Consider the following 69,465-nt stretch of genomic DNA (forward strand, 5'->3'; position numbering starts at 1 on the left):
CAAGAAAGCATCTGCATAATTTCCCGGCCTCTTTGACATCTGTGGGTCACAAAAATTCATTAAAATGACACAGTCTTAAGTAGAATTTGAAAAAAAAAAAAAAAAAAAAAAAAGCAAAAGCAAACCAAAACACAAAAAAACCCCACCTTTTTTTTTTCTTAAAATGCGAAAAGTAAGATGAAAAAAATCATATTGCAAATAAGAACTAACCTAAAGACCATTTGAATTGCTTTCAGAGGGTAAAAGAGAGGCAAAGCATGAGAAACAGAAGCAACAGCTTGGGATATTCTCCTTTATCCCAGAGGGGACACCTCGACCAACAAGCCTCTGCTTATACTGCACAGGGCACATTTTAGTCTTTCCAGGTTCAGCTTTCTGTTTTAGAATAGCTTTCAATAGAGCCAGGCTTAGTCTCTTTCTTCTTCCTGTATGACTTTGGTCAGAAATAAATCCAAGCTTTTTGTTCTAAAAATAAAACAATAAGTCCTCAGAAAATGTCTCACCACTCTAATTTTTAGTTAAGATGTGTACCAAAAAATTAAGAAAAATATTCTGAGCTGTTTTCCCCCCTTCAAATATTCTAGAAGTTTTATTGTTAATGTAATTCCTAAATCAACATTATACTCATTTTAAGCCCATGTTTTTCAAGCAATTATTTGCAGGTTACAAAATAATGAGAAAAATCTGCACATGATGTATCATGCTTGACATTCTTCTGTTCCATGTTTTCACAGTATCACAGTATGTTTGGGATTGGAAGGGACCTCAAAAGTTCATCCAGTCCAATCCCCCTGCTGGAGCAGGAACACCTGGGTGAGGTCGCACAGGAACATGTCCAGGCGGGTTTTGAATGTCTCCAGAGAAGGAGACTCCACAACCCCCCTGGGCAGCCTGTTCCAGGCTCTGCCACCCTTACTGAGAAGAAGTTTTTTCTCAAATTTAAGTGGAACCTCTTGTGTTCCAGCTTGATCCCATTACCCCTTGTCCTATCATTGTTTGCCAATGAGAAGAGCCTGGCTCCATCCTCATGGCACTCACCCTTTATATATTTATAAACATTAATAAGGTCACCTCTCAGGCTCTTCTTCTCCAAACTAAAGAGCCCCAGCTCCCTCAGCCTTTCCTCATAAGGAAGGTGCTCCACTCCCTTAATCATCTTTGTTGCCCTACACTGGACCCTCTCCAGCAGTTCTCTGTCCTTCTTGAACTGAGGGGCCCAGAATTGGACACAATATTCCAGATGTGGTCTCACCAGGGCAGAGTAGAGGGGATTGCTGGGCGCAGTGGTGTGCGCCTGTTGTCCCAGCTGTCCATGGGAGGCAGAGTCTGTTGGATCGCTTGGGCCCAGGGTTCGAGTCCCGCAGAGCGGCACTGAGGCTTCCGGAGCTGTGTTCGGTGTTGAAACCCCGGAGGGGTGGGGCCGGGGGCACCAGTGTAGTAATTGATTTTTGACTGATAAGTTTGCAAAACAGGATGCAGATTTATTTCTACCGTCTACTACTAAATAACCAAAGAATAAAAATATAATTTTGTGACCTTTACTATCCAATAACAATTGCCTGAAAAAACATGAGAAGGAAAAATATCACTGTAACATCCACCACAAAGAAACCCCTTCATTGCTGTTCCTCCTTAAAGCAGAGTCAAGTGGGACTCAGGGAAGAGATTTCACAATCTTTGGGCAAAGAAAGACTAAGGAAAATCAAGGCAATGGTGACAGGGCCAAACAAACTCCAGAAATATAAAGAGTAAAAGGAGTAGGTGGCCTTTACTGATATATTACAGAATTCTTTACTGAAGCAGAAATTATACTCCTGGATATTGCAATGTGCATGTCCAAAAGCGGGCAGCCAAAAATCTGCTAAGAAAATCCTGTTGAACTTATTTCAAGAAACTGGTATTCGAGTATTTTTTTTTTACTCTGACACATATGAAATTTAATAATACATATGGTATTAATAATGCATGATTTTTGGTCCTTTTTTCTAGGCATTTGAAACATTAGTCAGAATGTTTATCATATACATAAAACCCACAGTTTGAATTTTAATTTTACTGAGAAGACTGTTCATTTCTCCAAAAGAATTATAATATACTTGACACCAAGAAGATAATTCTTATTCTACCAGGAAAAGTTGCTCAGGACAGATGTTTGCTCCTGCAGCATTTCAGTGCTGTTGGAGTAGCATGGTTAGAAAGGAAACCTTACAATGATGCTTCTCTCCTTCATAAAACTAGTTTTTCTTCAAACAAAATATCAACTGCAAGATGGTTGAAACGAAAATTTAGAAAAATTATAAAAATTTTGAAAATACTTTTTTCCATAGCTTTCGCCTAGATCCTATGAAAATGGTGGGAAAATATTTATACAAATGAACAATCAGTTAAACTATATTGCTGCAGTTCATAAAATTTGTTAAGGTATTTGTTAAAGATAGCACAAAGTTATAATTTTATTTAAAAAAAAACCTGCTCAGCAACAGCCAAAACACCGGTCTATTATCAAGGCTGCACTACAAAGGCTGTTATCAAGAAAATTAACTTAATCTGGACCACACCTAGTACAGTACACTGAAAAGAAAGCCAATAGAAAGAAAAAAGCACATTGGAAGTTTGACTCTTATTTGAGCTATGCAAACAAACACACAAAAATACATAGTCTTTTATATGATCACACTCAAAAGGCTCTGCTTTGTAAAAACACCTTAAGAACATCAAATGCGCATCTAGACATACTTTTTCCTATCTCATTGCCTACTAAATTGAGAAGTAGCCCAATATGCCAGAAATCAGGCCCAACAGTTTAGAAATTATGAAGTCCTGACACGTGCACTTTCATAAGTTCTTTCCAAGCTGCCTATATTTGTTAATATTACCATATATCTTACAGAAAAACATCATTTACCTCCTGAAGTATTAAATTGTTCAATATGTTTTTTTTTAAATTAATAGTGTAACTTGATTCATCCTGTTTTTATTACTAATAGAAAGACAACTTGGGGTGCTTCTGTGGACAATAAGAATCAAAGGTGGAGGCTTTACCTGGTGTGGAACAGGTTAAAAATATAAGCAGGTGAGACTGAAGAGATATGTATGTACTCTACCACGCTGCTAATCCAAATGTTAAAAATTGATTAAAAATGTATTAATGTCACACGCACATTTGCAAAGGTGTCCAGGATGTGGGCCCTTGACAATATCAACATACGAAGCCTTTATGTCCCAGTAGTGCAGTACAAAATTGAGGGCAAATCCTGCCTGGTGTTTGGAAGACGAACGGTTACATCAGGTCTAGATGGAAGCAAATATGCCTTGCCTCAGGGTAGAGCTAATTGGCTTGAGTTGCATGCTAGACTAACACAGCTGTCCAGTCTGCAAGTCTCGACCAGGCTCAATTAGTGGTAACTTGGAGCTCTCTGCTTTATACTGTATTATAACACAGAGTGCAAAGGACGTACTGTGCAGATTTAGGAACACAGCTCATTAACCAGCCTTCCCCAGCATCCTGGGGTGGATTAGAAGGGGGATGATCAGTAGGTCAGAGAGGTTCTCCTGCCCCTCTGCTCTGCCCTGGGGAGACCACACCTGGAATCTTGTGTCCAGTTGTGGCCCCTCAGTTCCAGCAGGACAGGGAACTGCTGCAGAGAGTCCAGCGCAGCCACCAAGATGCTGCAGGGAGTGGAGCATCTCCCGTGTGAGGAAAGGCTGAGGGAGCTGGGGCTCTGGAGCTGGACAAGAGGAGACTGAGGGGTGACTCATTCATGGGGATCAATATGGAAAGGGTGAGTGTCAGGAGGATGAAGCCAGACTCTTCTCAGTGACAATCAGTGATAGGACAAGGGGTAATGGGTACAAACTGGAACACAAAAGGTTCCACTTAAATATGAGAAGAAACTTGTACCCTGTGAGGGTGGCAGAGCCTGGCCTAGGCTGCCCAGGGAGCTTGTGGAGTCTCCTTCTGTGCAGACATTCCAACCCGCCTGGACACCTTCCTGTGTAACCTCATCTGGTGTTCCTGCTCCATGGGGGGATTGCACTGGATGAGCTTTCCAGGTCCCTTCCAATCCCTCACATTCTGGGATTCTGTGATCCCAAAGGGGTGGCTAAAGTAAGATCTGCTTGTGTGCTGCAGATCTCTGCATGGAAAGAACACCTCTGTATAGCGACTGATCGATCAAATAAACCAAAAAAACTCCACTCTCTAAGACTTAAAAAAAGGACAAAAGCAAATACAGGTCAGAAATTAGGTGTGAGGACTTTACAGGGAGTATCTTGATAGGTTGGACATCAGGAAGAGGTTCTTCAAAGGTGGGTGGTGGACACGAGAACAGGCTCCCCAGGGAGGTGTCACGGCCCCAACCTGACAGTGTTCAAGAAGAGACTGGGCAACATCCTCAGACACATAGTGTGAACTGTGGGGTGTCCTGTGCAGGGACAGGAGTTGGACTCCATGACCCTTGTGGGTCCAACTCATAGATTCTATGAATCTATCATTCTATAATATACCTTAGACAGTGTTATAGGCTTAGATTACATATTCTATTTGTCCCTGTTTTGGAAGCAAGGCTTAAGTACCTCTACAGTTTCTAAAGATTCTCTTAAATCATAGTCATCTGGAACAAAATACAATGGTATTATTTAGGCAACCAACATGGTACCTGGTTAATCAAAGAACTAAACAAAATCAGCATGTTCACTTTTAAAAAAATTCTACATGGGTCATAATCAAAAGAAAGTAGATTAGTAAGAGAAAACACAATATTCTTTTGTGCTTAATTCTGATTATTAAGTATGAAACACCCTCGACATCACACAGTTCGTCTTGTGTTTAACTTTACGATTTCTGAAAGAGAACAGAAAGTCACTTTATTTCTGTTAAAAACTTTTTCATTCCTTCGTGGTTTCCCACCAACAAATGCAATAGTCAAGAGGGAAAATTTTCTGAAATCACTTAAATATAGACAATTTAGGGCAAGGATGACTGATCCTCTCTCTCCAACCTGATACTGCTTATTAATTTCAAATTTACGACTCTGGTCACTCTTCAGATGTTCTCAAAATACCAGTCCCCTACCCTACTGCTACTGGCTGCAGTATGTCAGTTTAAACTACATGTACTCCTAATGTTCTCTCATCAGAGCTTATTAGATATTCAAAACACAAATTGTGCATGCCACATTCATCTGCACAATTACCACAGATCAATGGGACAATTCAGAGGAGAAGGCTTGTTTACCATGAAACAAAGTTGTTTTGGACCTGAACGGCATCCTGCTGTGATGTTTCATGGGAAAGGAGAGGATGAGTTTCTCATGTTCACCACCACAGAGACGGCATTTGTAACTGAGCACATTAAGAGGAGTCCCACGGCATGAAAGAATAAGGAGAGTACAGTGCCCGATAACAACTGGTGACCATCATTTGGAGAGTTAACAAGGGCTACTGGTTAAATGAAAAGGAGATAACAGAGTTAATTAGCTTAGCTGAATGCAAGAAGTTTATGTTGTGATTAATTTGAGGAGTGACAGGAGTTGTGGAGAGCTATCAGAAGGAGAAAGGCTCTCATGAGAAAGCAGCAGAAAGTCGAATTACAGCATCCAGCATTCAGTCAGAGCCAAGGAGTAGATATGAAGAAGTCAGGGTTGGCAAAGATCAGTGAAAGAGTGAAGTGGGTTTAGGCAGAAACACTGCTGGAGAAAGAAGGAAGAAATAAAAATAAATGCAGAATTTTGGTGTAGCAAGGGTGGGATGTAGGAGAGGATGGAGAGATGGCTACAGTGAGCATGATATGAGCCATTGTTAAGCAGCAGCTGATCAAGATTTAAGGAAGAAAGTAAACAAAGGAAAATTCCAGTAACTACTGTAGGAAACAGACTGGTCTCTATGCTTATGAAACAAATTTTCATTACCCTGGCAAAGAGTAGCAATGAGAGTATTCTGGCCTCTGCACTTTGAATCACTGTGGGACAATTCAGAGGAAAATTACCTGTGCCTCATGAATCTGGAAAGCCTACAAGAGATGAAGTAACCAGATTAACTACAGCATATGCAACCAGAATATTAAGAGGAGTGGGAAATGACATTTCTTCAATATCATTCCATCATGGAACACACCTGAAATATTTTGAAAAGAGCTGGCATCACAAAAATAAGAAGCAGAGTCTCCTGGACAAGTGGGATTTCAGGAATAAATTGGAGAAAAAACAGAATGAAACTAGAAGAGCACAACGAGCCAGTTCCCACATTTACTAATAGCATTATTGAAAATATATAATTAAAAAAAAAAATTAAATAGGCACACATTCTCTAGTCTGTCATTTTCTGCAGCTTTTTTTTGGTTGCAAATTGCGTCAATGTTTAGGTTTTCAGCTTAGTCTTCTAGTCTGCCTCAGCTACTTTAGTCTAGCTTGTCTGGTCTGGCTAGTCTTTGCCTTTTGGTTTCTTTTTTCTCTATGACCCTATCTGTGTATATATATCCATCTCACATATATATCTCTATATATATCTCCCCATTTATTTTTATGTGTATATCTATGTGTGTATATAAAGCAAGGTCAGTTTTTAGTCTGGTAGAGCTTAGACATACTTTCAAAATACGAAAAGTTTTATACACTTCATATTTTTATACTTCATTTTTCACTGACACAGTGATCCCTGAGGAATGTTATTACTTCACTGAAGATCCTCAGAACATCCTTAATACAAGTTCCAGTGTCAGTGTAGTGAAATCAGATTTTTCCAGTTCTGAAACAGATTCCAGAATCCTCCCGTCTTGAGATACTTATTCCTAAGCAGCCTGAATTAAATAAATGAACCAACTCAAAGAATAACCTGCAGCAAGTGGAAGAGTGACAGAAGCTCATAATTGATTATTGACATAACCTCCATCTTTGGAAACATAAAACACTTCAGTCAGATTAAAACTACTTCTTAACGGTCATAATTCAAAATATTTATCAAAGTTTCGATAAAAATATTTCAGTAATACCATCCTTAGCAATCTAGTTCTAGGAACAATTAAGATGACTCCAACTACAAAAAGTTACAAGACGTAACAATGTTAGATATTAAAGACTTTTTGTTTGTTTGTTTTCAGTTCTATGATATTAACATACCACTTATCCAACGTTAGGGGGAAAAGAAATTATGCCAACTGTATGTTAATTCTTCCTTCTCTATTAACTACACAGTGTAGAAGAGGTACTCTCAATTAAATACAGAAGGACCTGGTTGCCCTGTTTCCCATATTGCGATTGTATCCACTTCTGCTGTTGGTCAATTGTGAAACACTTATCAAGACAGTAAATTGCCACCTGATATTAAGGCCCACAGAACAAACAAACATCACTGTAACCTCATACAATAATTTCACACAATAGAAGCTGATGAAGCTTAACTGTTTCCAGTTTCTTATATCACCTGAAAACTACAAATCTTCACCTTCATCAAGGGCCTGAGATCCCACATTCACTGTCCAAATAAAGAAGTTTCTGAATTCATAAGGACAGTAGAAAATATAGTACTGGATGGATGGAAAAATACCAGATTACAAACCCCCCCACAGTAATCCTTTAATGAAGGTTTTAAACTAACATGAACCCATTAAATAATGTCACATTTAATGAGTACTTAAATATTATCATTAATAATGATAATATAATAATGATAATTGATTATCATAATTATAATATATAATATATAATATAATAATATAATAATATAAAATATATATAATATAATATAATAATATATAATAATATAATATAATATAATATAATATAATATAATATAATATAATATAATATAATAATGATAATATGATAATGGACCTCTTTACAAAAAGAAAATCTATTTAACATTATCATCATTTCTGGCAATACAACTCACAGAATAGTGTCTTGTTCTTAGTCGTTATTATTTTTTAAACGTAAATAAGCCAGAAATAATAAGTGAGAGTAACTTTTCTGAGAACTGCAGCCCAACCATTTAATTTCTGTTCTGTAAAAAAAAAAAACCAAGACACTGTCCATCTGCTGTTATATCAGGTGGGAATATAAAATTACTATTGTGCTTGTGTTGTCTTGGAAATGCCTGCATCTTGGCCAACTGACTGGCAAGATGACATTGTATCATCCAAAGACAAAATCGACAATAACTTTTTACTATGTATGTATTCACATTCACATATGACTTTAAAGGTTTATCATATTAAGTTTTATATATGGCCATCAATTAAGAAAATTAATTTAGCATTCATCATGTCAGTCTTTAAACAAAGTCATAGTTTAGACACTATAATGCCATTTAGATAAATAGACCAATGTCAGACCAGTCAAAATTAATTTTTCTTTCATTTTGTTCAATCAAGGGAAAGGAATTACTTTTATAAATATATATAGATGCTTTTTAGAGCAATGAGTTTGAATAAATTCTCAATTTGAAGTATTTCTATATTGACACTTCTCAGATTTAAAGATGAAAAACTGTACAGCTAAGAGAAAGAAATGTGTCAAGTCCAGTACTCACAGTCAAAATTTTCAGTTAGTCTAGTAACTAATCTTTATACTAAAGAAGTTTCTTAGCATATGCAATTGTCAGTTTTTATATTCTACTCCATTATTTGTTATATAAAATTTAAATTCTTCATCATAGATAGCTAGACCATCCTTAGATGTCTGATTAAAACTATATAGTCAGACTACTCATGTAACTACCTAAACTTCTGTGACGCTCACACAGGTCCAGCTCTAACAAAAACACCTAGAAAACACAGGGCTGAAAATCTATGCTAATATAAGTCACTAGTACAAATTTTTCAGTCTAGTACTTCAGCAACATAGATTTTTTTTCAGTGATTAAATTTGTGTTTAATTATGAGAAAGTGAATTTTGTTCTCAACTCAGATTTTATTAATTTCTAATCACACTAATAACTTTTTTTTTTGTTGTTTATAACAAAGACTTGCAAGAGAAAATGTTAGTTTTGGTCCCTGTGAGCAATTGTTAAGAATCTGAAGAGAAAGGTGGGGCCTACAGAGCTCAGCAGCACATGGCAGGTATAACGTGGCAGCCACCTGTAAACTGAAGTCAGGTGCAAATCAAACAGGACTGAGTGACGCAGGGCTGGATTGCTTCCTTTTTGTCGAGTTTCTCGCAAAACCGCAGTCTGATATTTCCCGTTCAGCTCAGGATTGGCCAATTCTAACTGAATCTGGAGTGCTCCCATACACACCTGTTGTTATTCTTGATCCTATCCATAACTTCAAAATGTATAACACACCTGATAATTTATTTTCACTTGTTTGCTTTTAAAAATTCTGTTTTGTTTTAGCAAAAGAAATATTTTTCCTTTACCATGTTGTGCTGCTTTTCTTCACTTTTTTATGTTAAAAATATACATATATATATATAATAATAATAATAATAGGCTTTAAAAAATGATACAGATGAGTTACCTGTCAAATTTATCTTCATTTCACATGAAGCAGGACACCATTGACAGCAATTAAACTTACACTACACTGCTTGATCTTGATCCATATTCTAAACCAAAGATTAGAAAATGAAACCAAGGTGGAGATTACTCTGTGAGAGGTACGTAGTAGTCTTGCTTTTGCTGAAGCCTACCCTGCAAGAAGAACCTCCAAGCACACCAGTCTGCAGTGTCCATCTCAGATACATCTACACAGTTATTCCAGATATCTTTTTAGAGTGTGAAAGAAAGCCTAGTTTGGGTGTTTTGCTTGAATTGCTTAGAAACAGCTCAGAAAACTATATTAAAAAAAACATACCTTTGAAACCACAGTGATGAAGACTGAATCTTTTCTCCACATCACCCAGAATTACATATCGTACAATAAAATACCTGCATTGGAACAACTGAAATTAAGCAAACGAATGTGTTTTCTGAAATTCAGCAGGCAACAATATGATCTGCAGAGTTAAACCATCAGAAGTACCTTAATTCACGCATCTCAGTGTAATCACTAAATGTAACTTTTTGAAAAACAAATGTCATTGGAATTATTTGGCCTATTTAGAGCATTTTAGGCTATTGATGAATTATGATCGATTCCAATGAGAAGCATTGGATTTACAATTTGGGACAACCTGAGTTACATCAAGAAAAAAATCTCCAAATCCCATTTTGAATTTCAAGTCCACCTATAAATACTAGAATTGCAAGAAAAAAGCCACTTTTAAGTATAGATTTGTTTGATCAGTTTGATCAGTTCTCTGTATATTCTCTCACTTGCACAGGGAGCTTTTAACAAAGAGTGGGACTACATGATCTCTAGAGCTTCTCCAATCGTAATTATTCTGTGATTCTGTTCTACGATTTGTCTGTTAATGACCGGTTAATTTCTACCATGATACACACCCTCCAAACAGGTGTATCTGGGTCAAACTCGCTCTCCATTCATAGCTCTGCTTGAGGCACCTCAAATGCTACCAAGCACTGGGGCAAGGAAATACATGATAGAAGGAACTTTCATGGACACCTTTGTTGTTGGAACAAAAACCAGTAAAACCACAGAAACAGAAGTGGCACACTGACAAGGACCATAGGGAGTCATAACTTTCATCACCTTTACAGAATTGCGAAAACAAGAATAAGAAAATAAGACAAGGCCAAAATTGGTGCAACTCTTACAGCACAGGGGAAAAAACCTCATTCTCAAAATGGCTTGGGAATCCCTAAGTGCTACCTTGACGACCTATACCAACACAAGAAAGTCTGCCAAAGCAAAACAAAACCCACCTCCAAACCCCTAAAATTTAATAAATAAATAGCAGGATCTTTCCTTGTACTTAGAAACTCAGTACTTTGAGGAGAGGGCAGTCAACCATGAACAGAAAGGAAATAATCTTTTTTTTTTTTTTCAAATTATAAAGTAGATCTATAGAACTTCTTATTTCTAATAGAATGCAGACTTGCTAAAACTCCAGTGGAAGCGGAAGGATATTTAAAAAGCACACCTACTTTTTCACCTGCTCCATACATTCAACACCACACCTATTAAATTAGGAGGGGTACTTTAGCAGCTAAAGTAAAAGTAAGGACAATTGCAAATAATATATTCTTCCTATTGAGTTTTCTCCTCTTAAGAAGACTCAAGAGTACATCAGTATTTAGAAGAGAGTCTGAGAGAGTCTGCTCTCTAATAGGTAATTCCCCAACTTATACTGGAGCCTGGGCTTGTTCCTGCCCAGACACAAGACTCTACACTTGTCCTTGTTCTATTTCATTAAATTTCTCCCTGCCCAACTCTCCAGCCTGTCCAGGTCTCTCAATGGCAGCACAGCTTCCAGTGTCAGCCACTCCTCCCAGCTTGGTGTCATCAGCAAACTTGCTGACAGTCACTCTGTTCCCTCATCCAAGTCATTGATGAATATATTGAATAATACAGGCCCCGGTACTGACCCTTGAGGGACTGCACTAGATACAGGCCCCAACTGGACTCTGCCCCATTGACCACGACCATCAAACCCATGTAGTAGGGGAGGCAAAAAAAAGACGCAAATGACAAGCTATTCAATCATTATGATTACCCTTTAAAGCTTTGCAGGATAAATACCAATAACAGAGATCTCAAGAGAAAAAAAAGCAATAATGACTTACTATTAGTGTAATGCTGTTTGCCTTAGGATCTAGTTCTGCTTCACCTTTCATAAGGCTCAGCCTAATAATGAAGATCTCCTGAACTTCAACTTCTTCATGAGGATGGATTTGTAGATTAAGAGATCTCAGCCCTCCTTCCCCTTCTCCAAAATAGAATGATCCGTTCACAGGGTCACCCATGTCACTATTCAGGGGAGATAAAACCTCTTCTGAATTGGGTCCCAAGATGTCCCAATTAATCTGTGGAAGATACCAGTTTCAGATTTACAGTAGTGACATATTATAACTGCCTCCCAGGTCGGGGGAAGTGACAGAGTAACACAAGCGACATAAAAATTCTTGCATCTGCTAACAAGCTACATTTAAATATGCGCTCTTTTTACAGAACACAACATATTAATAATTGATTATATGTGGGAAAATATAGAATCCTTTGGAGAAAAATAAACATTAAAAATAGAAATTCTGAAGTGCTAGTTAGCCACAATGCCATTTTATTAAATTCTAGATATTAGTTACAGAAAAGAAAATAAACTGAGGTTTCTGTAGCACGTAACAGGAAATGCACAGGCCAGTTTACTTTTCTCTTCCTTTCACAATTTGTTTTGAAAAGCTCACCAAATAAGTATCCTGACCAGAAACATTCCCTGGGAAGTGTGATACCAAGACTGAAAACGACAAATATTTTCTGCAATAGAAGTTTTTAATGCCTCAAATCACGATTCACACTTCCTCAGGCTGATTAAAAGCTAGAATATTTTCAAAATTTCCCACAAATTAGATTGTTTTTGAAGGGGTCCTATTCAGCATCTTAAAATTATTATTTTGACACTTAATTGTTTTTCAGTTTTCTTCAATGACTTCTAGGAAAAGTCAAAGAAGACCACGGCAATTTTCACATGAGGAGAGCAGTAGCTCATGGCCTTTAATGCCAATTTTCCAATCATTTGCCCAGACTGTGGAAGCCTTATCTTGGTTCATATTTATACTTTCACTTTGGCAGTGATACGTACAGACTAAAAATATAGAGGCCTCATAGTAAACAATTTACTGAAAATAAAAATAAATTGACCAGCTTCGGGAAGTAATTCAACTGAGTTCAATTAAATTAGCGGTGGTGCATGAAATTAACTATATTTTCAATGTGATTGGGAGATAGTTCAAAATAAAGTACACCAGACCGTAATAAAAGGAGAAAAGCAGGAGGACAAAGAGAAGATCAAAAAAGTAACAATATTTTCTGTTCTTCTGCAACTATACGGAATTCATGCTTAATGAAAAGCTGCAACTATCCCATTAGAAATCAGTCACGAGGAAGCCCCTGACGGCAAAAAAAGAAGATTTTTGGCCTTGTCACTGGAAAACATTCAGTTTTTGAGAACCAGGGCCCACCTGTGTCTCCCCAAACAATTTTCCTGTCCTTTCCAGCACCAGCGACACTGTTGTCGGTGTATCGGGGCTGGGAAGAGTAATTCGACTTTGGTTGAGAAATCGGATGATGCCCTGGGGGGAGTCGCTTTTGGCAATGGTGACCTGGCTCAGTAGATGGAGCCCAAGGGCTGCTCCACCAGTGGCTCCCGTCAGCTGGATTTCAAATTGCTCTGCAAATTCGCTGCATGGAAAAAAAACCAAACCAAAACAAAACAGAAAAAAAGACCTTCTGAGACACACAAGAACAAAAAATTAAAATTATGATTTGTCATTCAACCATGCGTCCAGCTGGATCTGTTTAAAGATATACAGAAGTCATCTCTGTAAGCATAGAGCAGAATATTCCCCCCCATTTACAGAGAATGGTGATATCTGAAATAAAAATATTGTTTTATTTTCCACATGTGCTAAATAAAAAAAAAAAAAGAAAAACCAGCAAAATATTTTATTATTCACAGCAGTACTATTATCACCCAAAATTTCTGATAATCTAGGTAAAAAGAATGTAGTTGTTTGCATAAAATTTAACAGGCACTATGAAACTCCAATCATAACTTCTTTTCCCTCCCTTTAAATATTTCAGGGCTGCAGAAATTTGCTTTTCAATTCAAACTCTGCTGACAGGCATACTGCACGTGCTAAAAAACAGTTTCTCAGAAGTAGATTAGTGAATAAATATCTGAAAAAAATAATTACCTTTCTTCATCCTCTATGATAGAGATATAGATAAAAGTCTGGTTCTGGCCATGATAAAAAATGACAGAATCATTATGGATGATGTAGTCAACGTTCGGAAGTGCAGAAATACTTCGAGAAAGGAAATCGGCTGTTACATCGTCATACGTTCCACGCTTTCTCACAACAGGAATGATGATTAATCCAGCATCCTCTTGCACTTCAAGAAAAATTGGGAAAAAAAGTTATTTTATTTCAAAATTTGTGAGAGAGCCACAAGCTTTTCCTCTAAACCATATTGAAAACTTCTGGTAAACTTATCCTGTAGAAGAATATACTGTGGATCAAATTCTATGATGCCTTCTGCATTATCACTTTTTGCTATAGTGACTCGTACTGTGGAGATATTTCCTATTACTGGGGGTTGATCTATCTGTAGATCATTTTCCTTTATGGTGAAATCAAATCCACTTGCAAAAACATAAAAAGGAATATTACATTAAAAAAAAATCTTGCAAAAGTATTGTAATGCAAGGACGACAATTTTCAATTACCACAAATACTATCTTCTGACAGTTACCACTGAAGATTTTTGGTCACACTTTTTCAAACTATATATGCAAAACTGGTAGTTTTTTCACAGAAATGTGGATCTTTTGCTTTTTCTTTCACATTTTATCTTCTTATTTGAGTTTCATGTGATTTGACAACTTCTATGTAATGGATGGACTTTCAGCTTTAACAAATCTTAATCAGCAAAATCTTAAAATTAATGTTGAAAGAATTTGGATTGCCATACATCCAATTTGTATTATTATTACTATTATAGCTGCCATATGAAATTTTACAGTAAAACACCTGAAATCCAGCGGTGCCTTTATGCAGGTAGATCAGATTCCAAATACAGTTTGATCTCCTGCTTTTAATTAATTTTATCTTATAATTAATTTTATCTTTACCTTCCTTGGAGTTCCACTTTGGTAATCATCACTGAAAAGTCTTCAGGACCTTCAGGAAAGTCGTCATCATGAATTTCAACCGAAATCATTCTACTCTCCTCATGTGGTTCAAATAACAGTTCCCTTACTGTGGGGGTGAAATCAACTCCCTCCTCTGCAGTCCCATTTATTCTCTGGAAGCAAAGACGCACTTTGCCATAGGATCCCCTTGAACGCAAAACAGTGATGTTAACCTGAGAGAGAGAGGACATTTGCTTTAAAAAATGGCTTTGCTTTTCTGTTACCATTCTGAGACTGTTCTATAGGCACCTAATAGCAGAGACAGAGTCGTACGGCTCTTTAATCTCTTCTGGAGGTTTTTCAAGGTAAAGCAGAAGCGAGTAGAAATTCATTAGCGGCTGCAATATAATTAGGTAAACCAGTGACAAACCACACAATATCATCATGATCATTGTCCAGTTTCTTGTTGTTATATAATGAATACTTCGATTCAAAAAGAAACCCCAACACAGATATGGAATCAGTGAGCACAATGTGGAAAATAACTGATACAACTTACGCCATAACATCTTTAAATCAATGTAATTCACTTTGCCTTAATACAACTAAATAATATCCAAAGCAAACAGACGCGCGAGTATCACAACTCTATGAGTTGGCACCGTGCCAAGAAAATTGAAAGGTACGTCAGAGCAGTAGAAAAGCCAAAAATCTTCAAATTTACCCCTTTCTCTTGCCCCACGTTGGGCGCCAGTTATCTGTCGAGGGTTTAGATTGTGGGGTGACAATAAAACCCTGGCAGATGTATTGTTAACCCCCTTTCCCCCACCCACTTCCCCCTTTTGCCCCTCCCTCTCCCCCCTTCCCACTCAGCACAGGCGATCGGGAGGGAAAGAAGGACAGAGAGAAGAGAGTTGGAAAAAATTAAAGATGTTTTACTAATGCTACTAATGAGAATAGAGAAAATAATACAAAATATACAAAACCAATCTTGAAAGCCTCAGCAACTGCAGAGCCGGCACCCGAAGTCCTGGACTGGACTGTGCAGCCAACCGGAGCTGGATTCAGTCTGTCACCGGCCTCAGTTTGCAGGGACGACTAGCAAGGTCCTCTCCTAATGTTGGCCATAAGCACAAGGGAAAAGGCAAAAAGGGAGGGAAAAAGGGGCGATATCCTCGTGATCTCCCACTTTTATATGAAGTATTCATGTGAATGGAATGTTATACACAGCTGGTCAGTTTCTTGGTCACTTGTTTCTCATCGCCCCTCTCGCAAAATCTCCATCCATGCTTATCAATAAGTTTGCATTCCATTGCTGTGTTTACCAAAACATGTGTCTGTTTCTCCAGGAAAACGCACTTAATATGAAAGCTTTAGCTCACAACCAAATTCACTAAAATAGAAACTTGTTTTTAACAAAACCAGGACAACAGTACAAAACAGTATAAAAACCATCCTTATCGAGAGATCTTTGTATTTTAGGCTTAGTCTAAGTGTCTCAAGTAGCTGGGGTTTTTGTTTCAGCCTAATCCATAAGGTCTTATGGCTTTCCTCCTCGTCTGAAGACGAATGTGCTAGAAACTTTAAAGGAAAAAAAAAGTCCTGCAGCCTAGCCTTGCCTTGCCTCTCCTTGCCTGTCCTTGCCTTGTCTTATTTCCTTCTCATCCTGTTCTCTGTCCCATCCTCTCTCACTAACCCCTCGTCTGGCTGCATGTCTCTTCTTCCCCCTCTTCTTTCCTTTTCTCTCATTCTCCTGCTTCCGTCCTCTTTCTTTCAAATCCTCCATTTCAGTCCTACATCCCAACACTACTTTTTATTCTTCCTTCCCTTTCTCCTGCTCCCTTCACTTTCTCCCTCGGTCCAACATCTTTCTTCCCGACTTGTCTGTTGGACGCTTTGGGCCACTTTGGCCCGAAGTCTCGGGATGGTTTGACCGGTGTTCAGAGGCCCAGCAGGTGACAGCAGGGACAGCAGGGAGTGACAGGCTCCCCCTCCCCTAGGGGGCTCGGCTGCCTCACCCAGCTGACATGACCCTTTGTCACAATGCCCGCTACCATGGCGAGGACGCGGTGACTCTGCAGGTGGCAGGCACGCTGCAGGACTTGGTGTCAGCTCAGCAATTTCTCAGTTCCCAAAGAAGCTGAATTCTGCCAATTGCTGCCTTTGCTGTTGAAATGATGTCATCAGGTGGGTGTTTTGGTGTAATACACTGAAAACCAGAGCAGAAATGTTGAAAAATGCCCCTGATATGCATGATCCCAGTACCAAACCACCATGACTCAGCCTAAGGAGATCTGCAGCTTATTTTTTTGTACTGCCAGCAGATTGTGGAAGTACAGTTGTCGAGGGTTTAGATTGTGGGGTGACAATAAAACCCTGGCAGATGTATTGTTAACCCCCTTTCCCCCACCCACTTCCTCTTTTTGCCCCTCCCTCTCCCCCTTCCCACTCAGCACAGGTGATCGAGAGGGAAAGAAGGACAGAGAGAAGAGAGTTGGAAAAAATTAAAGATGTTTACTAATGCTACTAATGAGAATAGAGAAAATAATACAAAATATACAAAACCAATCTTGAAAGTCTCAGCAACTGCAGAGCCGGCACCCGAAGTCCTGGACTGGACTCTGCAGCCACCTGGAGCTGGATTCAGTCTGTCACTGGCCTCAGTTCGCAGGGACGACTAGCAAGGTCCTCTCCTAATGTCGGCCATAAGCAGAAAGGAAAAGGCAAAAAGGGAGGGAAAAAGGGGCAATATCCTCGTGATCTCCCATTTTATATGAAGTATTCACGTGAATGGTATGTCATACATGGTTGGTCAGTTTCTTGGTCACTTGTTTCTCATCGCCTCTCTCACGAGATCTCCATCCATGCTTATCAATAAGTTTGCATTCCATTGCTGTGTTTACCAAAACATGTATCTGGTTCTCCAGGAAAATGCAGTTAATATGAAGGCTTTAGCTGACAGGCAAAATTCACTGAAAGAGAAACTTGTTTTTAACAAAACCAGGACATTCCACCCCTTATAATATGCCATTCACTGAATACTTAAACCTATCAATACAATCTATTAACACAATCTAATTAATCACTACTACTATATATATATATATATACATATGTACATATATACACAGGAGTAATTAATCTTAATCAGTGGACCATCCTTTGAAAAGTTCATTAAGTTCATTTTGTCACAACAGTCTCCCAGGGCAGGAAAAATGTACAAGTGCATCTCATGACCACTGTTTGTGGGTTAAAGACACCAACTTTGAAGAAGTTGTCAGGCGCCACTCAGAGAAGCTAGCTTTGGTTTCATCATCACTGTCTTGATCTGAAAGACACTTATTAAATACTGTTAGTATGGCACTTCACATCCTGCAGTTCACTATTCCATATTTTCACCTAAACTCAAATCCCTTTGAGGTACACACCGAACTTCTCCATCCTTAAGCATCACCCACCAGGTGCTGCCAGGTCCCTGGGCAAAAACAATCCCACGAATGGGCTTGCCTTTGCCTGAGGCAGGAGTAACCCAGACTGCCTTTCCTAACATGTTTTTCATGTGTACTGCAGGGACTTTATCTCCTTCTACAGTCCGTAGAATTTCTGACTGGGCAGGCCCGGCTCGATTGGTTGATCCCCTGGTGTTGACCAACCAAGTGGCTTTTGCTAAATGTGAATCTCAGTTTTTAAAGGTTCCACCACCAAGTGCCTCTAGTGTAGTTTTTAGCAAACCATTGTACCTTTCAGTTTTCCCAGAGGCTGGTGCATGATATGGAATATGATATACCCACTCAATACCATGTTCTTTGGCCCAATTGTTTTTGACATGAATACCGTTGTCTGATTCAAGTCTTTCTGGCGTACCGTGTCACCAAAGGACTTTCTTTTCAAGGCCCAAGATAGTATTCCGGGCTGCAGCATGAGGTATAGCATATGTTTCCAACCACCATTGTAAGTACATAACGCTTAGCTTGACATGTTTGTGGAAGTGTAATATAATCAATCTGCCAAGCTTCTCCATACTTTAACCGTCGCCTCCCATACCATACAGGCTTTAACCGTTTCGCTTGTTTGATTTCACCACAAGTTTCACATTCATGAATAACCTGTGAAATAGTGTCCATAGTTAAATCCACCCCTTGATCGTGGGCCCATTTATATGTTGCATCTCTACCTTGATGCCCTGAAGCATCATGGGCCCACCGAGCTAGGAAAAGTTCACCTTTATGTTGCCAGTCCAAGTCCACCTCAGCTACTTTAATCTTAGCAGCCTGATCCGCTTGTTGGTTGTTTAGATGTTCCTCGGTGGCTCGACTTTTAGGCACATGAGCATCTACATGACGAACTTTCACAGGCAGGCTCTCTAGCCAAGCAGCAATGTCTTGCCACAGTGTGGCAGCCCAAATGGGTTTACCTCTGCGCTGCCAGTTGCTTTTCTTCCATTGCTGTAGCCACCCCCACAAGGCATTTGCTACCATCCATGAGTCAGTATAAAGTATTGGCCACTTCTCTCGTTCAGCAATGTCCAAAGCCAGCTGGATGGCTTTCACTTCTGCAAATTGACTAGATTCACCTTGTCCTTCAGAGGCTTCTGTAACTTGTCGTGTGGGACTCCACACAGCAGCTTTCCACCTTCGATGTTTTCCTACAAGACGACAGGATCCATCTGTGAACAGTGCATAGTGCTTATCAGTCTCTGAAAGCGTATTATACGGTGGTGCTTCTTCAGCACGTTTTACTTCCTCCTCATCTGGAGACATCCCAAAGTCTTTACTTTCTGGCCAGTCTGTAATCACTTCTAAGATTCCTGGGTGATTGGGACTTCCAATTCGAGCTCGTTGCGTGATCAATGCAATCCATTTACTCCACATAACTTCGGTTGCATGATGTGGAGAGGGAACCGTCCCTTTGAACATCCAGCTCAGCACCGGCAGTCGAGGTGCCAGGAGGAGCTGTGCTTCAGTACCGATCACTTCTGAAGCAGCTCGAACTCCTTCATATGCTGCTAGTATCTCTTTTTCAGTTGGAGTCTAGTTGGCCTCAGATCCTTTGTATTCTTGACTCCAAAAACCTAAGGGTTGGCCTCAGGTTTCTCCTGGTGCTTTCTGCCAGAGGCTCCAGGTAAGTCCATTATCGCCAGCTGCAGTGTAGAGCACATTTTTAACATCTAGTGCAGTCCGAACTGGTCCAAGGGCCACCGCATGAGTTATCTCACGCTTAGTTTGTTCAAAGGCTTGTCGTTGTTCAGGGTCCCACTCAAATTGGTTCTTTTTATGAGTCACTCGATAGAGAGGGCTCACAATCTGGCTGTAGTCAGGAATATGCATTCTCCAAAAACCTACAATGCCCAAGAAAGTCTGTGTCTCCTTTTTATTAGTAGGTGGAGACATTGCTGCAATTTTGTTGATCACATCCATTGGGATCTGACGACGGCCATCTTGCCATTTTATTCCTAAAAACTGGATCTCTCGTGCAGGTCCCTTGACCTTGCTTCATTTTACGGCAAAACCAGCATCCAAAAGAATCTGAATTATTCTCTCACCTTTCTCGAAGACTTCTTTCGCTGTGTCGCCCCATACGATGATGTCATCAATATATTGCAAGTGTTCTGGAGCTTTACCTTGCTCCAGCGTGGTCTGGATCAGTCCATGGCAGGTGGTAGGACTGTGTTTCCACTCCTGGGGCAAGCGATTCCACATGTCCTGGATGCCTCTCCAGGTGAAAGCAAACTGCGGCCTGCACTCTGCTGCTACAGGAATAGAGAAAAATGCATTAGCAATGTCAATTGTAGCATACCACTTAGCTGCCTTTGACTCCAGTTCAAATTGCAGTTCTAGCATGTCAGGCACAGCAGCACTCAGTGGTGGTGTAACTTCATTCAGGCCACCATAGTCTACAGTTAGTCTCCATTCGTCACTAGACTTACGCACTGGCCAGATTGGGCTGTTAAAAGGTGAGCGGGTCTTACTGATCACACCCTGGCTTTCCAACTGAGGGATCAACTTCTGGATAGGAATCAAAGAGTCTCGATTGGTGCGATATTGCCGGCGATGCACTGTCGTGGTAGCAGTTGGCACCTGCTGATCGTCAACCACCAGCAGTCCTACAACAGAAGGGTCATCTGAAAGACCAGGCAAATCAGACAGCTGTTCAATTTTCTCAGTGTCCACAGCTGCTATACCAAATGCCCACCTATACCCTTTTGGGTCCTTAAAATACCCTCTCTTGAGGTAGTCTATGCCAAGGATGCACGGAGCATCTGGACCAGTCACAATGGGATGCTTTTGCCAGTTTTTTCCAGTTAGGCTCATTTCAGCCTCTACAACAGTCAGTTCCTGGGATCCCCCAGTCACTCCAACAATATTGATGGATTGCGTTCCTTTATAATTAGAAGGAATTATCGTGCACTGTGCACCAGTGTCCACTAAAGCTTTGTACTCCTGGGGGTGTGTTGTACCAGGCCATCGTATTTCTACAGTCCAATAAACTCTGTTATCCCTTTCCTCCACCTGGTTGGAGGCAGGGCACCTCTAATTTCTGTTTTGCACAGTCTCTGGGTGTGAATTAGAGGTTCCTTCAAGAGCATCAGAATCTCTTCTGCTCCTTTTGTAAAGTGGAGCAGCCACCTTCCTAGGAGTTTTTCCTTTGATCTCACGTACTTGTTCTTGAAGTTCTGAGGTAGGTCTTCCATGCCACTTATTCATGTTTTCTCCCTGCTCATGTAGGAAGAACCACAGTGAACCTCTTTCTGTGGGCTGCCTCTGTCCTCTCTCTCGAGATTGGAAACGCCTTTTCCTAACAGCTGAAACATAGGTTTGTGCAGGTCGTGAATGGTACGAGTCTTCTCTGAGTTCTTTGATTTCTTGCAATAGCTTTTCAAACCGGTCATCAGATTTTTCACACAGTTTCTCCACAGCAGAGACACAAGCCCGTAGAGAACCAGCAAGGCTGTCCTCAAAGTCACGGAGCTGCTCAATCACTTCAGTAATCTCTTGTACACCTCCAGATGACCAGACCATTCCTGCCAATGACTTAGCATATGCAGATGGTGCACTTCGTACAAATCTGCGCCACAGAGGTTGTGTACAATTGATTCTATCTGGGTCTGTCCCCTCTTGGCTGTTTGGTCCAAAATAGATGATCTCTCGCACAGCTAATTCTCTCAGGAACTGAATACCTCTCTCCATAGTATTCCATTTCCCTAACTTGGATTTCCCTAACTTGGATATACAGTCTTCCTTGTAGGGAAATCTTACTTTCATAGCTGCCAAGAGTCGGGTCCAGAGAGTAGTGGCGTTAGACTCTCTTGAAATTGCCCTATCAATGGTGGGATCTCTTGACAGAGATCCCAGCTGCCTGGCTTCACCACCTTCCAGTTCAATTGTATCTGCCCCATTGTCCCAGCATCGGAGCAGCCAGGTTAAAATATTCTCGCCTTCACGACGACTAAAGTCTTTTCGCAGATCTCTCAGCTCACCTGGAGAAAAGGACCGAGTGGTGGTCACTTCATCTCCTCCCTGTCCTGATGGTGCCCCTTGGGTTGATGTTGGCCCTGTGCCATCATCTGCTGCGCGGGTAGTCTTTCTAGTGACTTTCTTACAACCAGCAACTGATGCTGATATGGGTTTACCATCATTTGATTCATTTCCAGAGTCTGAATGACTGTCACAGTGATTACTGTGGTTACAGCAGCAACAGTGCCCAGTGTGTGAAGAAGGGGGGCTGCCTTTGAGGCTGGAGAAGTAATGTTATCAGCAGCGGCCTTGGCAGAGGAACTCTGCAGAGGAGCTGTAGCTTCAGCCTGCGAAGCCGCCGTTGGGGGGGCAGTGGCTGCAGCGGCAGCTTTCGCTGTTTTGCTCTTTCTCGAGCGGCCAGGAGTGCTTTTTGCTAAAGCTTCCGAAGATGCACCGCAAATCTCAGGACTAAAAAGAGACGCAAACCTCCTGTTGAACGCCATTTCTCTTAAGAGAAGCACGAACTGACACACATTCAGCAAAACAGATAACACCATCACTGTTCTATCAAAGCTCCAAGGATATTCAAAGCTCTCTAAAACATTTGCGAACTGTCCTAGCGAAAAAACGAAAGTATTGTTAGTCAGCCTTTCTAAAGATTCGCTTGACCAATTAGCAAAGACAGAGCCGTATGGCTTTTTAATCTCTTCTGGAGGTTTTTCAAGGTAAAGCAGAAGTGAGTAGAAATTCATTAGCAGCTGCAATATAATTAAGTAAACCAGTGACAAACCACACAATATCATCACGATCATTGTCCAGTTTCTTGTTGTTATATAATGAATACTTCGATTCAAAAAGAAACCCCAACACAGATATGGAATCAGTGAGCACAATGTAGAAAATAACTGATACAACTTACGCCATAACATCTTTAAACCAGTGTATTTCACTTTGCCTTAATACAACTAAATAATATCCAAAGCAAACAGATGTGCGAGTATCACAACTCTATGAGTTGGCACCGTGCCAAGAAAATTGAAAGGTACGTCAGAGCAGTAGAAAAGCCAAAAATCTCCAGATTTACCCCTTTCTCTCACCCCACGTTGGGCGCCAATTATCTGTCGAGGGTTTAGATTGTGGGGTGACAATAAAACCCTGGCAGATGTATTGTTAACCCCCTTTCCCCCACCCACTTCCCCCTTTTGCCCCTCCCTCTCCCCCCTTCCCACTCAGCACAGGCGATCGGGAGGGAAAGAAGGACAGAGAGAAGAGAGTTGGAAAAAATTAAAGATGTTTACTAATGCTACTAATGAGAATAGAGAAAATAATACAAAATATACAAAACCAATCTTGAAAGTCTCAGCAACTGCAGAGCCGGCACCCGAAGTCCTGGACTGGACTGTGCAGCCAACCGGAGCTGGATTCAGTCTGTCACTGGCCTCAGTTTGCAGGGACGACTAGCAAGGTGCTCTCCTAATGTTGGCCATAAGCAGAAGGGAAGAGGCAAAAAGGGAGGGAAAAAGGGGCGATATCCTCGTGATCTCCCACATTTACATGAAGTATTCACGTGAATGGAATGTTATACACGGTTGGTCAGTTTCTTGGTCACTTGTTTCTCGTCGCCCCTCTGGCAAGATGTCCATCCATGCTTATCAATAAGTTTGCATTCCATTGCTAGGTTTACCAAAACATGTGTCTGGTTCTCCAGGAAAATGCAGTTAATATGAAGGCTTTATCTGACAGGCAAAATTCACTGAAAGAGAAACTTGTTTTTAACAAAACCAGGACAAGAGTATAAAAACCATCCTTATCGAGAGATCTTTGTATTTTAGGCTTAGTCTAAGTGTCTCAAGTAGCTGGGGTTTTTGTTTCAGCCTAATCCATAAGGTCTTATGGCTTTCCTCCTCGTATAAAGATGAACGGGCTAGAAACTATAAAGAAAAAAAGTTCTGCAGCCTAGCCTTGCTTTGCCTGTCCTTGCCTGTCCTTGCCTTGTCTTATTTCCTTTGCATATTTTCTCTGTCTCATCCTCTCTCACTAACCCCTCGTCTGGCTGCATGTCTCTTCTTCCCCCTCTTCTTTCCTTTTCTCTCATTCTCCTGCTTCCTGCCTCTTTTCTTTCAAATCCTTCATTTCAGTCCTGCAGCCCAACACTACTTTTTATTCTTCCTTCCCTTTCTCCTGCTCCCTTCGCTTTCTACCTCTGTCCCGTATCTTTCTTCCCGACTTGTCTGTTGGAGACTTTGGGCCACTTTGGCCCCAAGTCTGGGCATGGTTTGGTAAGTTTTCATTGGCCTGGCTGGTGACAGCAGGGACAGCAGGCAGTGACAGGCCCGGGGCTGACAGGCTCCCCCTCCCCTAGGGGGGGCTCGGCTGCCTCACCCAGCTGACATGACCCTTTGTCACAATGCCCGCTACCATGGCGAGGATGCGGTGACTCTGCAGGTGACAGGGACACTGCAGGACTTGGTGTCAGCTCAGCAATTTCTCAGTTCCCCAAAGACATTGAATTCTGCCAATTGCTGCCTTTGCTGTTGAAATGATGTCATCAGGTGGGTGTTTTGGTGTAATACACTGAAAAACAGAGTAGAAATGGTGAAATATGCCCATGATATGTATGATCCCAGCACCAAACCACCATGACTCAGCCTAAGGAGATCTGCAGCTTATTTTTTTGTACTGCCAGCCCATTGTGGAAGTACAGTATAAAAACCATCCTTATGGAGAGAACTTTGTATTTTAGGCTTATTCTAAGTGTGTCAGCTAGCTGGGGTTTTTGTTTGGGCCTAATCCATAAGGTCTTATGGCTTTCCTCCTCGTCTGAAGACGAATGTGCTAGAAACTACAAAGCAAAAAAAAAGTCCTGCAGCCTAGCGTTGCCTTGCCTGAACTTGCCTCTTCTTGCCTTGTCTTATTTCCTTCTCATCCTGTTCCCTGTCCCATCCTCTCTCACTAACCCCTCGTCTGGCTGCATGTCTCTTCTTTCCTCTCTTTTTCCTTTTCTCTCACTCTCCTGATTCCTGCCTCTTTTCTTTTAATTCCTCCATTTCAGTCCTACATCCCAACACTGCTTTATATTCTTCCTTCCCTTTCTCCTCCTCCCTTCGTTTTCTCCCTCGGTTTTGGTGTCAGCTCACCATGACTCAGGGAAGGAAGCTTGAGGGGGATCCAGCCACACTGCTGACTTGGGACAGCACCAGCCCAGGGCTTCCCGCAACCAAGGTCGGGACACCTCGAGGACAGAGATTTTCTGCAGCCTTCTGGTTCCTGAGGTGGAGCAGAAACAGATGAGCACAGGGGGAAAACTGCCATTTTTTTAATTGGCTTTACTGATTTCAAAAAACGATCCAAGGCCAAGCAGAGGCTGGCAGCCTCAGGGCATCCTCAGGGCAGGTGAACGCCACGTTCACCGTCCATGCACCCACCCCTGGCGTGGCACCCTCAGACGCTCCCTCTGGACACTGCGCAGGCTCAGGACCAGCTGCACGTCCAGGCACCCGCGTGGCGCTGGCAGCCGGGCTCTACTCCTCTTGCTGTCCCGCGGTGCAGCTGCAGCGGAAAGCCCTGCGCAGAGCCCGGAGCACCCTCCTGAACTGAGAAGGCCGTTGCCATGTAGCTGGGCCATGCGCTGGGCAGGTGACGTCTGCGCTGGTCTCTCCTCCGTGCTCTCCGGACATTGGAGAAATCGTGTTTTCTTCATCATTTGCAGCTGGGACGAGAGGGGCTGTGCTGGCCTGTCCCTCATCCTCTCCTGCCAAATGAGCCTCAATGGCTTCAAGTCCTGCGGGTGCTGGTGCTGCCATTGGAACATCCGTGCATTGGGCTTGGTGCTGCTGTTCCACCGGTCGCTGGCCGGGTCCCTGGATCTCAGCCTCAGCCCTGCGCGCGGCCTCACTGACGATGTACTCCACAATGTCTGCCAGAGCCACATCGTCCTCTGTGGGGCTGTGCTGGGCAGGTGCCGGGCGCTCTGCCTCTGCTGCCACCTCTGTGTCTGTGCAGCTGGGCAAGCCAGACCTCCCCTGGGGACCTACAGGGGTGTCCTGGATGTGCTCCTGGACCAAGGGGTTGATCCAGATGCTGTGGATGGAGTTGTCGCTGCCTTGGCACCCCTCTTTGCTGTTCTCCTCCTCCACATCCATGCGCTGGGCCAGGTCCTGCTGTTCCCCTGGTTCCTGGCCAGCTCCCAGGATCTCAGCCACAGCCCTGCGCATGGCCTCACTGACGATGCGTTGGGCTGTGGCCCACAGGGCCGTGTCGTAGGCTGTGGGGCCCTGTGGGGCAGGTGCTGGGCACTCTGCCTCTGCTGCTGCCTTGGTGTTGGTGCTGCAGGGCCAGCCAGACCCCTCCTGGGGACCTTCATAGTGGTCCTGGAAGCGCTCCTGGACCGAGGGCGTGACCCAGGTGCTTTGGAGGGTGTGCTGGCCCAGGCTGTGGCTGACCTGCGGGCAGGAGCAGGAGCAGGACACATAGGATGGAGGCGGCAGTCCCGGCACCGCAGCAGCTGCTTGTGGCCCCATCCAACCACCGGCCTCTCCCTCCTGCCCTGTACCATCCCTCCCCTGTGGCCTGTGGAGCAAGGGGGGCAGCCTTAAGGGCTGGGAGTGGGCGTTCGCCTCCTTGTTGATGGGCATCTTAGGCCTCATCTACCACAGAGCTGCAATGGGCACCCAGGGGAGCTGCTGCCTCCTGAGAAGCTGCTGCTCCTGAGAAGCTGCTGCTCCTGAGAAGATGCTTTCCTGGGAGTGAGCACCCCAGGGCTCTCGCTCCTTAAATACCCCCACGGTCAGGGCGGGGACCCCCGTGTCACAATGGCCTCTGGCTATGACGACCCCATGTCACAATGGCCTCTGGGTATGACGAGGCATCCACATCACAGAGCCCGGGCGGTTGCCACGGAGACACCCACCTCCGGGCCCGGCTGGAACTGGCTGTACGCGGCGTGGGGCAGCCCCTGCTTGAAGGAGAAGGGAGCAGAGAATGGGGAGGGAAGCTGTGCCCAGCACACAGGACCCTGTCCCCCAGAGCTTTGCTCAGAGATGCTGCTGCCTGCTCCGCTACACCTGCGAGAATCTGCATTCAGAGATTGTTGGCAGGACAAACCAAGGGCCACTCTACAGCCTCACCACACTGATTCTTTGTTTGCAACATGATCGTCATGAGTTTTCTTAAGTAGGTATGAGCCTACTTCGAAGAAAAAAGGCTGAAGCCACGTTCACAAAACCACACAGTCCGTTTTCAGCAACAGAATCTACTGTTTTCCCCTTTTGTGACAACCAGGGTTCTCTCAAGGTGTGCTTTTACAGTACTTCTGAGCTGTTCAATGACTCACTTGCTAAAGGAGCTGGCCTCATCCAACTCCCAGTTTTAGCCTGCCAGCTCTCCAATGCATTGCCTCCTTCTACCTAGTCGCGCAAAGAAAGCCGATAAGCCAGCGATCGGCAAGAGACCTACAACGAAGCATGCCGAACAGAGAAAATACCAGTAGCTCATCTGTTCACACATTGTTTCTGATACATGCTTGAACGTAAATACGTTCATGCTTCTGTGAGATTAAAGACGTCCATCTGAATATGTGATTGCTCACACCAGTGCAACTGGTTGTTTCTACATTCAGTCCTGGGGTGCGGGGCTTTCAGAACTGGGTCTGTGGAGATGTCTGCATAAATGCCACTGTCTGAACACGCACACTCGATTGTTTACCAAAATATATGCAGACGCCTTTTACCACATAGTTTTGCATGCAGAGAGGTATGTCTGTTCGGAAGAGACAACGTAATCGCGTGTGCACACACAGAAGAAAAATCGGACCATGTGCCTTTGTTTGAACATAAAACAGCCGTCTATACACTCTTTGAACACAAGCTCTGCTGGTTTTGGCACTTTTCAGGCACACTTCTGAAAGCCGCGCACACTCCTGTTCATTCGTTAAATGCCGTCTTTGGAAACATTTCTCCGGTCAATCTACCGCTCAGCTTTCTTCTCATGTAACTGAGAAATGTCAGTGCAAGGAATCCGTCTCTGTCGAGCACAGGTCAATCCTGCCTCAGTTTTCCTTTGTTGCCTCTGCCTGCATGATTTCCCTTTTCTCTGTTCACTGAAGCAGTTGTGGCTGTGCTGTGCTACACACAGGCACAGCCAACGCACACCAAGTGTCAAGAGACACACTCCGCTGAGCTCATCACTAGCACAGATGCACATGTGCGACGAAATCAGCACACAAGCTTGTGGAGAGAAAGACATGGACTCACACGCGTGTGGAGCAACGGATAGATACAGCAGGCACTAAGAAACACAGACTTACTTACAGGCACACTGTCTCCACAACAACAGGGACCAGTCTGCAGGTATCCTAGACGTTGATTATCAAGCTTGAGCAAACATGGACCCGAGCAAAACTCCCAAACACTTCCAGGAAAGTCACATTCTCTCCCACAAGCACACAAGTGTTTGCTCTCAGCTATAGATCAGGGATAAGCTTGTCAGGAGATGCCCTGTTGCTCTTTTGTGTTATGGCATGATCTGTTTTGTTTCTTTTGTAGATCGATTGCTAATCATCTTTCCTCAGGTGACTCTGAAACATTTGCCATAGGAGAGAGGTACCACGGAGCAGCATTCAGTACTGCCTATGACTGTCTTTGCTCCTTTACTAACAGAGCTCCCTTGCATCTGTCCGCATGAGAAATGCAGGACTGGGCAACACGCGGAACGTTGCCAACAGTGCAGCTGTGCACTCACTATAGCTTATGCATGAATGGAGCCAGCCTCAGGGCACACACCTGTGGACAGACAATTGTTTGTAAACACAAATGCTTTCATGCACATGGCCGTCCAAGAACAGAGACATATGTGCAGGTACCCTCCAAAACAGTATTCTTGTGCAATCACATATGCGTGATGTAGTACGCCATCTATCAACGGACGTGTTCACTCTCAAGCATGTCAGCACGTTTCGCGTACGTCTTTCTGTCTATAGATGAGAGTGGGCGCGCATGTGTGCGGCCAGGCGTTTGCTTAAGCATCAGTGTGTGAAAAGGCAGGTGCTTTTCTCTAGCTGCGTTCGCACGCACGAGGTGGTGGGTGCACCTAGCTGGGAGCTTGTGGAAAGGTTTCTGCTTGGTTTTCAGTGAGGAATCGTGTGTGTTCATGTGGACAAACAGAAGGCGTAGCAACTAGGTTCCAGCGCTGAAAATGCAAGTTTTCCGATGTTATCTCTTTCTCTCCCTATACCTAGTAATGTATAGAAACCGCTAAGCCTGCGATTGGCAAGAGAGCTACCACGAAGCATGCCGTACGGAGAAAATACCAACAGATCCTCGGTTCACACATTGTTTCTGATATATGCTTGAACGTAAATACGTTCATGCTGCTGTGGCATTAAAGACGTCTGTCAGAATATGTGTTTGCGCACACTGGTGCAAATGGTGGTTTCTACATTCAGTCCTGGGGTGCGCGGCTTTCAGAACTGGGACTGTGGAGTTGTCTGCGGAAATGCCGCTGTCAGATCACGCACACTCAATTGTTTACGAAAACATAGGCAGACGCCTTTTACCACGTAGTTTTGCATGCAGAGAGGTACATCTGTTCGGAAGAGACAACGTAATCGCGTGTGCACAGACAGAAGAAAAACCGATCCCTCCTGCCCTTCACCAGCGGGTCGCACTGTCGACCCTGCAACCCCTGTTATCTGCCCTTTGAAACAAAGCTCATCGTTGCTCCTGCTGTATTTCCATGTAAGGATAGGGCAGGTTTGCAACAGAACAACCGGACCCAGCACCTGTACAGACCCAGCACCTGTACAGCATTTATGTAGCACAGGTGCTGCTTCTCCAGATTTTAAGGGAGAAACACAAATCTACCCCTGGAAACCTCTGCCTGCTGCCATATGGCTCAGGAACCTCTGAAACTCCACCAACAACTGAGCTGAGCAACACAGCTGCTCTGCAACAGCTCCAGTGTCACTCCAGCTGCCACCAGCAACTGAAAAAAAGTCAACAGCAGAGCAGCTCCGCTTGGCTTCAGCAGCATCACATCATGCAGCACCACGTCGCACATTCCCAGCCCCTCTGCACATTCCCCTTGCAGCAGCTCCCACTGCCCAGCGCCTTTTCCTGCCCTGGCTGAACAGCCTCTGGCCGCAGCTCAACCAGTCACCCCAAACACCACGGCCACCCCAAACAGCAGCCCCAGACAGGAGCAGCCAGCCCAGCCACGTTCTGCACCGCTCAGCCAGCCTGTGGTTACAAACAACAGGGCGGGGGGAAGGGGCAGTAAGAGGGCGATCGGGGGGCAGGATTCCCAGCAGAAACCAGACTAAAAGCCAACATCAATTCCTCCTCCATCCTCCCGCTTCACCGTGATCTCTGCGGGTTCAGAGCAGCAGGAACCAGCGGTGTCCCCAACACCCACCGCTGCAAAGCACCTGTCACCTCTGCACTGCGTAAGTCACGCCGGGAGAGCGGAGGAATAAAGCTTCAGGAAAGGCCTTTTTAAGAGAATTTTATTTTGAGTGGTTCTTACAAAGATTGTTGCAATATGAAAGTCTTTGATAGAAATATCAAGCTGTCTTGTCAAACACACTGAAGTAACCCAAAAATATATTTCAGAGCTCACAGAGCTTAAAAAGAGCAAAGATTATATGCAACCAGAACAAAACATGTTTCTGTATTTCCTACTGCTTCTCAGACTCGGCTGAAATCCTTCACCTGTGCCACGCTGCGGACATAGAACCTGTCTGGAAATGCAGAGATGGTTTTGTTTGGAAACTTAGACACACCTCACACAGTATTTACAAAGAAACTTTTACAGATACATTAATCAAAAGTTACCATCAAGAAATAAAACCCTTCAATCCTTCTATTCTTACCAAATATTCAGCACAACGCAAGCTGAGGGGCCGTCTGGTCAGCTTTCAGTAGCCTTTTGAAAGTTCCATTTATACAAAACACTAAATATGTCCCTTCATAAAGTCTATCTCCGATATCAACCTTTAGCAGATCGCCTACATTTAGTGAAATGTAAAATGTAATTGCTGCGTTAAAAGAAAGGCTTGTGAAACATTAAAAATGTCATTATGTCCCATCTGCCTTTTACAGAGAACTTGTTTTCTATGAGCTACTTCTCAGTTCCTACAGATCACCTTAGTAAATGTACAAGAATTACAAGGCAGAACAAGAAGTCAACAGCTTTGTATACAGTGGAAATGCTAGTTAGGGAGAATGAACACACTGCATTTCTGCTTACTTCATTTTATTTTAAACGTAGCAGGAAGTGTACACAAAATGACATTAAATCCTTTCCTTTAGTTTTATCTAAATAAAAGATAACTCAATCTTCCTCCAAAAAATAACTATGTACAAAACTGACTAAATCCATCTTCATCGTCGGACAGGAACCAATAGCTGGGTTGCAGTCATGGAGTCCGGGAAGAGGCTGTGGTACGTGGGAAGAGGTACATAGGCTGCCGTAATCATTTTACCTGAGCAGAACATTTAAAGGGGAAAGAATAATAATCATCAGTATTTGGTATTTCTGTAACTCACAAATAAATGTCAGTCTGTACAGGTCACCCACTCACCTGCAAACCACCTCCCATGCAACGCGTTCACAGCTGCGATGGCAGCGGCGATCGAAGGACATTTGACGTACACGTTGCCCTGGAACACAGAAGCGATACAGCCCATCAGACAACTGGGAAACCTGCCCGGCTCCGCGCTCAGGACACGTCCCTGGCTCAGCTGGGGTCCCTGGCTCAGCCAGGACGCGCAAACCTGCCCGTGATGCTCCTGCTGGTATCAGCTGATAATGCAGAAGGAGCACCAGAAACCGGAGCAGTGGGCAGCGTCTGACTGACACGCATCGCCACGCACAACCACAGTCACCTCAGCACAAAACTTCTCTAAATAGGATTCTGCAAAACAGCCCAAATGTGAGCCTGACCTGAAATGATCGCTCACAATAAGCCTTCAAAGAGAGTATCGAATGGTTGCTGACTACAAATCTCATGTGAAACAGAAAAGCAGGAGTTTGGCCGCCTCAGCTCCCAGCCGCCCATCGAGTTCTGCAAGTCATCAACTTCAACCACAAAAGCGTCACTAGATCCGCAGTCCAGGCTGGTTCATGAAAGGGTTAAGCCCTCCATTCCCCGGGGCAGGAAAGATGGCAAGCACCTCAGGGAGGCCTGAGACACTAAAAATCCTCATAAATGAACTTCAGCATCTGTCTGTAGCTCAACAGGGACTGAGACAAAGGGGAAAAGCCCGTCAGAGCAGGGCAGGAAGAGCCTCAGATGATTTCTAACATAAATGACAGACTGATCTTTTAACTCCCCCAGAGATACCTAAAGCTTCCCATCCACACATTAAGCACTACAGCAGTCTAATCCAGAGCACTGCAATGTTTACATTCATCAACTGCCAGACATACAAACGCCCACATTGCATTTTGCTGTCTTCTTACTTAAAAACAGAGCATTACTTGAACCAGATAGAGATCCTAGCTGAACCAGATGTTATAGGACAAGAGAAAGAGAGTCCAGCCTTCCCTTTAGCAGCCCTTGCCAGCCTGTACTGTTCCTACCGTGACCCAACTCACTCCTTTGGAGGGCGAACCTGAGATCAGGGGCTCCCAGCAACCCAGGCACGCAGCTCCGGCCTCAGCCTCCCCTGGCACAGGGATCCCGGCTGATGGAGCCTCCAAGCGAGATGCAGCAACACAAAGCTTTAGTCTTCCTGCACACACCGCGCTGTAGACTGGGGCGGTACTCAGGACCACACGTTCAGTGGGGGCTGCGATCCTCTCGCCCCCAAATCACGGCTTGGGGGCTGGTTACTGACAGCCCTCAGCCTGGAAAGAGCCCTAAACCCACCAAAGGAAAATCCTTAAAGGACAAGGTGACCAGAATCTAAGTCAGGAGAACAGAATAGCACTGTGGAAACTTCGGTTCAAACAAAGTATTTTACAATATCAGTGGTTATTTTGTATCAGGGTCGCTACTGTGACAAAATGGATTTCATATGACAAACTGCTAATTCATGATACAGTAGCTATAGGTTTTTTTATTTTAAATCCACTTGCTAATGTGAACCAGACCTGCAGTAATATGTGCTCAGACACTATGGGGGGTAAGTTGAGGGCTGTTGCTTTGGGGGGGGTTGTGTGTTGGTTTTTTGTTGCTCTCCCCATCTGCTGAAGGACACATTGTTTTCTTTGAGACTGTAACAGGATTTACTCTGGGAAAGGTTTCCACCTCCCATCAGCCCAGCAGTCCAGCATAGCAGTGATGTTGAGGGTTACCAAATGCCAGCAGAGACTGTCCGTTGTTTTGTGTGCCAGACTGCAGCCCAGCTCTAATCCAACATCTCAGTAACCCACGTGAAAGGGTTTCGGGTGACAAGTCTTGTGTAGAGGCAGCACAGGGACAACAAAGGTTTGCAAGCGCCAAGGGCAGGACAGTCTCAGCTCAGCAACACCGACCGGCAGGGACAGCACCGAGATGTCAGCCTCGAACACACCACCACGCTGCCTCCGGCGTCTGATGGTTAGAAATCAATCTGACTACAAGAGCGTTTGAATCAGAACTTCAGTTTGGGCTGACATTTCTACATAAAGGGAGTTCAAGAAGGCCAAACCTCTCTATAGACCTTCCAGAGTTGATGTTCTTAGAGCTGAAACACAGGGGAAGAGATAACCAGTCTGCGGAATGTATAAAAGTGAACACAGAGAAGAATGTGTTTGCCTTTTTACCCCGCAGGCTGAGCCCCTCAAACAGGCATTAATCTGCAGTTAATTCTGCACAGGAGCCCCTTTTCTCTTCCCCCCCAGTTACAACTCCGGGCGCTGCGGCTGCCAGCGGCACCATTGCAATGTCACAGTGAACACAAGCGTTTCCAGCAGGGACCACCCCCCCATCTCAAGCCCACTGCAGCAGGGTGTCCTTTGTGCACAAGCTTGTATTCTCTAGACACAGAGGAAACTGCAGTTTTTGGGCAATGTGCAGCTTAAGGGAAAAGCCCAATATCAGAAATCAAGAGGCCACTACTCTTCAGGTTGTATTTCCACAGCAACTTCTGCTGTGTAAATCCCTAAGAGCAGACCGCTCTCAAACCCCCACTGGATTTACACACAATGACTCAAAACAGGAGGGAACAACACCTACGTTCTGCAAAAACTGTAAAATAACTTCAAGAAATCTAGAGTCCGCTTAAGAAAATAAAATAATACTTGTAATGCTCCCTCTATACGCTACAAAGCAACAAAGCTCCTAACACCCGCTCACTCAGCGTGTCCCTGGGAACAGTCATACCTGAGCCGAGTTTTTGTCTACATAGATGTGGATAACTCCTCCGTGTTTGTTACATTCCTCAATCACATCATCTTTAATTTCTGTATCCCAGCCAGCTTCTTCTTCACTGTAGGGGGTGGAGGAAGAACAGGACAGAGATGGAATTGTTACCACTCAGACAAAATCTTTTCTCAGATGTTAAAGTCATCAACAAACGCCAAACAGAAACGAAGATAAATCACTTACGTTTGGGGATTGAACATGTTGGAAAGCTGGAAGCACTGTGTTGCAAGCGGTTGTACAGAAGCAGCTGCAGCCAGAACTGTTGCAATGGAAAAAAAACAGTAAACAAATCTAAGAACCCACTATGCATGGCTACAACTTCAATTAGGATCTTCTACATATTCTTTAACATCCCAACATTCAGCAATAATAGCAGCAGTTCTAACTAAACAGCAAATCAAGGGCAGGAAAGCACAACTTATAACTAGGCGCTGTCTATGATAGAGAAACTTTAAACGGATTAATCCACAAAACAGCAGAGATGAGCTACAGCTGGAGCTGAGAAGTGAAATGATAACCCTGCACATTGATTTTGGCAGATTTTCAATGTGAACACCTAAATGCAGACAGACATCTCCACAGGTATCTGCACATTCTGCCCAAGCTGTGTGTCAGCAGCAGTTTAGAATGGAACTTTGTCAGTAGCTATGGGATTATTACTTGTCATTTATTGCTTGCTCATCATCACAGCTCATCGTATGAAAGACAAGCACTGTCTGTCCTATAGGCTCAAACTTCTGTTCGTTAAGCTGAATTAATGGCCACCTTCTCTCTACATAAGATGACATTTGGGCTGTGTGGTCAGAGTGAGATGGTGACTAATCTGGGACAGTCATCCCCACCTCCTGATTCTCAAATGACCACTCTGGTCCCCACCTCCAAGGCAGGAAAAAACCCCACACGCAACCACACCAAAACCCACACATCTCCTAGACCATCACATGGCTGGGAAATACTACCAGCACTGGGGAAACGCTACAAAGAAAAGGCTGGGTGTTGAACACACATTGTTATTTTCAGTCCATAAGCAATACATAGTACAATTCCTACTGGCACCAATAAAATATATAATTTCTCAGGGTGCTGGCAAACTCTACAGCGGAATCATTTCCCTTATAGACATCTGTAACAAAACCTACTGGTGACAAGTCGTATTAAATGCTAGTTTACCTTCATTCTGCTGAGATAGTCTCGTTTGCAAATCTAAAGAAAAATATACAGAAGTTAATTAGTACACTTACGAGCATTATTGTATCGTTACCTGCCAGGTTGTTGACCTTGTATTTTTGTGAAGACCTCAACCCACTCTCACTGTTCCTCTCTAGTTGTGAGTAGTTTCACTAATTTCACCTTCTCAGCTTTAATATTTGGTACTTGACAGAGATTCCATGACCACAAAGGTATTTCAAAGAGAATCAATACCTTAAAAGCAAAGACACGGCCACGTCCTTTAATTCATAGTATTGTTTCCACCTTGCCTTTGATGTGCTTAAATTCTTTGTAAAATGTACTTTGTTCCATGAGAAAATAATCACAGGCATTAGAACTCTGGCATCTTTACTAACAGAAAGCATTTAAGCACACAGTTATCCAAATGTGACCTTCTGAAAGCAGTTATCAAATTTAATTTCAAGTAGAATAAGGTGAAATTTCACCTGTTATCTTTTCATAGATGTCATGACACAAGTTACTTTAGTATTTTTCAAATTCAAGCCATTTTCAAGTGTTCCGAGCATTTAATTTGCTAAGAAAACGCTAATTACACGTTTAATACCATGCAGCTGCCCCAATTTGAAATAATGGGGACAAATGCAAGCTTTCTAACCATTTCCAAGTATATGATTCCAGTACTCAACATCTTTAACACAACAGAAAACTTTAGAATGCAAGAAATGGAAGCATAAACCTCTTAATTTATGCTCTGATTTAATTCACACGAGCACAGGGAGCTGCAAGACCTTCACCTTCATTGACTTGTTCAGAGCAGTGAAGTGATGGACCCCACGGAAGCTCCCCAGCTCAGCCCTGAAGGGACCAGGTGTCAACACGCTTCTTCCCTTTCTAACAAACTGTCTTCCACAGCCCTGCGGCCAACAGGAGTGAATCCTCCTGCTCTAAGCACCAGACAGTCTTGCTCAGGTGCCCTCCCACGGGGAGCTGAATGCACACTGATAACCACACTGATAAATCGGAGCTGGAGGAGCAGGTCTGCAGGCTGAGCTACAAGAAGAACCGGCTGTGCTGAGTGTGTTTTCCATCCTCAGCTACACAGAGTGAGGAACACTATGTGAGCTCTACAGCCCCTGCACCAAACAGGGCAAATCACACACATCACCAGTTCCAATTCTGAGCAGGGCTGAGGGTCAAATCAGTTGACAATATTTTGCAGCAAGGAGTTTTGCAGGTTGATTATCTGCTTCTGAAACATAACCCCATCCAGCAAATCTTTCCTCAGCTAACTGAATCTTCTCATTGCTCGTGACTGCAGAATGGTTCTCGCCTCGCACTTCTAAATTCACTCAAAATTTAGAAATTCACTGGCGCTCTGCACTGTCAACTCATTCTTCCCTACGTGCAGTTTTGAACAGTATATGCAAACTAAAATTATTACAACTGTCAAGTTAAGATCAAAGTAACTTTTTTCAGTATGTTCTGTACATATAATCTGTACAAGTAGCAAGTTTAGCACAACTACATACATGCTTAGTACAGAGAAAGCAGAAATACAGAACTACCTGTCAAAGCATTTTGTGTCTTTAAACAAAATAAAGTTGTTTATTCTCAAACACAACCAGCTTTAAACAAACAAAAGCCTGAGAAGTGTTTCCCAGTTTTCTAAGTAGCTACTTACAACAGAACAGCAGCCTGAACAGCGGTCCTAGATATCACCTCTTTGTTCCTCTGTTGCAACACACTATCTCCATCTTTTTCATAAACAGATAGTTCCTTCCCAAAAGTAAGGAATATTCTGTCCCACAAGGCATTACAAGAATGTTCTATAGCTTCACAGTTATTTTAAGTTTCAGAATTTACTAGAGAACAGAAAGTATCCAGCTACAACTGTTCAGCTTAAATTCTTTCTCCTGCTGGAATTCTCTCCATGGGAATAATATCTAAGTTCTCAGGTCTCCCATAAAACTAATCATTTACTTTATTTTAGTTTGATTCAACCTATCTCGTGCATGGGTGACCAGAACCGTTCACACATGTGTAGGCAGCATCTCAGATGCTCACATACGGTACCTCTAGGAACACAGCTGCACCTTCAAAAATGCATCACGCTGACAGTTCACATTCACTCACTGGAGTATTTAGATACTTTCTTCCTCCTTGTCTCTCTTTCACTGCTAAGTGGAAGGCTATATAACTAGAATTTGTTTCAATCCTGAACAGGTGAACAGCGTACAACATCCCAAGAATCCCTTCCTGACAGCACCTCTGTATTTACTCATCTCACTCCTACTCTTGTTGACCATTGTTTTTCATGTAAACATCAAACAAGATCAGCCCAACACTGACCTTTGGCTTCAACAACAGCCTCCATCCTTCCCAGCTTTCCCCTGAAAACAATCCCTCTTTCTTTGAGCCTGTTTCTTCACACATCTTGTCCTCCCTGCACTACCCACTCCTCTGGTTCAGTAACTTCCAAATGACGCAAGTCGAAAGTTCAGAGCCTAGTTCTACTACTGCTCTTCTGACTGGGAAAAGCCAGTTTTATTGAAGATTGTTAGTCTTTAAATGTAGTTTCTCTGAAAAGTATGCTACACTTCAATAATATTCTCCAGTTTACCCATGTTCAGTATTGACTTTTGAAGGAGAGAAAAAAAATCAGAGTGAAAGGACTGGAAACTGGTCAGATCATGTTCTTCTTCTCCAAGTGTAGGTGATTTAGAGTTAGATGTTCCAGCTATATGTTGTGTCACAGATTTAAAGTATTTATCTACAATACCAGATACCAGCCAGCTGGAACTGCACATCTCATGCTTCATGTACCCATTCCCTCCCTAATTTGATGGGAGTTCTCTTTCTGCTCTGAACTGAGTACATTCAGCTCTTACTTTCTGACCAGTGTCCCCACTACAAAACTGAGGCAAGGGGATTCTTTCGAAACATTTCTAGAGTAGTTTTTCATCCGAACTCGGCCCTGCTTCCTTTTTGTTCTCTTTAAGAGCTGGTAGATCATCATCTATGCTTTCATGTCTTTTGCAAGGTCTAACTCAAACTGACTGTTGGCTGGTAATTCTCATTTTATCCATTTCCCAGACTAAAAGTATTGGTTTATCATCGGTCTTCTCTTCCCCCTGTTCTTCAGAGGCTCTGAGCTTATCCTTATTTCTTTTGAGGCAGTTAATGGCATGGAGCCCATTTCTAACAGGACGGTTTCTTCTGTGGAATACAGATGCAATATGGCATTAGCAATCTGGAACTGAAGAAACGTTTTACACCCTGCCTGTTCCAACACCCAACGTGCTCAGAGCAGATGACTTCATTGCCTTGATTCTTCAAGCACCGCTTTTGAAATCTGAAGCCTTAGTTACAGACCTGGTTTGTTTATCCTTCCATTTAAACTTGAGTAACTCACGAACCCTCAATGGTCATTTCTATTCTCATCCATAATATCTTCATTACTTACCAAATTGAGTTTAAAATAGCATCCCCTCTTCATGAGTCAGTGAGTGTTTGATGAAGAAATTTGTCGGATATCACATCCAGGAATATCTGGGCCCCACCATTATTACTAGCAATTCTTCTCCAATCTGTATCAGGGAAGTTAAAGTCTCCCATAATGACATAATTCCTGGTAGTAATTTTCTCTAACAAGAGTAAAGAGATCTTTAATCCATAACCAAATCTCACTTTGGGGATAGCTCATGACTCTACGGTAGTAAAAACTTTCATCTTTTTCCCAAATTTACTTAAGTTGCACATGCCTGCATTATTCCTTTTGCACAATACAAGTGGAATAAACAATGCTATTCCTACCATTTATCTCTACAGTTACTCAACATGCACATTCTTCAATACCCTGTATGCAGCCTTGTCATTTACTCCTCCACAGCCAGGCTGTCTCACACAGATTCTGTGCTATCCTAACAGGTCAGCTGCGTCAGACATTTCTGGCCATGTTCCTGATTTAGGGAGCTTGTTTTCTTTGGCTTGTTCATTTCAAATATGGGGGTGAAGAAAGGATTGGTGTTTATTACAAATATTTCTCTCATTTCTCATTGACTACAGCTGTTTCCAAGCAGACTGGCAGACCACTTCATCACCTACATTAATGGTGATCTAATTGCAGTGGTGTTTACCTTTCCTTCTCTTCCTGGACTAGATACGCTTTTTTCCTTGCCACTGTCTTTTTCATCTTTTTCTTCTCAGTTAGAAATAAAATCTCATTCCTCAACCCACAATTTTCTCTCACTAGCCAGCTCCTTTTCCTTCCAGGAGTGTATCTCTAGAAGGACCCTGTTATATTCTTTTGGCAACTATCTACAGTTTCACACGTGTGCTCTTCCCAAAACTGCAGCTGAACTTCAGCAGCGTGATTCAGGTGTATCGTAAGTCTGAATCACTTCTGTCACAAACTGCTGGAAGACAAAAACAATGCCACCTATTCTTTCTTGATTTCCTGACGCTTTTCACACATGGCAGCATCTAGTTATTTGTGACATTCAAGTCTTTTCTACTGCTAAGACAGTATTAATAAAAAATAACAGAAAGAAGAAATTCCACTCCATAAATTCCTCATTTCGTGCAGGAGGTTACTTGTTGCTCTTGTTCTGACACAGTTTGTTGCTTAGGCCAGCTACAAACTAGTGGCAGCATCAATATCCTCAGCCTCATTCCCGCTCACAACAAAATAAAGTCTCAGTAACTCTTGCAACACATCCACACGCAGAACACACAAACCACAGCCAATTTCCAGCAGCACACAAAGCCCCTGACGTACAGTGTCCTTCCTCACCAGGACACACACTGAATAAACCTAACGCTGCTGTAGTCTTAGTTGTGTCCCCCAGAAAGTCCTAATAACCTTCTTGTTCCTGGTACACCTCTGTTTTTCCAGAAGGGTCAATCCCCTTCCAATTATGAGCCTGCCATTTTTATCAGTGAACATTTACACCGCAGTACAACATAAAAGTCCCCATTAGTACAGGGAACAGTAAAGATAGAGTTGGAGGCTTGGGATGGATTAAGTGAACCACAACTTATTTGCCAAAAATAATGCAATGTGAATCATGGCCATCAAAGTGGTCATTTACTGTCACTGTGTATTTGCTCATGGATTCGCAAAGCTTTACAGTTTGTAAAACATGTCATAATACCTCTATTTTCACTTTAAAGGATCACAAAATGTAGTTAAGTATCTCTTGTCTCAAAAATCTAAAGCATGAGGTATTTTTGGAAAATAAATAGGTCATCACTTCTTACCTGCCACAGCTCCAAATGCCAAAGATCCGCTCATCTGCAGAGCCTGCTGTGCAGCCGGGGGAATCTGCAAACCAGTACCTAGAACGGAATATATACATAGTAGTAAGCACTTGTTCACTCAGGGATGCAGTAACAGAAGTATCAGAAATCTTACTCTCTTAAAAGCTTAAAAATACCATTCCATGAATTTTGCCTAATATTCAGTGGGGTGTTTTAATTCAAATTCTGGAACTTTTGTATTTTCGCATATTTCCTATTAATCATTGCACATACCTTCTGCAAGTCTTGCCATCAACTGAAGGCGACCAGTTGTTCCCAAGTCAATTCCAGTCCGTTCCAACTCATCACTGTCCAAAAAGGAACTAGCACTGGAAGCATCAGTGCGCTCAGTTACATGCCCAACTTTCATGGGCCTACCAGCCAGCTCAAATCCATTCAGTTGTTCCAAGGCCTTTTTGGCACACTCAGAGTCTGAGAACTGTAGATAGGAAAAAAGTTAATTCACTAACACTGCCTGCAGGATTCAGCAACACTTCTACCATACATAATAGCCCATACACACAAGTAATATGAAATTTAAGATAACAGTAGCTACAAGCTTTTAAACTGAACACACACAAAAGTTTAGAGATTTACCTTCTCATATTTAAATAAGAATATATTTAAATATATATTATTAAGCTAGAACATGTAGCTACTGCAATCAACAGAAGTCATAGCTACGGTTGTCTTTCAACACTTTCCAAGAACAACAGTCACTTCCCTTTGTAACTGCCATGTATGTACTGGCTACTCGTAACAGATGTTCCGCTTTATGTTGCCTAATGTCAAATTAAATATATATAAATAATTTTTCAGTGTTCACATCATCAAATATTAGCTATATAGTTAGTCCAGCCTCATTTGTCTCCAAGTGCCAGAGGTCCCAGCTAAGACCTTTTTTCTGTGACAAACTGGCCAGCCAGTCAAGAAACCCAAGTTCACAAAACTATGCATCTGAAGGTAAAGAGGAAAGATGTTTTAGCCTCTAAAACTGTATTTCCCCTAGCAATTCAACCATGTCCAGAGTACTGTGGCAATGCCAGTCCTCACCAGAATCTTTGCCTGCAGAACACAGCACAGCTTTCCCAGGTGCTGACCACCACGTACACTATTCCATTCTGAACATGAGCACTGTTCAACCACAGCACCCACAGCGAACTCAGACACAGTGAACAAGGCCATTGTTGCACATCCTGCAACATGACATTTCCGAGATGAGACTGAACAGAGAATGCTAAGTAAGCTATGCTACTATACAGGAAGGTTACACTCAGAAGCTAACAAGTCCGGCAATTCTAGCCATACCGTAATAAATCCGTATCCTTTGGAGCGTCCAGTTTCACTATCCATCATCAGCTGAATGCTTTCAATCTAAAAATAAGAATAAACCTATTTATTGTCTGTCATTTTAGAACAAAATATATATCAAAACAAAATCTGAATACAGCCCTGCCTAACATACATGTGAAACCTTTTTTTTTAAGCAGTTCTTTATTCCTTCCTCAAGTCAAGATTAGCGTACAGGTAGCAGGACAGGTACTTTGATATTAAAGCAGAAGCAGGTAAGCATAGAGGTGACGCACAATTTGAGTCCAGCTACAGACAGAGCCTTGGTCCTGATTCGACATTCCAGCAGACATTACCAAATTCTAACAAACATGAGTCATGGCATCTCGCACACTGAGAAACTCCATTTTACAAGATAAGACACACAGACTGCATGACTTTGACCACAGGCTGTAAGAAAAATGTGCATATTTTAAACTATTATTGGCATATGGGAAATCCTACAGGTTTACAGTTACTGAATTTAAAATCTATTAGTAAGTCATCCCTGAGCCATAAAATACTGTGGGGAAGAAACGGCAACACAGAAGAAGAAAAGCTGAGTTTAAGACTGAAGTATATGGGATCGGGAAAAACCTCTGCAGCCCTACATGTAAGCCTCCTAAACTATGCTAATCCTACTGCCAGACCTTGAGTGAAAACAGAACAACAGCAGCCAAGTGGATTAAAATGTAATAAATTGCTTTTGAGCAACAGAATTAAAGGAATACACATGCTGAATATGAATAAAGCATCCAAAAAGCACTGTTACAGTATGTATGAGGCAGGGTTGATATCCATGTATGAAAAAACAGCAATGAACTTTTGCAGATGGAGTGTATTACTTTTTCCCTACCCATTAATGATATACCCATGAGACCTCAGTTAGCACAGCAGGGCTAACACTGACTATGACTCCACTGGAAACTCCAGATATGATCTGCTTGTTTCCAGAATTCTCTACAAAACGCACAACCATGCTGCAAACTGGAGCCCAATGGTCAGGAGTGAAAAGGGGCCCGTGTGGGAGCTGAACGGGACACACCGCTGGTTCACAGTGGCAGCACGAGCTAATAAGCAAAAATCCCCAGAAACAGATGAAACTATTAAATTCACAGTGAGCAGAACCCAGACCTGATGCTGCGCTTTAACCGGTGAAATAGGGCCCCCAATCACTTGCTGGGGGGAAGATACTGACAAACTGCAGCAGGATATAAGGCAGGGAGTTTTTGCTGGGGTTTTGGTTTTGTTTTGTAATTTTAGGTATTCACTGAACTCTCAGCTTTCCTCCATAAGACCTGCCATTCAAAAATCACTGGATCACACCACAAATCAAGGTTATTTGTTCTCCAATACTAACTATGTATCTAAAGCCTTATGGATGTGCAGGCACAGAAGAGCGAGAAAAAACCCTAAATGTTTTGCAGGTATGCAGCTGAATTATTTCCAGAAGCTGTGAGTGCTCTACAACTAATCTATGTTTTTCAGATAAACTAGCATTACATAATATGCCAAATTAAAATTTACCCGGCCAAATGGCTCAAAAATTCCTCGAAGCATATCTTCAGTGATGTTGAAGTGTAATGATCCCACATAGAGCCTCATAGGGCCAGCACTGCCCTTCTGCAGGTTGTTTGCCATTGCTGCTGCTCTGTTTTTCTCTGCCTAAGAAAGGGAAAAAAGAAAAGCTTGCTTTTTGTAAGAATTTAATTAAAAAGCCTAACATAAGCAGAGTACATCTAGCAGATTAAAACTAGCACATCACCAAAAACCACAAGCTTGTTTATAACCTGCACATTATACATCAGACTGTAGATCTACAAAATCCAAGACAGTGGCAAAGTACAGACACAGCTTCCAAATGCCTTTCAGTTGAACAAGTGCATGCAGAATTCTGGCTTTTATCTAGTAAATTAACATTCTACCTTTCATATACACTGGAAAGCATACATAAGATATACTACTATTCTGTAACACTACTACAGTTCAATTATTACTATTTTCAAAATGTATTTATATCACCTCAAATTGCTTTGCCTGTCAACTATGAGAAACTAAAGGTCCACTTATAATTAGCTTAAATAACCATGCTTGTTAAGGTTTTCCAAATGTTCAACAGCCAGCAAACTTTCAAATCGTGAGTTTCCCAGCAAGAGAAAAGAGGCGCTGCTCAACCCGAATAAAAACGAGGTTTCCAGCTCCTCACCTGTGACGCTTGTACTATGATGGGTACACCCAGGACTCTCTGCCCCGTCAGTCCTATTGCCAGAGGCACCGAACTCACATCAACAAACTCTACATAAGCAATTCCCTTTGACCGCCTGGAATTCCTGTCCGAAATCATTCGCACATCACGAACCTGAAAGGCGAGTACAGAAATGTTAGAGAGAAAAGAAAAAACACTAATGCAGTCCATTTCTCAGACAAGTATTAATAAAGAGACAACATCTGCCATGCCAATGGCTTCCTAGTTGTGCTGCCAGTCTGTAGTAGCATAAAGCACATGCCCGAGGAGAGCGAGCACCAAAAGCTGCCATTCCAAGGCAAATGTCATGGCTACGGGAGCAGGGGCAATAGAATACTTGCATCAGCGTAATGCTTCATGGCAGAACCTTACAGCTGACAGAACAAATCAAGTTCTTCAAAATTAAAAGTTAAATTAGTTTTTAAATTACACTAAAACTGGTAGACCTATCTGCAAAAGACAAACTTCTGAAACATGACATTGTTTGAATCAGAACAGCATTGCCATGTTTTGTATCACGTCACATACTGAACAACAAACTCCTAATAAACTACATTTTCACACTCAAAGCCTTTAAGAATTAGTTGATCATTGTTCATCCCCTTTCACCTGTATAGGAAGCTCCAGAAAGCCATTTGCTTACAGTTCCACACAACATCAATCCTCAGCTTGAGGAAGTATTCAGAATTCTTTTAACCTCCCTATTAATTACCTTCCCTACTGTAGAGAAAAACTCTTCCAGGTCTCTTGGTCGAATTCTTGCAGCCAACTGCATGCAGAATACTGTGCGAGCATCCCTCTCTTCAGGGGTAAGATTATCAATAGGTTCTCTGGAAAGAGGAAAGGTCAGTTAAAAAATGATCTCATTTAAGATAACTCAGCTCTGGACTATGCATGAAACTTGAAATAATCTTAAAAGTCTGATGGGGAAAAGAACACCTGCCACATTAAAAAAGGCAAGGTCAAGAAATGAAGGGAATGCCTAATGTTATTATATTTACTCTTTGACATAACTGAACATCCTGTTTCAACTGTAAGCATTAAATATTACTGGAAAAATGAATTTTAAGTAAGGAAGTCTCAACTAAACAGAGGTGCCATTTTGCTACTACCCAGAACAGGCAGCAGTACCACAAAGGAGCTCGTAGTCAAGAGGATGAAATGAAATGACACGAAAACAATGAAAAATGGATTGGCTGAGCCTGGCTGGCTGAACTCTCAGACAAATGGTACAAACTCCATATTTCGTAAGATTTTTAGTTCGCAAAGCCACATCTACCCAGTCACTTCGTAATCACTACAGCCACTGCATAAACAAAACCGGCACCTACACAAACAGAATTCCCAGCCCTCATTTTATAGCTTCAGCTTGTTAACCCATACAAAAGTATGAGCAGTGAATAATTACTCTCATGCTTGACACCAGAAGCACTAGATTAATTTTATTTTGATACTAATCAGCAGCCGAAATTAGTTGCACTACTTTTTAAGCCTTCAAATCTAAAAAAACATCTGACTTGTACTTAAGTACAGGACAGAATTAGCATGCTGGATATTTGGTTGAGTTTCCAATCATGTTGTATGTATTTATATTTTTATAAATATTAAAAAAAAAAAAAAAATCACTGAGAATACACAAGAAAAATTTAAAGTAAATTGTCTCAGTGAAGTTTGCCAATAATAATTAAAAAAGGAAAGACTGGTTAAATTTAACTGCTTTCATTTAGAGAATAATCTCATTAGCAGCTATCTAAATCCAATTCCAATTCCAATGAGAAGCCTAAGAATGTGTAAGTACCTCCACGATTTCAAGAGTGTCTGGCTTCTCTACAAACAACTTCAATACACATCGAATCGGAAAAAGCAGTATTTGTACAGTACTTTTCCACTTCACATTTAAGATTATTAAGTAAGATTTAGCAGCAAAGGTAGCTAATTTAAATCACAATTAACAGGAAAAAGATTGAGAATGCAGAAACACAAAAATCAAAGCAAGACATGTTTTGCAAACTGATATTATTTACAACTATACACTGTTGTTGAGGAGGGAGATATAATTTACGACATAGGGATAAAACAACATACTTTCCATGCCCTCCTCTCTGGGCTTTCAGAATAAATTCCAGCTTCACTTGTGCACGTAAGCTGGAGCACGTGGCCATACATCATTTCACCATTACTTTCCAAACTTCAATTGAGAAAAAAAATAAGAGTGTAAAATTTCCTACCTAACAGGGCTCTTGTCTTTTCTGAAGGGACTTTTGCTTCTGGAGCGTCGTCTGCTGTAAAGAGAGATCAACAAGACACTAAGAAAACCTTCAAATATATCAGTCTGATTTGAAACAAAACGTATTAATGATGCAAGAAAAGGTAGAGAAAATGCAGAAACCTTAATTTGATGCTGTGGGGCAGACCAATCTTCCCTCTGATGGCACTGTTGAATTTTGGACCAGAACTACAACAAAAGCAAAGACAGACATTACTCACCGGAGTACCAGAATTCAAGTTTTCCTGCCTGTACTCACATTACATCGCAAGTGCTTCCCCACCCTTGCACCTCAACTTGTGAACGTTTTCCAGGAGCAGCACCCATAGCATGCAGGAGCCACGTGCAACACTGCGAACCGTAAGGCACAGAATATGCTCCCTGCACAGTTTCCGCATCACAAAACCCCAGAATTCACAGGACTCCAAGGAAGAACTGAATCAAGAGCCAGCCAGACATGGCACATTTGTATATGCAAAAAGATCCTGACCTACAGCTACAGCTATAATCTTCTTTACATGTTTTGTTCTCCATAGGCATGTTCTACCTACTGCTGACTGCAAAGCTGTACATTAACAGCTTGGAACTCAGCCTCAGCATTTCAAGCGAAGTGGTGCTGGCAGCACTATTTGATCAAGTGCAACATTTTAAAACTGAAAGTTTCATGAAATTTAAGGTGCAAGTGGAAATGAAAAGTAGCTCCCTGCAGACATCTGCAAGGGACACATTTACTAATGCTGTCTCAGCTCTAGACACTAAAGTGTAACATGTAAATGCAGCTTCAAGTAAAGTTCTTAACAGACATCAAAACAGAGTCATTTAAGCCAGCGGTTAACCTTACACAGACATGTCACCACAGAAGGAATCCAATCTCTTGGCTGAATCTAATTTTAGTTCTCTAGGCTTCACCGAGGCTGTAAGAACAACTGGCAATCTGCCATTTGCTTCCATGGCAGAGCCAGTTCTCTTGCTAGGGACTGGGGCACAGGGTAACAGCCCGTGATATGACCAGTAAGATCTATCCTATCATGTTCTCCCTGAACTTGAGCTCCTTGTAGATCCAAGGCAAAGAACACCACCTGTTCACGTTCTTCCTGAGGCACTGCTGCACACACTGAATGCTAGGGGATTGTCTTGCTGACTCTTTCTGCTGTGGCTATAAATTGATGTGAGAACACCCTGAAAGACGTGGCAGTCTGAAGACATTAAGTAAAGTTTCACTAAATCCATTTAGCCAATCAATTTGTCTGATAAATTCTTCTTGCTACTCAGTGGAGTAGTAATGCTTAGAGTTAAACTCAGCATCCACACCAAGGAGAAAGATGCCCATTTCTAACCATGTCATGACACAGGTAGAAGTAGTGGGGCCAAGATCCAAAACCGTGCTGGCCGGATTAAAGCAAGGGAAATATGGCCCTGTGTAACACTGGAAAAAAAAAATAAAGGAAAAAAGATCATTTAGAAACTACTTATTAAGAGAAAATAAGACATAAAAAACAGGCACACATTGATATGAGATCACTATTGATCAAAAACAGACCCTTTTTTTTGCCTAGGATAAATTACTCCCTTTCCTACTCAAGTCCAGACAAATGACTGCTGAGAGCACCCATCCGGGCTCTCCAGTGTCTGACACTGCCAAAAGCTGCATCGGGAAGTGTTGGTACTAATTCCAGAGGCTGGCTTCTTATCAGGGACAGGATTACCTTGCATCTTCATACCTGACGTAGAACATGGTGTTCTCTATTTCAATTCAAATGCAGCAAGACAAATCAATTACAGTGATTCCAGATTAACAACCAGACCAACTAAATGATGGTCAATAATCAAGACTAAGAGTTTTTGAGGAGACAGTAAAAGAAATTATTTAAGTGGTTGTCTAAACCTAATTAAAAAAAACTGAGAAGAAACACAATAACAGCTTTGAAGTACATGCACAACTTCCAAGGGGGAAAAGAAAAGAAAGAAAGAACCACAAAACCAAAAAACCCACCACTACATCAGCAACTCCAAAAATCTCTGTTCTATTTTCAATTTTGACTACACAGGAGCAATGTTAAAAAAGCCCATTAACAGACTGCTAGAACAGACTGAGCAGAAAGCTGCCTGGGGCAAGATGATGGCCCGAGTTACCTTGTAAAGACTTGTTCAACAGTATTGTGCAGGATGCATTTCTTTGGGTTTTTCTAAGGAGGAATTTTCTTCTTCCTTCTTACTACCCGAAAACTCTTTGCAAACATTGTCCAGCTCCAGGTATTACATATGGAAGCACTGAGTCACAAGCAATTTATGTCTAGGGGTTACCTCCTTCATAAGTGAAACACGCTAAATCCCACGTTCAGCCAAAGCACAACTCAGCACATGGTTTCCTAAACCTATGTGATGCTACACAGCTCCAGGACAATCATCAGGTCAGAAGACAGCCAGTAAAATATCAGCTTTCACCTGCTTGCTCATATCCAAGACTCCAACAAAAGTGTTTCAGACAAAGCAAGCTTTGGCTAACAAAGTCCAGGAGAATCACCAAGAACTTTCAGTCCATATTTGATAAGCTTGTTTTCCCAGCAGTTTTGCCCAAATTCTTGGTTCCAGAATAGCAACAGACAGCCCAAGTGAGTTCCGCTATATGTTAGCAGTAGCTGAGGTTTGTCAGATATATGTCTAAGCAGGAATACTTGGTCAAGTTCTTCCTCCTAAGAGATTTAATAATATAACTGTAAAACACTTAAGGTGCAAGATATGCAAAAATAACATTTAAAAATCCTGTGAACACTAAGCAATGCAAGCCAGTCACCTGATTTTCAAAAAATAAAACATTTAATCACCATCTCATGCTTGAAGATAACAAATTCAAAGTCCTCAAGTTCTCTGCGGCACACTCTTCTGCTCTTCCTTCACAAATACCTATAATGGCTTGTACCAGCACTGGTGTGGCCAGCAGGCCCAGGGCAGTGACCGTCCCCTGTGCCAGACACTGGGGAGGCCAAACCTCAAATCCTGGGGTCAGTTTTGGGCCCCTCAAGCCAATAAAGTCCTTAAGGTGCTGGAGTGAGTTGAGAGAAGGGAACAGAGCTGGTGAGGGGCTGGAGCACAAGTGTGATGGAGCGGCTGAGGGACCTGGGGGGTTCAGCTGGAGAACAGGAGCTGAGGGGAGACCTTCTGATCTCTGAACTGCCTGAAAGAAGCTTGGAGCCAGGGGGGTCGGGCTCTGCTCCCCAGGAACAAGCGCCAGGAGCAGAGGAAACGGCCTCAAGTTGCGCCAGGGGAGGTTGAGGTTGGATCTGGGGAACAATTTCTTCCCCAAAGGGCTGTGGGGCATTGGAACAGGCTGCCCAGGGCAGTGCTGGAGTCACCATCCCTGAAGGGGTTGAATAAACACAAAGATGAGGTTCTCAAGGACATGAGTTAATAGTGGACTCAGCAGTGTTGGGTTAACAGTTGGACTCAAACACCTTAAAGGTCTTTTCTAACCTAAACGATTCTATGACTCCATACTAGACTTTCTGTTCTTACTATTGCAGAGACAATTACTTATTACCCACAGCAGCAAATACATCTCAGTGTAGAGATAACAGCTTGAAAAGGGGCTTTTATAAAGCAAATGAAAAAGATCACAAGGAGGAAGAAAGGCAAGAAATAAAATTCTATAAGCATGTTGGACTAGTTGTTGCAGTCCCCTGCAACACTGCCTGCAGTAACACCAAACAACTATCTGAAGAGTCCCACAAGGTGAGACTCCAGATTCAAATCCTCCAGCCAGTGAGAGCATTCTGGTAGTTACTTCTGGAACACTGAACAGAGGGCACTGCTCCAGAGACCGCTTCTTCATATGGAAGCACCATTTTCGGTAGATCCAAACGTAGCTGACAAAAGGAGGTTGGTGATGCAGGAGGCTTCATCTCCAGAATTTATGATTCCCTGAAAGTTAGTGCCTGTTATATGGCTTTTAAAGGTGAGTCTCTGCACTGAAAAGTCCTGATCAGGAGATAATCCCTCATATTGTCTTTCTTTCTTTCTCTTTCACACCATCTGAGCCAAAACTTTAATTTTGGAATCATGTTAGCATGTGTATCACTTCAACAGCACCATCCATGACCTACAAGTGAACAGCTGCCAACCGCTGGCTACACAACAGCCAACCGCTGGCTACACAACAGCCAACCGCTGGCTACACAACAGCCAACCGCTGGCTACACAACAGCCAACCGCTGGCTACACAACAGCCAACCGCTGGCTACACAACAGCCAGTACTGATGCCTCTGGGATGCACACAGCTGCCATATGTCAGTCTTCAACTAAACTATTTTACATGCTGAAATTCTACTTAGTTAAGTGAAAGCAACAGTTCAGCAAATGAAGTAGAGAATACAACACTGCCTAATCACTAAGCACAACCTTCTTTGAAGGCAAAAAGAGGTGGTGGAGAGGAAAGGGGACAGCAGGAATACAAACCAGCAGAAACACAGAATACCAATGAAAAAATGGGGTTTTTTTGAGAAATTATTTACAACTGTCAGGAACTACCTACAGCAGAAGTTCTATCAAGCCAAAGATCTGACAGGAACTGAAGAATTCTTCCACAGCCTCTAAACAAGTTTGAGAAAACACAGGCCAAATACATAACACATGGGCATCACTAGACAAGATGCTCCAGTGTGAGTGCATTGACACAGGAAGTGTTTATGCAAGAAATGTTTCAGAGCAGTAACCCAATAAAAACCTTTCATAATACTAGCAAAAGGTTTTACCAGCCTGTAACCAAAGTCATAGACTACTACTCATTTTTTGACAGTTAAACCATCAGGTTCACATACTGAAGATAGTTAGGACATTCACAAAACTTGCTTGTTATTTTAATTTTGTGATAAAACTTTGTTCTCCAGTAAGGTGTTCACATCCTTTCACTTGCTTTTGCATCTTTCTGTGTTCAGGTAAGAATGAAAACTAGCAGGAGGAACTGGATACATTTACTGTCCTCCTTTTTCATTCCATATTTATTGACACTCTTCAACCTTAACCTCTCACCTTTCCTGAGATGATTAGTGACCAATTTAGAAAGCAAGAGAGTGAAACTTCAGGCTTCCACATCATACACGAAAGCAGCACACACACAACTCTACATGAATAACCTACTAGGGACTTCTATAGCGGCCTCTGAATCTGCGATCTCTACTTCTAGAGCGGCTGCGTCTGCGTTCTTTGCTTCTGCTCCGTTTCCTCTCCCGGCTTCTGCTCTTTTTCCTTTCCCGATCTCGGCTCCGTTTGCGCTCCTTACTTCTGCTCCTCTTCCTGTCATGGCTTCGACTTCGGCTCTTGCTCTTTTTTCTCCTGAGAAAGAAAATCACAACTTTGGTTACACATGTAGCTCAGTGTTTCACAGTTCTTCTAACCTGATGTCACAGATATTCACAGGAAAACATTTCTACCTCTTGGTATTTGTACAAGTTTCTTTTAAGCATGTCAGCATTCTTTTAATTTATCATGAGCAACATTAAGTGCTCAAAGCACTTTTTAAGCTTTTGTCATCACTGAAGAGTTTTCAGGAAGAGTGAAAGGACTGAAAAAAAAATCTCTTGCATTAGATCTAGGACATATTAAATGCAGTACTTCACATGTCTTTCAAACATAGTTTAAACGCACCATCAAGATGCTAAGAATAAATTATTCTTTTACAGCAAAGCAAAACACAACAAAAACAGAAAGGAAGAGGAAAACCTTAGGGAAACAAACATTTTCTCTCAATACTCCCTGCCATCAGTCAACACACTGCCTATGAGTTTTACTTCCTACTTGCTATTCCCACTCGTAAGCCACTTGCTTTTCTAAGTCTGCAGTTCATACAGGTTTGGGGCAAACTGCAGATTTTCATATTTTTCACCATTTACTTAGAAACTGTAAACTCAGCTTACAATCTCCTGGTTTTTAAAATATATACATATGTATACATAAAACAGAGGTTAAACAGATGATAAAGCAGTTACTTAAGACAGTAATTTACCTGAAACTAAATTTTGGGAATAACCAACTTGGCTGCTAAACTGTTGAAATTCAAAACATCCTTTTGCTGTTCAATTTTTCCTCTCCTCCTTTTGAGTCTTCTGATTACATACACCAACTGTTTTCAAAGCAGTCACTTATACACTTAAAAACTCTGTATGCCACCTTCTTTTTAAAAAAGTTAATCCCTGTTCCCTTTCTATAGTCATATATAAACCCAGCCTCCTCACTACTTCCAATTACTAAAGGAAAAAATCTCTCAGCTACCACATCTGAGCCTAATAATCACTAGCAGCTTTTGCTCTCCAATCTCCACCTAGGAAGACTCACTGAAACTATCTTACTATTTATCTCTAAAAAGAAACGTTTATTTGGTTTTAAAACCTGTAATATTTCATTTTAAATCGATAATGCATCTACAATACCTCATCAGTTTCTATAATATTTATTTGTAGGGATAGAGGAAGCTGCTGCACCAAACCCTGATATTCAGAAGCTTCACAACCTTTGATGACACCACCCAGAAATCCAGAATGATCTGCATCAGCACCAATTAACCACACTTCCCTCAGCAATGCAGTTTGGGACAGGATGCACCACTTAGCAATACCTTTATAGGTTAAAACCATCAAACACTGATTATCATAGTAGCTGCCCAAACTACTACCTGTAAGCCAGTATCCTGGCCAGTGTAAACAATAACTGCAGCTAAACCTCGGTAAAGATTCCCACCTCCCCATCCAATTGTGTGCTGACCCATCTTTGCACGCAAAGACTCCTGACAGCCAAGATCCACATTCTGCCTTCCAACCATGAGTAAACTGGACATACAGTACAGACATGCAGAAGATTTATAGATTCTTAACTCCTTTGACTCCTAAAACAGAAATTTAGTGTGTTTTGAGAGTTATGGAAAGCTGCACACACAATCTAATGTTCTAGCTGTTTCTGTTTGGTGTGGATTATGGTTTTCCTGACAGTTTGAGTCTTCTTTCAGCACTGTCCAACTGTAGTAGATACAGAACATCTTCTAGATACTGACACACCAATTAAATTGATGAGCAAGGCAATGTCTTGTAAAGCTTATACATGCCTTAGTCTTCAGCAACACAGTGCACCGTCACAAGTCACATACGAACTGGTGCAGTTCATTCTCTAAAGATTTAGAGGAGCAACAGCTGTATCAACGCAATATTCTGGGACAAAAAGCTTCATGCAAGCACAGAACTGCAGTACAAGAATAAACAACCTTCTAACAATAGCTAACTTGAAAACTGCAATGGGGACACACCACAGGAGCAACATTTCTGAACAGACACAAGGGTATATTTAAGAAAGCAGGAAGAGGTGAAACTCCACACGACACTTCTGGATTAGAAATACAAACTCAGAGCATACAGGTCCAACCTGAAAATGGGACCCCGGGGAACAAAGGTAACAAATGTAACTGCTTTAGTCTTAGAGAGGTCACAGCAACTAAGGAAACAAACACGTTCTACTATTCTCACCATTCTACCACGAACCAAGGTCAGAAGCACTTTAAAATTGAAAACCCGGTCTTTCTTTCAGATCTCAGTTTATATTTTGAGAGTAGCCATCCACACAAAAGCGGGGTTTTACATGCCCCATATATATATATATACCTTAAAGTAATAAAAATCCAAAATTAAATATATTTGGAGCAGCTGCTTTTGATGGGATTTTACGTGTCTCAGTACTTAATATGAGAATGATGTTCACAGTATTGTTTGAAACACAAATATAAGGTACAATCCATTTTAGATTCCAACATAACTTTAATGTTGGAATTGCGACTTCTCATTTCCCAAATATTTATACATCTGCCAATAAATGCTCTTTGGATCCATTCAGCATTTCATCTACATGATTTCAGAAGATGACAACATGCTGACTTATGAGTTAGCCACACATTACAAAAACATGCTGGTTACTGTTTAACCAACAAGTTAAAAGCCTCTTTCATACAAGGCATTTTTCTTCAATTTTCTGATTGGGTCAGCAGCAGGTGTTCAGACCCTAGAATTCTGCTTCCTGAATACAGTGGGCTTGTTCTCTCATCATACAATTATACAATAACTTTTTTAAAGAAGTTTAGATTAGACACAAAATATTTAGAAATGTTTGAATGGAGGGGAATAGAGAGAAGGGATTCGACACCTTGAGTGTTTTCAAGAAAGCACTGATACCTTTAAATGCTTTGAACTGTTCAAAGTCACACAAAATGCTACACCAAATAAGTTCTTAAAATGCAAAATCCATCGCATTGCTAAAGCAACAAAAAAGGAATTAAATATGCTGAACCTACCAAGTCTGTATTTTAGCTGATGCTAACATCAAATGTTTCCACAATTTTGATGACATCAGTGACAAGCCATAACGACACTTGTAAACAAAAGAAAATGTCATAATTGCTGCAGTTGTAGCAATTGCAAATATCAGGCTTTTCCATTTTATTTCTCTAAACACTGCTGACACGCATTCACAAGTCTACAAAAATCAGCAGCCTCCCCCCAAACGTAGAGAACTGACACAGCACTTACTTCTTGCTGCGTTCCTCGTGGCCATTGGCACTGCTCAATTTGTTCTCATCCTAAGCAGGGTTGATAGAAGAACATCGTGAGGACGAAGTGGAAACATTTCAAGTGGTCAAAGGGTAATGGGAATAGGAATAAGAAAATACAAAACAAAAATTTTAATACTAAATTACTTGTTTACAGTTTAAAGTGGAAAGCTTTAGAAAAATTTAGGTAGGCGTGTTTAACCACTTTGCTGCTTAAATTTAAGTCATACAATTACAAAATACGAGACTTACATCATTTAAAAGTGTATATTAAATTGTGGATACTTCCTTACATGGTTTAGAGAGCAAGTTATCCTGTAGAATTCAGCACTCAAGTGGTTAAATGTTATTTCTATAAATGTAAGAGAAGTTACAGGTTTGTGTTTGTGTGCCCCGCGGCTATATCTCTGCCTAAGCCCCCGTGGCTACGCTAGCAGCCAGCCACTATGGATTTCCTGTGACCGATGCCATTCCCGAGATCTTCGCTCATTTTCGTTGAAGGCTTGTAAGAGCTTGATGTCACCTCTGTCACACATCTCGCCCTGAAGCAAACAGGGATTCACACTGCTTTAGTAACGTCGACTCCCAAGAAAGTCATCAATAATCCACCAGTCCAGCCTAAACATTCCCTATTTCCATACCTGTTTACATGGAAAATATCCATGTTAAACCAGGACACAAGAATTTTAACATAACAATTTACAAATTTCTCTTCAAGATTTTAACGTAACTAAATATTACATAAACTAAACATACACTTAACACTTACAAATGCTCATCCAAAATTCATTACATAGTTGTAATAAACACTGCAGAATAGACTAACAATAGCTGCTATATAATTTATATACTTGCTTTACAGTTTAATTGTATCAGTTACATCAAAAGTACAATTCCTAAGCGATTTAATATACATTTTTTTCAAAAACAGTGCTAAAGCATGCATAATCTTAACACTTCACCACCGTTTGGTGAAAAACAAAAAAAGACAGTATTCATTTGCTGCTGGTTTAGGTAAAAGACATCGCTATGCTAATTGATAAAAATTTTGCATAAAAATTGACATTTCCTAATTAAACAACTAGGACAGAAGGATACAAGAGCTCATTTTAGAATGACACTGCAAACTGTGATACTGTCTTTTACTTGCTAACAACATTCTATTCAGGGATCCAAGAATTTCCATCAATTCATTCATTCAGCAATTGATTTCCATCTGCCCTGTTAAAAGATTAACTGCCACCAGTCTTCTGTGTTAAAAGCAAGTCTCACTCTTCTTGCACTGAGCAGACTGTTCAAATATTTACTTGCCATGGGACTGGTGAAAAGGTCAATTCTTGGAACCCTGCTGTTTTCCCAAACCACTGCATTCACCTTGTTGCTATACCAAACTGGACCTGGCATCGTTAGGAGAGGATTTTTGTTTCTTGGTTTTCGGGGTTTTTTTTGTTTCGGTTCTTTTTTGGTTGGTTGTTTTTGGGTGGTTGTTTTTTTTGTTTGTTTTGTTTTTAAACCTAGGGGACCACGGTACAGCGATACGTCACTCAATTACTACCTTATGATTGACAGTTCACACTGGAATCAAAGGTGAATTCATGGGAGTAGAGGTGAGATATCGTTAGGCAAGTCTACAAAGAGAGATAGATGGGCATTTATTCATCACGCTGAAGTGAAACTACTGCACAATATAATTACATTAACAGTATATATTTACTTGTAAGTTACATGTAATGCATCTCCAATAAGACAAATCATGAGGGCTCCAGGGATGTTAGTTTACAGTTCAGCAGTAGTTTCATGAATAATGCTAAATTAAGGTAAACACGACCTCACTGGCACATTTTTCTCACCTTCTTGTAAGGAGCTTCAAGCATTGCTTCAATATCAATATCATCAGCCATTTTTCTGGATACCTGAAAGAAGAAGCAAAATCCATTTAAGACTGAAAGCACTCTCGTAACTTTAGATTCCAAAGGCTTTTGCTCAGGACGCCATGGCTGCATTGGCTCAAACTCACAACAGACATTTCCCACAAGAACTGGAATGAAGCTTTGCCCGGTCAGATGATAAAGCACGTGATGCAAAGCAATTACAGCAGCGAACAACAAAATGCTATTGAACACATTTAGCCAGGGGAAACCCCAATGGTACTGCAACTATCTCTCCTAAAACAAAGAGCACAGACCATTTATGATACAGAAACAGGTCTGGTGGCCATCTCGACGAGTACTAGAGCTTGACCAAAGGATTGCTCAAGAGAGACATATACAGAACACAGAACAAACATTCAAGCAAACCTGTTCACAGCTTCCCAGCACCTGCTACCATCACGCCTACTAATCTAAAGACTTAACGTGAACAATCTGGTCCTTCCAGAAATGCAGCCTCCTGCATAACGGTGACCAGATATGAAAAAGGATTCAGGCATTAAGAGCTACTAAAGCATACGCAACATCCATCCAGTCTGGAACTTCACGTTTCAGACAACACCACCACATAACACTAGTCACCACAAACTTGATTTTGATTTTTTTTGTGGTGGTTTGTTCTGTTTGGGGGTTTTGTTGTTGTTGTTTTTTAAACTGTTCCTCTTATTTTTCAACTCCAATCCCCAATGTAATTTTGCATTTATTATACTCTTAAACACTCTGACATGTGATTTCCTCTCTCTATTCAGGTATGTTATTAAGAACCTCTCAAGATTCTCTGCATTAAAGCATAGAGATTCAACTTCCTCAAATCTCTTAAAGAAACAGCTTGTCTCCTTTTTCTCTCTTAAGCTCAAAAATAACCAGGCCTCTGGATCCAAGTCAGACAGCTCAAGAGTGAAGATTTTCCTGCACATTTGCCATAAAACGGATTTTTATCATACAGGTTCATTCTTGCACCTCTGTTACAGGCACGGCTGCTGTCCAGCATCATGAAATCAATCCAACATTTCAACACCCTTTAAACTATTCACTCACATCTGAGAATATTATACCAGAGCTGCACCACATGTAAGAATCAAGTCACACCCCCACCCACATCTGACCATCGCCCATCAAATACATCAAGAATAAAGCACAACAATACCAGAGTACTGGAGGTGCACACCCTGTTACTTAACGAAGGCACACTAACCTCATTTTCAAGTTATTACCTCTTGGCCATAGTGCTATCACTTACAAATAGGATCATCCTTCTTTGATGCGTAATGGCTTAATTTTACTTTTTCCTAGAGTATTTACATTCACTTTTTTAAGTCATCTACATAGACGTATATGATTTAATTCACCACTACTCTACCAGCATTTGGTACGAAGTAGTACATCAGAATGATTAAGGACTATGAAAAAGCACCAAGCCAAAGCCAAGATTCTACAAAAAAATTCCCCCAATGACAACTCCCACCCACAATTACATTTTTGTGTGCGTAATTTAGCTAATGCATCTAGCCACATCTGGGGTGGGATTCTTCAGCCTGAACAGGGTGGGGGCCACAACAGGGACCACCAAATCATGAGCAGCATGGAAAAGTAAAGAGGGAGTGACTATTGCTGAATTCACCCAAATAAGAGTGAATGAACCAGTATCCGGTGGGTTCACAACAAAGGTCCTTATTCACACAGCATTAGGCCATGGAATTCACTGTTACAGAGCACTGTGAATACTAACAAAGAAAAAAAACCCCACATGCACTGTTCACAAAACCCAAAACAAAAAAAGCACAAAAGTTTACATAAAAAGCATTTCGTTAAACAGAGACGTGCCTTGTGACCCTGAACAACAACCAGCTGAGGACTGAGAGCACACAGAGGTGAGTGTCCCCGTATGACTGCCCCATTTCTGTCCTTTCTTAGGCATTTACTGTTGGCCACTATTGCAGACAAGATCCTGAATTCCATGGACCTTTGGTCTCGCCCCGTGCAATCTCTACCCTTTGTACTCACTGCAAAGCACTTTCATTGATACAATACCACAGTTTTTATCAGAATACCTTCTGTTCACACACGGACCTACTACCAACTTTGCAATTCATGTAATGCATATGATGCTTCTTCCTTTAAGAATGAAAGCACAAATAAGAGTCCTTATTAATTTCAAATTAGTAGAAAATCATGACAGATTTTCAACTATCTTCTGCTAAACACAGAAGATCAAAATAATTGTCATAAAAGCCTCTCAGTTTGCTCAAAAAAAAGTTACATACACCTGACACCTCTGTAGAGAAAACAAACTCAAAACACAACGAAAACCAAAACAAACAAGTAAAAACAACACCTGAAATTTTGTAGATCTACAGAAGGCCTAAAGGGACATGAAGTCTACTGATACTAATCTTGCCGGTATTTTCAAGGCAGATCCGTCTCTTTTTGCTGTGTTATACTACACCAAAGGAGTTTTAAAAATCGTCTCCTCAAAATTGTCAGTTTTGTAAATTCCAAGAAATAACAACTCCACCCCTGCTTTGCAAGGAGCCTCCTGGACAATCACCAGGGCAGCCGAAGCCGAACGCTCCCGGAGGGACACCTGGCTCCCCGGGCAGGCCCCACCGCAACCCCCGCACCATCGGGACCAGACGAGCCCGGATCCCACACACGCCGCTGGCTGGAGCCGACCCGCACCAGCCCCACACCCCCGGACACCCTCAGCCACGCAGGCCCGGCCGAGGCGCCGCCACCTCTCAACGTAACGAGCCCCGGAGCCGCCCCCGCCGCTCGGGCAGCACGGCCGGGCCGGTCACTCCGCACAGCGCCATCGTGGGGGGACTCGGGGAGGGACAAGGCGCGGCGGGGACAGCCGGACCCGCCCGCTACGTGGCCGCAGGAACAGGCCGGCCGCGCACGGCTGGGCCGCGGCCTCGGAGCCGCCGGGCGCTCCAGCAGCAGGAGGGCGCAAGGCGAAGAGCGGCAGGAGGCCCAGCGGCGGCCCCGATGCGAGGGACGGGCCGGCCGGGGAGAGTGGGCCCCGGCGGCGGGAGGGGCGAGGCCTCCGGGCCCGCCTGCAGGCCCAGGCCGCAGCGCTCAGCGGGGCAGGCCGCGGCTCGCCCGACGGCGGGATCCGGCCCCCAGGCCGGCAGTTACCTGCGCCGCGGGCCGGTGCTGCCTCGTTCGGGCACCCGAGGTTCAGCGGCGGCTCCCGGTTCCGGCGCTGGCTGCGCTGAGGGTGGGGGATGGGCCCGAGGGCTCAGGAGCCCTCTCCAGGCGGCTAAACCTCAGCTGGGGGGCGCCGCTCGGGCAGCCCCGGGGCGGCAGGAGGCGAGGGGCAGCGCGACCGTGGCGGGCGGTCCCCGGACCCGCGCTGGCCCCGGCTGTGGCGGCGCCGGCTGCTCCCCGAAATGGCGCCCGCGCGTCTGGCCGCTGGCAGGCTCGCGCACGGCACGGGGTCGCCCAGCGCGCGGCGCAGGGGCTCTCGCGAGACGCTGCGCCAGACAAGGCCCCGCGCGCCCGCGCCCGCCGCCTCTCGCGAGACGTCGCTCGCGGAAGCGGCGGTTCAGACGCTCGCGAGACCTTGGGCGAGGCGGGTGGGGCCGTCACGCGTTTCCGCGCTCTCGCGAGAGCGCGCCCCGTGGGGCGCGGCGGGAAGGTCAAAGGTGACCCCGGGACCCGAACCCCCAACCTGGTGGGCAGCGAGTGCGTCCCGTGTCCGGCCGCCCGTGGGCTCGGGCCTTCTGCGCCTTCCCGGGGCTGGAGCTGCCGTGCCCTGGGCCCTCGGGGTGCTCCCGGGCCCAGCCCTGGGCTCTGGTTTCCTGCTGGGCCCGCTGAGCCGCTCCTGTCCCGGGTCGTTCTGCCCCAGCCCCGGCCGTGCACACGGGGCATGTCCAAGCTGGGGGAGTTTGCTGTGGGAACTGTCACTTTTTTCCACTTCTTGAGCAATGTGCGTGTTTGGCTGAATTGAAGTAGTTTTCCATGCAGTCAGTGAGTTTTCCTCTTGGTAGCTAGCACAGTCCTTTGGTTTCATTTTAGTTTGAGAATGATAAGGTAACAGCTGGGGCAAAGTTAACGTTTCCTTCAAGTAGTTTTCCATAGTTCAGGAATTGGTATGACTGTGAAATATCAGAGCCATGAAGATGCTACAGGGAGTGGAGCATCTCCCGTGTGAGGAAAGGCTGAGGGAGCTGGGGCTCTGGAGCTGGACAAGAGGACACTGAGGGGGGACTCATTCATGGGGATCAATATGGAAAGGGTGAGTGTCAGGAGGATGGAGCCAGGCTCTTCTGGTGACAACCAGTGACAGGACAAGGGGCAATGGGTGCAAACTGGAACACAGGAGGTTCCACTTAAATATGAGAAGAAACTTGTTCCCGGTGAGGGTGGCAGAGCCTGGCCCAGGCTGCCCAGGGGGTTGTGGAGTCTCCTTCTGTGCAGACATTCCAACCCGCCTGGACACCTTCCTGTGTAACCTCATCTGGGTGTTCCTGCTCCATGGGGGGATTGCACTGGATGAGCTTTCCAGGTCCCTTTCAACCCCTGACATCCTGGGATTCTGTGTGATACTGGCACTCACTGCTGGGGGAGCCAAGGCCATCCCTCAGTCTCCCTTGTTGGGTGTGCGAGTGGGTGTGTGACGTGGCGAGGAGCAGATCCCGGGCAGCTGACCTGCACTGGCCAGCACGAGTGTTCCCCGCTGTGAACATGGTGCTCTGTAGGTAAGCAGGGAGGTGCCAGCGCTGCCTTCTTGCTTCCATGGCCGCCCTGCCTGTGGGGTCCTGCTCCTGAGCCCCGACCCGCGATCTCCCTGTGCACGGGGTTCTGCTCGCACTGTCCTCACAGGTTCTGCCTCTGGCATTTATTGCTTGGAGTACATGTTCCAGAGTCTGAGTCTTGCTTTGTATATTATTTTATGATTTTCACATTAACTCTTCTTTTATTATTGCTTTATTAAATCTGTTTCAACTCATGAGTCTTCCCTTCTTTTTCCCTTCCTTCCCTCCAGGGAAGGAAAGGTGAGAGAGCAACTGGTTTGCTGTTTACCTGCCAACCCAGCCCTAAAAGGCAACAAGTACCACCTTCCCATAAGTGGTTTTACAGCCTCTTAGCTCCAGAAGCTGCGTTAGCCCTTTAAATGCTGATTGATTGCACTCTGCAGTTACTGGAGTGTATCCTGTGTAGACAGGCCATTTAACACCTCCGTCCAAATTTCTACGCATATCTGTTACATCTAATAACTGTATGCCTGCTGAAGAGGAAAACTAACACCTTTCTTGAGATCCCAGGTGACCCTTGCACTCACATTTCCAGCTGAACTAAGACATCGTGGGAGGCAGTGCTGAGTCAGAATCGCGTTAGGGATCTCCTGCTGGAGGAGGAAAGCCGGTTGCCTTTTCAACACCTCAAAAAAACCTGAACTGTTGTGACAAACACAATGTATGTAAGTTGTGGCCAGGTCAAGAAGCCCCCCGAGCTGCTCATGCTGGCACCTGAGAGCCCAGGAGGGAGCATCATATGTTGAAATACTTCCAGTTGTCTTGGGCCAAACAGATGGTGGCCTGGGTCAGTGTTCAAGATTTGCTGTTTCAAGCTCATCTGTTGTTGTAGGTGAGAGAGGGTGTGCCGATTAGGTCATCGATTGGGCACGTGGGTGAAATTGTTTGTGTTCCTTCACAACTGGTTCTTCTGACGTGACGATTTAACAGCGTCTGTGGTCTGACCAAGCAGAGGGCTTGCCAGGATTCATTAAGAGTAAGAGCATCTGAAGGTGTCACGGCAGTTCCCTTCTGCCAGAAACCACACCCCCTCAATGGGCCACCACCGCCTGACAGATTTTCAGCTACTACAGTCCCAAATGTAACTTAATTTCTCAGTGACCTGATATTGTGGTGCAGCTTTTGGCCCAAGCTTCTGCAGGTTGCTAGAAGCTGAATGGTTTAACTCAAAAAAATAAGTCGTGTTTTGTGAAACCAAACCCTCTTGTCTCATTAATAGTGCTGTGTTTCCCCTAGGAGACCACAAAATGGCTCATTTGTATTTAAATTGATAATACGTAAGTTTGGGCTGATTGCTCACCTTGGTGCAGACAGCATTGAGCGGGGTTTCCTGCTGAGGTCAGCCCCAGAAAAGCAATAATGGCAGGGGGGTCAGGCTGTTTCAGTTTTGTTCTACCATTCTGAAACAATGTAAAGAGAAGTTCTAAACCAACTTTGTGTCCTTAAATTATAATTTTGCTATTGCATATAGAAATATGTAAATAAGGTGTAAGAACTCAGGCCCATAGATTTCCAAATAAAAACTTGTTTTTGCAAAACTTCCAGGCTATTGTGTCATTTAATGTCATTTGTAACAAAGTTCCTGAAATGTCGATAGCCTAAAAAGATCCTGAAGCTTTTGCACAGGGTTTCCAACTCTTTCTAAGCTGAACTTGTCATCTTCATTGAGTTTGGGACATTTAGGGCAAATGAACTGCTTTAAAATATGTATTTTTTTTTAAAGTATGACTATAAGAGGTCTATCCCAAGCTAATAATCTTTGTACAGATTGGTTGCAAACAAAATTAGTATTTTTCTCACAGGCAAAAGGAGGTTCATTGTGGCTGCGTGTCCCTCGCCCCCTGCTCCCCATCAGTCGCCTCAGGGTCGGGTCTGACCAGCTCCGGTTCTTGTTCCCTCATCATACAATTGCAACTGAAGTATGTGCCTGGGCTTGTGTTGATGGATTTCCTGAAAGGTTTTCTCACCTGTTTTTTGCCTGTGGAGCCACCAACACACCCCTCACCCTTGTGTGATGCTGGGGCAGGGTGAGAGGAAGGATGAACCTGGGTGCTTATGGGCTGGGGGCCTGGCTCAGTGTCCAGCCCAGCCCTGGTGTATTCCTGGATGACAGCCTGAGTGACACACTTGGTGACACACTCTAACTGAAGCGTTCCTGGCTGGGGGATGGTTGGATCGGCAGGAGGGACTGGCTCTGGCTGCAGGGCTGTGGGGAATGCTGGCCATGGCTGGTGTTTCCTCATCACCCCTGACCCTGCTACGAGCACCTGGGCATTTGCTTAATGGAGTTTGGGGAGATACAGAGGGGCTGGGGTGTGGGTTACCCTGTGCTGAGGATGGTGGAAGGGATCATAGAATATAGAATTGTTTCAGTTGGAATTGATCCTCAGGATCATTGAGTCCAACCATAACCTAGCCTAACTCTATCACTAACCCATGTCCCCAAGAACCTCATCTAAACACCTTTTAAACCCCTCCAGGGATGGTGACTCCTGCACTGCCCTGGGCAGCCTGTTCCAATGCCCCACAGCCCTTTGGGGAAGAAATTGTTCCCCAGATCCAACCTCAACCTCCCCTGGCGCAACTTGAGGCCGTTTCCTCTGCTCCTGGCGCTTGTTCCTGGGGAGCAGAGCCCGACCCCCCTGGCTCCAAGCTCCTTTCAGGCAGTTCAGAGATCAGAAGGTCTCCCCTCAGCTCCTGTTCTCCAGCTGAACCCCCAGGTCCCTCAGCCACTCCATCACACTTGTGCTTCAGCCCCTCACCAGCTCTGTTCCCTTCTCTGCCCTCTCTCTAGTACCTCAATGTCCTCCTTACGACGAGGGGCCCAACACCGAACACCGTCTCGCAGAGTTAACAAAAAGTTGTTCAAAACCTAGGTAGGAAAAAAAAAAAAGGGAAGAAAAAGTTCCGCTTTCCCACACCGGGAGTCGAACCCGGGCCGCCTGGGTGAAAACCAGGAATCCTAACCGCTAGACCATGTGGGACCGCACGCTCAAGTTCTCCGCCACGCCGCCTGCTGCCTGCGCCGCTGCCGCTGCTCCGGCGCTGGCCTGGCCGGTGGGGCCGCCCCTGGGCCCGGGCAGCTCCGCTCCGCTCCGCTCCGCCCGGGGCTGGGCCGGGGCCGCTCGTGCGCGGGTCCCTGCGCAGCCGCACCCGGACCGAGCGGATCACCCTGGGGCCGGGGCTCGTCGGCCGGAGCTCGGGCAGGGCCGCGGGCCGCGAGCGGAGGAGCCGGCTGCCAGCGCTCCATCAAGTCACAGGGGAGTTTCTACACTAATTGAAGAAAACTGATGTGCAAAGCCCCACAAAATTTAGGCCCATCCTTGGCTAAGCCATTAAACTTGTCCTAATTAAAGGATGGGGATGGAAGCTGGTAAAACTGAAGAAGGAAATGACAAATGGGAGGATGAATCATAGAATCACAGAACAGTTTGGGTTGGAGGGACCTTCCCAGCTCCCCAGCTCCCCCCCTGCCATGAGCAGGGACATCTGCACCAGCTCAGGGTGCTCAGAGCCCTGTCCAGCCTGGCCTGGGATGTCTCCAGGGATGGTTCATCCACCACCTCTCTGGGCAAACAAATGAAGTTCCCCCTAATAAGATACAGAAACCAAGTAACAGCCACCAACGTGCTTCTGTACAAATTCTAGCAATCAAAAAATAAGGTGGAACAACCGGACTACCCAGTATTGACTGAGAACAACCTTATCAGAAGTTGGTGCAAGGCAATTAATCAGTGGGACACAGCAATAGCAGGGGACAGATTGCATGGGAAGAACCAAACAAATTGTGCTTGTGGAGTAGTGGAGCCGAAGAAACCTCAGAGCCAACGCTCCTAAACGATTTTCATCTTCCAACACTTAACATCGAACCCCTATAGTTAGAAAATTCACATCTAAATAGGAAAAGGGGAGTATTAGGTCTATTGCAGTGAGCAGTGCTCAAAACCAGTGGTGGTGACAGTGATATGTTCAGGAGATCAGAGAAGCTGCTGCTGCAGTAGAAAACATCATCATAACGAAGCGTCTCCAATCACCCCCACACTGAGTGAGTGAGTGTCTCACCAGCCTGTTATGTAGCTGCTACATTTTAGATACCACAAAGGATAGATTTTTGGAGCAGCTGGTTGGAGAACACAAATAAGGAACTGGGTTTAAGTGCTGAGATGTGAGAGGCTTCATTCAGAAACACGCTATTAAAAAAGCTATGTGCAAGACTGAGTAAAATGTATTTGATACTGTATCATTAAAAGAATAACAGCAACAAAGAAATTCACACCCAAAGAGCTTATTAAAAAAATGAATAAGCCAAAAGGACAACATACTTGTAAGAAGCACGGAGATTGCTAAAACGGCTGAGAACAGTGTATATCACCAGGAGGAAAAAGAGTAAAGATAGGCTGGTATGGCTACAAAGCACAGTAAAGAAAGCTATTGAAATATGAAATTAAAAATAAAACACCCTTCAAAATGTGAAGCTGGTGCAGACCATGTCCATACAGCAGCAGAGAGGACCCTGAATACATTCTAAGGTGTCAAATGGATCTGACGGGAACTGCATAAGGTGGATCTGAGCAGATCCCGTCTCCTCATGCGGATCCCACTGCAGCCCCCAGCCTGTGCGCAGCTGTGGCCTGTGCTAAGGACATGGGGAGGGGCCGGCTGCCTGTCAGAGGTCCCTGCTCTTTTGGCAGGAGATTATCACAGTCTGTCTATGTGGGATGAGAGAATATCTGCTCCCCAAGGATTTGGTGATGAGATCTGAGCTTCCCCCGCGCATCAGCCTGCCTGTCCTCAGCTTCTCGTCCAGTCTCAGCGCTGGACAATGCTCCTTCTCCTTCCAGAAACTCTGAGGAGGTGTCAGCAGAAGGAGCAGCAGTGCCAGCACCTACACCCACCACTTCTGCTTGCCCAGGAACTTTATTGACTCCTCCTGGAGATCAAGACACTGGGTGAGGCAGAACTTTGGCTTCAATTAGACCAACCATGCTCGTGCTGTTGCGCTTCCTGCCTGTGAAGCTGTTCTCAAGGCCCCAATGGCAATAACAAGCCCCTATAGCTCTGAGCAGCCTCAGCTGAGGCTTGTGCCCCAGCTGGGGCTGTGCTGGGGTTTTGCTTGCTCCAGCGCTCTCACCAGTGTGCCCAAGGCCGTGCCCGGCCCTGGGTCTCCCTGACGTGCAGCCTGACTGCCTGGCCTGGCCTCGGCTCTGCCTGGTCACTACAGACCTGCACGGCTGGCCCTGGGCTGTGTGTGGCCTCGGTTACCATCACCAGCCTGACCCTGCCCCCAACCTGCAGACTGACCTCCCAGGCTGAGCTCAGACCCACCTCATTCCCCCGAGCTGCTCAACAGGCCCCCGCAAGGCTGCTCTGGCACGGTGGGGCTGACCATGGCCTCCCACAGATGTGCTGCCATGGGGATCACCCGGGGTTTGCATCAGGTGGTCCCCTGAGACGCAGCTCAGGCATGAGCCCAAGCGTTTCATTGCTCCCCTAGCAAGAGCTGTTAGCAAAGGGCGGCCTGGGGGGTACAGTGACAGAGATGAGTGTGTTCGGGTTGTCAGCACCCAGCCTGTCCGCACAGTCTACACTTACAAGAACCAGCTCGTTGAGCTGGTCTGCTTAGTAGATATCCAAGATGTTTAACCGACTAGCAAAGAACAGCTTTCAGAGCTGGGTACCTGGATGCTGAGAGGAGCCGAGCTTGCCCGACAAAGCCCAGCAAATGCAAACAGGGACGTTTGGCATCACAACGCTGGCAACCACGGCGTCAGAAACCTCACTTCTCCCTGTGGTTACGTGGTAGAGCAAAGAACTTGCTGCCATTCCCACTGATAACAGCAGGAGCACAGCTCAAACCCCCAGCTGTATGAGAAAGGATAAAAGACAAAGAGTAATAAACCTCTTCTTGCACTCACTGTAGGACTATTTGATACCAGTGTGTACCAGTAAAGAGGTGGTGTGCAGGCAGAACTCAAAACACTATCCGAGGGCAAAACTAAGCTTTAAAAAATGAAATCTGTACTATTTCACTGCAAGGATACTGTGAGGAAAAACAACCTGCAGATATGTGAGTTGGGGACATCTATAAACAACAAAATGGAGCAAATTTCTTTTGTGATAGTTAAGAAGAAGAGGAATAATGGGATGAAATGGAGAAAACTTAGGCAGATCATAATGCAAGACACCCTGACAGGGCCTCAGATAGATGTCTGAATGATTGCCTCAGGGGACAACAAGTTCAGCAAGAAATACCCGCAGAAGAGCCTCTGTGCTGGTGAGAAATGGCAGCGGTGACCTCACGAGTCCCCGTCTTCCTTTAACTCTGCAGTCCTGACTGTGGGATTTTCCTCTCAGGTTTTTCACAGAAACAGGGATTCAATTAATTTGTCAAGGCTTGTAAGAAAAAAAAAAAAACATCAGACTGCCAGATTAGCTTGAGAAATTACAGGTTCTGTCTGTGGCTAAAAAATAAACTCAGTTCTTGGCAAGAACCTACAACAATATTACAATCTGGCACAAACATCAGCCACAGCGAAGCCAAGCGAGTCAGGCAGCTCGTGCAGGCCGGCAGGAGAGGGAGCGGGGAGTCCCAGTGACATGGGACAGCTGTGTCACCACCACCCACGCTGCTGTTTGGGTTCACGTGGCAGCGCCAGCTCAGTCTCGTGTCATTGGCCTTGGCCACCCGCCTCTCGGCAAGTGTCCTGTGCTCTGGGCAGCTGTCCCCAGCTCGGGGCGGCTGACACCAGACTCGTGCAGCCAACACACATACACAGTTTCATGTTTTCCAGCACATAACGTCTCCTGCCGGGGAGAGAGCACCATTGTCAAGCTCGTGCGTTTGGACCCATCCCTAAATCCTTAGAGGATGCACCCTGAAAGCAGCAGAGCTCTTAGCAGACACAAGGAGGTGTGAGAGGCTGTGACAGAGTAGCATCCCTTGGGAACCCGTAACAGATGTGGTGGCAGGGACATACGCACCTTTTTTGGGGGGAGTTTTCATGCCATGGAATTTGGAAGCAAGGCAGGGAAACCTCTGCCATGGACATTTTCCTGACCTTCGTTGCCAGCAGCCTCAGAGTTCAGTTCATAGAAAGCGACCTGGGAACAAGGACTTCCCTTCCCATGCCAGCCTGGCTTTGGGACAAGGACCACCTGGGACAGCACAGTCGATCTCCTGGTTCACAAGGGACACTCTCACCGCCACCTTCCTCCACTGCCCTTCTCTCCTCGCAGCCTGTTCTGGTGTGTGGCGCTGCTCCCCATCCTCATCCCAGTGCTCGCTTGATCATCCACCAGGCCAGTTGAGGTCACCAGCCTGGTAAAACATCCCTCACTGCTGTTCTGTGCCAGTTTAATGAGCTAATGTGGTTCATCCAGGCTCAGATGAACACCAGGACCAA

At 43.7% G+C, this 69,465-nt stretch overlaps 1 protein-coding gene across 8 annotated transcripts; it reads right to left on the bottom strand.

Annotated features, from left to right (window-relative positions):
- Nucleotides 1-30,624: 30,624 nt before the first annotated feature.
- Nucleotides 30,625-60,746, bottom strand: RBM39 (RNA binding motif protein 39). 8 transcript variants are annotated; one of them, XM_080354476.1, is made up of 19 exons: nucleotides 60,441-60,745; nucleotides 57,225-57,287; nucleotides 56,930-57,002; nucleotides 55,355-55,404; nucleotides 51,930-52,124; nucleotides 48,133-48,221; nucleotides 46,919-46,984; nucleotides 46,758-46,811; nucleotides 45,242-45,359; nucleotides 44,491-44,643; nucleotides 43,812-43,949; nucleotides 42,264-42,329; nucleotides 41,190-41,394; nucleotides 40,917-40,994; nucleotides 35,658-35,690; nucleotides 34,671-34,746; nucleotides 34,446-34,551; nucleotides 31,719-31,797; nucleotides 30,625-31,619 (listed from the first exon to the last, which is right to left on the bottom strand). In XM_080354476.1, exons 6-19 carry the CDS (start codon nucleotides 48,138-48,140, stop codon nucleotides 31,519-31,521), a joined length of 1,281 nt encoding a protein of 426 aa, XP_080210602.1. In that variant the 5' UTR covers nucleotides 48,141-48,221; nucleotides 51,930-52,124; nucleotides 55,355-55,404; nucleotides 56,930-57,002; nucleotides 57,225-57,287; nucleotides 60,441-60,745; the 3' UTR covers nucleotides 30,625-31,518. The 8 variants fall into 8 exon arrangements, with proteins under 8 accessions (XP_080210602.1, XP_080210600.1, XP_080210596.1 ...); XM_080354474.1 differs by having other exon boundaries at nucleotides 46,758-46,835; XM_080354470.1 differs by lacking the exons at nucleotides 48,133-48,221; nucleotides 56,930-57,002 and having other exon boundaries at nucleotides 46,758-46,835; nucleotides 60,441-60,746.
- Between the last annotated feature and the right edge of the window lie 8,719 nt (nucleotides 60,747-69,465).

The sequence above is a fragment of the Nesoenas mayeri genome (assembly GCF_963082525.1).
Source record: "Nesoenas mayeri genome assembly, chromosome: 16".
Taxonomy (NCBI): Eukaryota; Metazoa; Chordata; class Aves; order Columbiformes; family Columbidae; genus Nesoenas; species Nesoenas mayeri.

Excerpts from the sequence above, each read along its gene's own strand:
- RBM39 (XM_080354470.1), bottom strand. The coding sequence starts at position 57,275 with ATGGCTGATGATATTGATATTGAAGCAATGCTTGAAGCTCCTTACAAG. Across the intron at positions 55,405-57,224 it reads TTGAAGCTCCTTACAAGAAG|GATGAGAACAAATTGAGCAG; the intron begins GTGAGAAAAATG and ends AACCCTGCTTAG. Across the intron at positions 35,691-40,916 it reads GGCATTTGGAGCTGTGGCAG|ATTTGCAAACGAGACTATCT; the intron begins GTAAGAAGTGAT and ends ATTTTTCTTTAG.